General features: G+C 58.5%; 2 protein-coding genes and 1 long non-coding RNA gene across 11 annotated transcripts in view; 2 read left to right on the plus strand and 1 right to left on the minus strand.

The window, feature by feature from the left end:
- Window positions 1-14,633: 14,633 nt before the first annotated feature.
- METRNL (meteorin like, glial cell differentiation regulator) lies at window positions 14,634-28,885 on the minus strand. Its single transcript, XM_040639914.1, has 4 exons — window positions 28,704-28,885; window positions 22,742-23,127; window positions 16,014-16,073; window positions 14,634-15,133 (listed from the first exon to the last, which is right to left on the minus strand). Exons 1-4 carry the CDS (start codon window positions 28,868-28,870, stop codon window positions 14,817-14,819), a joined length of 930 nt encoding a protein of 309 aa, XP_040495848.1. The 5' UTR covers window positions 28,871-28,885; the 3' UTR covers window positions 14,634-14,816.
- A 350-nt stretch (window positions 28,886-29,235) lies between these two features.
- Window positions 29,236-33,571, plus strand: LOC103665847. Its single transcript, XR_569415.2, has 3 exons — window positions 29,236-29,363; window positions 30,552-30,698; window positions 32,221-33,571. It is a non-coding gene; the product is annotated as an uncharacterized LOC103665847 (long non-coding RNA).
- A 17,500-nt stretch (window positions 33,572-51,071) lies between these two features.
- B3GNTL1 (UDP-GlcNAc:betaGal beta-1,3-N-acetylglucosaminyltransferase like 1) overlaps window positions 51,072-53,595 on the plus strand; it is a 134,769-nt gene continuing 132,245 nt past the window's right edge. For 7 of the 9 annotated variants that reach the window (XR_005837285.1, XR_005837286.1, XM_040639922.1 and 4 more), the window contains exons 1-3: window positions 51,072-51,176; window positions 52,446-52,562; window positions 52,662-52,761. Coding sequence is in view for 6 of the 9 variants with exons in the window: in XM_040639922.1 (XP_040495856.1) it covers window positions 51,129-51,176; window positions 52,446-52,562; window positions 52,662-52,761 (265 nt within the window). In the remaining 3 variants the exon portion in view is untranslated. Of the gene's footprint in view, window positions 51,177-52,445; window positions 52,563-52,661; window positions 52,762-53,595 lie in introns of those variants that run through there. The other 2 variants (XM_040639920.1, XM_040639923.1) reach the window with 2 other exon arrangements.

Here is a 53,595-nt window from a genome sequence, read left to right on the forward strand (position 1 = left end):
CTGGCCGCACGGCAAGGCCAGCGAACTGTGCACTCAAACATGGTTAAAATGGTCCACTTTGTGTGACGTGCACTTCACCACAATGGAAGTTGTAGAATACAGACGTGGCCGCAGGTACGTGGGTGCGTGCACACATACAGGAGCACCGGCCTACGCGATTCTGGGAGAAACGCGCCCAGAGGTCGATGGTGTCGGCTCTGGGGCTGAGCTACTGCTCTCCCTGCTTGGCCGGGACCCCCAAGTTTTCTAACAGGGGCCGGCAGCGCTCTCACAGAGGAGCGCAAGTTCCGAGATGCACATCTCTCCCCTGGGCCTGCCGCGCTGCCCTTTCGGCCTGCTCCACACAGTGGGGTCATTCAGGCAGCGCCCTGCTTCCCTCTGCCATCAAGCAGCCTGCTGTTGAGCACCGCCCTGGGCCACCGCCTCCTTCCTCCTGTCACGCCCGCCCAGGCCCCTGGACGACAGTGACTGAATCAAGGCAGGGCTGGGGCCCAGCCCGAGACCCTCATCTCCGGAAGGGACGGCCAGTCTGCCAGCTGTGGTGCTTCGCTGCCGCCCCGGCGCTCAGTCAGGCAAACAGAATCGGTGGCATCCCCTGGCTCGATGACGCATATTCCCCAAACGCACAATTATCTCCCTGCAAGGCACATTCTTGGTGTCTGGCCATGCCTGTGTGCCAGAACCCCAGACCACCCTCCCGCATTCCTGGACTGTGACACCACCCCTTGCTGCCCGTGGCCAGATGTGTGCGGAGCTGCCCACCACAGCCGGCCGGGCTTCGGGCAGGATGGGCGTTCAGGCGGGGACAGAAGCTGCAGGGGCAATGGGGTCCCCTAGTCCACCACCGGTTGGAGACTCCAGAGCCCAGGCTCGACCCTTCCTGCCTATGGCAGAACCAGGCCCCGTGGTGGTCACTGTCCCGAGGGCCCTGGGGTGACCGCCTTATTTCCTGTTCTGCAGAAGACAGGCCCCACTAGGCCTGGGGTCTGAGGGCAGCCAGCAGGGCTGAGGCAGTCCCCTCCTCCTGGCTCTGAGCTCTGTTGTGAAGGGCCATCCAAGGGCTCTGTGCGTGAAACCAGAAGGGTAAAAACGTACTCCCCATCAGTCTGCTACGGCCCGTGGATCGGGGACCTCTGGGCAAAAGGCTATCGGGACCAGCTGTGTGGCCTTGGGCTGCCGGCACACCCCTACGGACGTGGCTTCTTGTCTCGTGGAACAAGGGTGCCGATGGCGCATGTCTCCTTGGCTGGTTGTGCTGCAGTCAGAATGGGGGTCTCCAGCGTGCACCCGGCATGACAGCAGCTCACGCAGAAATCCCCTTTGCACAAATGAAACTCCGGTGGTGGAGAAGAGGGCTGCCTTCCTCAACGACCCTGCTTGTGGGAGCATGGAGTCCCAGGCCCGCACCCCCAGGCCGCCATGCTGGCCTCGTCCTCCTTCCAGAACACCAGCTCCATCACTAAATTTACTGTCCAGAACTTCCCTAGGAAGCAAGAGAAGGCTCACATGGACTCGGGGTGCCCAGAGCCCTTGCTTCACCAAGGTGTAATCTCACGTCCATGTTTGTCTCACAGGGAGGGGTTATGGCTCATTTTCCTTTCTTTTATTTTTCAGTTTTCTGACCTTTGCAATTTTTCTCTCACAGCATATTTTCATATGTGGTTTCGGATGTGTCCTATTTAAAAACTGTCAGCACCCCCTATGCCCTCTCCTTAGCACATCTTCCTCTACTCTGGTCAGCCTGGCCCAGGCACTGCCCCCAACACTCAGTCCATGCCCCCACCTCTGCTTGGGCTGCCCACCGTCCCACCTTCCATCTTGCACCGACACTGCTCACCCTCTGTCTGGGGGCTCTCCCTACACAGCTGAGCTCACCTGGAGCGTTCCTCAGTCTCCATGGGGCTCCCTGGAGGGGCGACAGGTGACAGCAAAGGAAGAAAACCAGGGCTGAGTGAGAAATTTCATCCCACGATCTCCAGGCCTCCCCTCCTTTCTGACTTGGACATCCTTCATCACCCATCATTGGACCCTGAGTCTTCTGAGCCCTGCCCACAGGAGGAGCCCCCAGGAAAAGCCCCAGAAGGAGCTCCAAAGAGCAGAGTGAGAGAAGGCAGAGGGGACTGCAAGCAGCAAGCATTCAAGAAGGGAAGGAGGTGGCCACCGAGCCCCCTTCAGGCTCCCAGAGCTGTAAACCCATCCCTCAGTGGTTTCCATTTGGGCCAACATTCCTGTGGCTGTGACCCTGGGCCAGCGGTCAGTCATGCTCCCGCCCGGTCCAGTTTGCCAGGTCCCCCCGCAAGGGCTTTGAGTCCTGTGCCTGGTCCCCAAAGTGCCTCGTGCTGGGCCTCAGACATCAGTGCTCAGATGAGAGAGTAGGAGGTTATGCCTCCCAGCTGCACAGCATCTGGGTGTCTGGGGGTTGACCCATGTCCTACACCCCCACCACGTATCAGGGGTCCTCGCGTCTCCTGTGCCCCCCCACGCCTGGACCAGTGCACACCCCCCTTGATCTGCAGCCGGCGCCCATGGAGGCTCCTCTGGGGGGTGGCGGGCAGTTGCCAGTGCCCAGCTGCCAAGAAAAACAAGAAGACAGCAGAGCTCACCTCCCTGGCCCTGCCCCCGGCCTCCCCCAGAGGGCCAGGCACACGTGACAGGAAGCAGTGCATCTGATAGCTGGACCTGCTCACCCACAACTAGCCAGCCGCTGTCTCACCAGCAAACGCCAGCCAAGCCTTCTTCAATTTCAACTTCTTCTCCATGTGTGGAGGCAGAAACATGTCTCCTGGGCCCTGGAAAAGTGCTTCCACCTGGGGACTGGAAGGAGCAGCTGGCCAAGGGCTCCCCTGACTCTTCCTCTCACCCTTGGCTCAGGAGAGGCGCCAACTCTCACCTCACGGTGTGGAGTTTTATAAGCTCATAACCCAAGACGCCAACGGCTCACACATGTGTGGTCAGCATGCGTCCTGCTTTTTTTCCTTGACTCCCTGTCAAGTGGTAATATAGGTGGGTATTTGGTGGCTGGGAGCTGGAGAGGGACAGCTGTCCCCTCTGCACACCTAGTGGGGGGCGAGGGGGCAGAGGTCACATGGTTTTCATTAAGGATGGTTCCTTTGCGTGGCACAGAGGGGTCCATTGCCCTGAGGACAGACTGGCGGAAAGCATGGGATCTTTCCCTGTTTTCTTTTGCAAAGGCTGCCCTTCCAGACCCCCAGAAACCAGCCCTCCTGGGAGAGCCAGAGGGCAAACAGAAGAGACTGCCTGGGACCCAAGTGACCAGTGCTGATTCCTGCTCCCACCCACAAAAGTGGAGAGACTGAGGCACAGATGGGCAGGGATTCCCGGGCCATGAATAGCACCACAAGCAGAGCCTACCCTCCCCAGGTACCAGCCTCCCGCAGGCGTGGACGCTGCTTGGCTGCACTTGGGGTCCTTCAGGAGAGACCAGGGTGGGTGAAGGAGCTCCTGGAGGGGCACAGCCCTGAGGAGACCCCTAACCCCGCTGGAGGCAGCCAGTCTGGGGATTTCCTCCCTCCACTGCCTGCAGGAGGACCAGCCACAGCTGTCCCCAGCAGGACTTGTGGGGCCTGGATCTCATTCCGGACTTGGCATCTGTACGTGGCTCCCAAGTCCACAAGAGACCCCTGGATAGGCTGCAGGTTCAGCAAGTGCCTGCCCTCCCCTGAAGCTGGGCACGTGGCCACATTGGAAAGGGAACCATACAGTTCTCAGGGCGGGGGACTTCATCACCACCCCAAGGAGCCACAGGTGAAGGACCTCACAGGCCCTCCACCAGCCCAAATACTCCCCCAGTGGGCCTCCCAGGCTGCCTGGTGCTCGCAGGGCACGTCAGTGATATAGGCCCAGAGCCACACACAGACCACCCTCAGCAGGGATGGTCCTTTGTGTCTTGGCCCTGGTCCATCCTCAACACTGCCCCGCAGCACCACGGGCAAAGGCCACGCCACATTGTGGTCATATTGGGCCACCTGCTCTGGGGGCTGCAGTGGCATTGCCCGGGGGTGGTCCTCTCACCACCGGGCCACTGGCCACTTGCCTTGGAAGTCCCCTTCTCTCGCTCTGGCTGCTCTGGCTGGGTGAGCGCCCACCGCTGGAGCCCCTTGAGCTGGCCAGGCCTGGAGACTGGATCTGAACTGCCAATCACATGGGAGAACCTTCGCAGAAACCCAGCCAGCAAAGGAGACACGTGGATACAAACAATGCGGCAGCAGAAAAATGGCACCCCCATTGAGGGCTTTTTATTTGGAGTGGCCATGGTGTCTGCAGGGGAAGCCCTGGGCAGGAGGGAATGACACCCACCCCACACCTTTCCCCTCCCCATGTGGGTTTGTTCTCTAATTCTTTGTTATCCACACGAAGTCATAAGTACCTAATGAAAGTTTAAACCATAGACGGTTCTCAGGTCCTCCCGAGGGCCTGGGTCCAGCCATGCCAGGGGGCCTCTCATACCATGGGGCCAGCCCAGAGAGCCCTACGTGCGAGGCTGGCCGGCAGGTTCCTCTGGGAGCTGTCCTGAGGCCAGTGTGGCTTCATCCACCCCTCACCTTTGCTGGCATGAACTAGCCCATCCTAACTGGAGTGTGGCGGAAACGCCAGGGTCCAGACCACCCTCCCCCCACCAAGGCTACACCACCGCAGACCTACCCCTTTGACTTGGGCCTTCAGGTGATCACACTGCCAGACCCCGGAGGAGATGGGCACGCTGAACCGTGGGGCAACCAGCCGAGGAGGCGGGGGATGGGGAAGAGAGAGCAGCAGGCCCCCGAGGGAAGGCCGTGGGGTCCCAGGACAAAGCTTGGTGTGTCCCCAGTCAGACCTCATCTCCTTCCAGCCATCCCTCTTCCCGAGCTCCTGGGCCTAGATCAGGCCACAGAGAGGATTTTTGTCAGGTGGCTTCCCCTCTGACAGGTACCACAAGAGGGCAGGCCTCAGCGCCCCCCCCCCCCCGCCCCGGCTGGAGACCCCTCCAAGGTGCAGGCACCAACCAGGAATCCCAGGACCCCAGCCCAGCGGCAAGCCAATGAAGCAGGACTGAGGACTGTAGGCCACGGCTTTGGAGGGCCAGACAAGACCCCCAGAGAGCTAGGACCAGGGCACCTTCCCAGCCGCCACACACCCTGTGGGAACAGAACCAAAGCAGCCCCTGCAAACGTCAAGAAGGAGGAGCCCAGCCCAGGATCAGGGGAAGCACAACCTGGGTGGGCTTTCACCGAGCCGCAGCTGGGGCTGAATGGGCACTGAGGAGGCCGTCGTGGAAGTGTGGGGTCCCCAACCTAAGCCCTTGCGGGTGGAGCCTTGCAGACACGGGGCCCTCGAGGCGGTCACAGGTGGCCATGCCTGCGTGCCTCTGGAAGCCAGGAGTGGTCAGCACAGAGGGTGCCGGCCGGGGCCTGTTTCCTTCCACCCGTGTCTGAGTTCCTGAGGCTGATGGAGATGATGCCCCTGGACAGGGGTGGGTGGGTGCTGCCCGCCAGACCCTGACTGGGCCCTGTCCGAACACCTCTCCCTCTTCATGAGCTTCTTCTCAGAGGGTCCTTCAAGCCCCCCGCCCACCCCAGACGCAATGGCCCTTGTCGGTCTTCCTGCCCTGACCCACTTCAGGCCCCAGTCACTGTCCCCGTGACTGCGGGAGCCTCAGGGCCAGAGAAGCCACACAGCCCATAGATGGACACACTGACCTGTGGCCAAATACCAGGTCTCTTGCCTATTTTTACACCATCTGTATTTTCATTTCCCTCTGTTTTCAATAGAGCCCCTTTTTGGACATTTTAGTCCACTCAGCAGTGTTAAAAGGGGAAAGCAAGGGGCCTTTGCTCTTTCTGAGCTGGAGCCGGGCAGAGGGCCCTGTGCTCTGTGCCAGGGTTGGGAGGGGCTTGGGGGCCATGAGGACCCCTCTCTCTCACTGCCCCCAGTCCTTGGTGCACAGGAGCATGGAGGACTTGGGCTAGGGGATCTGACACTTAGATCATGGAGGCCCCTGGGGGTTCGGGTGTGGGAGACGACACCGGACACGCACAGAATTCACAGACACGCAGGCACAGCCTCCTTGATGCCTACCGCCTTGCTGGCACAGAGATCCTGTTTCTCTGCCTCCCCCTCCCCACCCTTCACACACAGCCCTCGGGGGTGTTTTGTTTTTTGTTTTCTTAACATTTTTTCTTCTTGCCCGTGATCGAATTGATGACCAGGAAGTGTGTGGCTTGGTTAGCAAAATGCTTCTGAAGACGGAATTCCAAAGCCCCCGGCAGCCGTGACCTCACCACAGGGATATGCACCAAACCACGGCTGTTTTTGTAAATCGCCACCCGCCCGGGGGCCGTGCACAATGGCCGGTGTTGACACTGAATTCCGCACGTTCTCCGTGGCCCCCACCCTCACGTGGCTCCTGCATGGGGTGCTGCGGTCCCTGAACAGCCTGGTTTCCACCTCACAGCCCCGTGTTGGCACACGTCTGTCCCCCACCCACAGACCTGAACCCCTCCCCTCTCTCACCTGTGACTGCGGTGCTGGCCCCAGCCCAGGCGGCTCTTCGGAGGGAACAGGACCCGAGCGTCTACTCTGTGCCAGGCCCTGCCTGCTGCACTGGGAACAGAGGCCCTGCCCTCCTCCCAAGACTCAAAGCATCCACATCCCACATCTAGGGTTGACGTTGTCCTGGTGGGAAGGTACCTGGGGGGAGGGGGAGGGATGGGTGTTCATGGCTCAGGGCTTTGGCAGCTATCCCTCCCCTGGAGGACTCCCAGAACCCCTCGGGCCTGTTTCCCTTGGCCTGTGCTCAGGGCCGACCCCATAGGTACACACTCCCCGTTCACTTCTCTTCACAGCACTTCACCACCCACCATCCGGAGCCGAGTCTGTGAGCAGGCAGGGCCCCTGTGGGGCCACGCACAGTAGGCCGTCACCCAGCACGCATTCGAAGCGTTGTCAGTGCAGAACTCCAGGGTCTCAAAGCTCCCCTGGGATCTCCCCCGTTGCGACCGCACGAAGCAGCTGGAGAAGGGGCAGCATGACTGATCTCACTGATTAACGTGGTTCCCAGTCACATGACGCCTAGAGCGACTGCCGACGCAGAAAGCTGCCCCACATTTTACCCTGACAGCCTAACCGGGCCAGTTCCCACCACACAGGCCTGAACTGAACAGTTTAATCAATTAGTGGGGTGGACGCCTCATGTCAGCTGCAGCTCTAATGAGGGGGTCCCAGCCCCCACCCGTGGGACACACCGCCTTCTCCCCAGGCCCCTCACCAGGGCCAGACTTGGCCCCTGTCTTCCCCACGAGGGTCTGGGAACCTGGCCCTCAGGTCCAGCTGGACACTCAGCCATGGGGTGCCAGGCCCTCCCTGCAGCCAGCTTTCCTTCCAAACCCAAGTGGCAGAGCCAGCAAGGGATGGAGGGCTTACATCACAGTTTCCGCTTACGGACAAGGATGAGGACACAGTACCCGTGAGGACACTGGACATGATCTGGCGGTAGTGAGGTCACAGGGACCCCATGCCCCTGGCCAACTTCCTCAGCCTTGCACAAACATGCACGCCCACAGATACACATACAGACCCCACACTTCAGTTTCTGTCTGGGGTGGGGGGGATGTTCATTCCCAAAGCACTGGCACCGGGAGGCACAGCTAAGGCCAAGGCCCAGCCTGCAGAGACTCAGAACTGGGGCCTCCCCTACTCTGTCCGGAGGGTCAGGGTCAGGGTCAGTGTGGTGCATGCGTGCATGTGTGCGAGTGTGTGCACAAGCATACGTGTGAGGGCAGTGCACGTCTGAGAGTACTGTGTGAGAACGTGTGTGTGAGCACTGTGCACGTGTGCAAGCGAGCACGTGTATGGGGGGGCCAGTACATGTGCATTGTGTGAGTGTGTGCATGTGTGTGCAAGCACATGTGTGTGGGTGTGAGCATGCGTGCAAGCGAGCACATGTGTGTGGGTGTGAGCATGCGTGCACACGTGCAAGCGAGCACATGTATGTGTGTGAGTGTAGGCTGGCACATGGGCATGTGTGTAAGCATGTGTGTGCAAGTACATGTACACTTGAGAGTGTGAGTGTGTGGAAAGCGTGTGTGCAAACATGTGAGCAGGTGTGCAAGCATGTGTGTGCAAGCAGTGTGCGAGTATAGTGCGCGTGCATGTGTGTGTCTGGGTTTGCGTGTCTGGGTTCCACGGTCTCTGCCCCCATTTCGCCCCCTTCGCAACGTCCAAAGTGTGAGTGACCCACTCCCTCTCTGCCATGGCCTCCCCTGAGTGGCTTTGGGCACAACCACACCAGCTCCGTGTGTCCTGACAATTGCCAGCCTGCCTGCAGTTAACGGCCCTTCTTCACGGCACGAGGAGACCCAGCCCCTGAGGGCAACCAGAAGGCTGCTCACATACTGACGGCCAGGAGCCTGGACATTTCAAAGCCGGGCTTCAGTGAGTGGGAAAGACCGGCTGGAAATAAAGCAAACCTTAGCCTGGCCCCATGTCCTCTGACCTTCTTTCTAAAAACGGATGGGGCTACAGGTAGGCAGCTTCAGACACTGATCCCCGCAGTCACGTGGTGTATCTTCTCAGTTCCACATGCTCTGGGGTGAAAACCTGCCAAGGGGGTCCACAAGCGTGGGGTCCACAAGCGTGGAGTCCAGAGTGGGCCCCGGCTGCGTGCTCACCCCGTGAGCCCCGGCGTCCCCTGACCCAGTGGGCAGACCCGCAGCACCGCAGGGCCCACAGCCTCCAAGCCCTGGGGTCTGCGAAGCATGTGACTCAGGAGAAAGCCCGCTAAATCGGGCAGGCAGGCTCCGCCCTCCGCGGAGGAAGGGCACGGCGGTCACGCGTGCAGAACATCGACCATGCTCCCCAGCGTGCTCCCATCTCCGTACGCGGCCCTTTATCCATGAAGGGGTTGTCTGCTCAGGTGGACAGTGGCCCTGACTGGGGGTCTAAGAAACCAAGGCTGCGGCACTGACACGTCTACCTCGTCCTCCAAAGCACAGAGGGCCATGGGGGCCGGGGTGTGGGTGTAGGCTGCCCTCAGCCTGCCTGCGCCCTGGGGACAGACCTGCAGGGGAGCCCTCGCCCAGCCTCCTGGGTCCTGAGCCCAGTAGACAGGAGGGACAGGAGGAGGACCCTCGTCTCCTTCCTGCGTGGGTGGTGGGGATGAAGGGCTGAGGGGCTACAGAGGGGCGCTGTCCTGGAAAAGTCTCATCAGCACTTGGTGCACGTTGGCGAGGGGTTGCAGGGTTTGGGGAAAGTCCTGGGCTAGAGCTCCCCAACAGCCCTTCTGAATGGAGCTCTAACGGGGGGGGTGTTGACTCTGAGCCCCAGTGTCCTTGCTGTGTGGGGGAGCACTGCAGGAGCAAAACCAGCCAAGACCACAGCAAGCACCTCCCTTTGTGAGTGGTCCTTGTGGGCCAGCGAGGACCGAGGGAGCCCAGGCCCGGCACCCCAGGGCTGTGCCCACACCTGCCCCAGTGCGGCTGCTCGGGCCAGGCCTTCTCCCTCCGCTGGACACCTTCTGACATGTCTGTGTCAGGTGCCAGTGAGCAGAGCCCTGGCAGCCTGGGCATGGCCAAAATGCAGGGCAGGTGGGGCACCTCCTGGTGACAGGCAAGGTGCTGCTATCCAGCAACAGATGAAGAGGATCTGGGGACGGGGGTCCGCACATCTGGGGTGTGTCCTGCAGACCAGAGAGAATGACAGGAGGGCCCAGGAGCCTTTCGGCACACGTACAAGCCATGAGGTGCCACCGGGAAGAGGGTCTTGGGCACTGGAGGAGGAGCTGGGCTGGGGAGGGGTAGGGAGTCACTGAGGCTGGTGACAGTGAGTGCCAGAGGACTCCGCCCTCATGTCTGGACGGAGAAGGTGACTTACGACAGGTGAGCCCGGGTGTGGACTGGCACAGCTCCCCACAGAGCTGGCACCACACCTGGAAGCAGGCAGCTCCCAGCAGGCAGGCAGCAAGTTAGTCGGCAAAGGGGAAGAACTACCTGAGACAAGGGGAGGGACACAGAGAGACAGAGACAGAGGGAAAGACGGGGAGACCGGAGGGGTGGGGAAAGGGCACGATCCCCCAGAGATCAGTCAGAGAAACCACACGTGCCCCGTACTCTCCACCCATGTGGAGTCATATTCCTGACCTTGAGATTTTGATAAAAGTTGGGAGCCTGTTTTCTAAAAATGCAAGTAGACGTATAACACAGCATCTTATACACAACTTTAGGGGAGTCATGAGCACCCGGTGCCACCTGGGGACCGCAGGTAAGAGGGTACATAGCTGCTGGGACAAATCACGAACTTACCATGGCCTCAAACAACCCAAGTTTATTATCACACAGCTCTGCAGGCTTCGGTCCCACCAGACTCACGCTGGCCTGAGGTCCAGGTGTGGGCAGGGCAGGGTCCCTCGGGAGGCCCCAGGGGGAGACCAGAGTCCTCACAGCCGGCAGCCTCGGGCCGAGTCCTCAAGCTGCGTCTCCTGGTTCTCTCTCTTCTGCGTCCCTCTCCCACTTTTAAGGACCCCTGACGACATTAGGGCCAGCAGATGATCCAGAATAATCTCCCCGTCTTACCAGCAATTTGACTCTATGTACGGCTTTAGTCCCACTTTGCCGTGTGAGGGAGCATAGCTGTAGGTCAGGGTTAGGGTGAGGACGTCTTTGGAGGCCACTGTTCTGTTGACCACCACAGGTAAAGGGTGTAATCAATGACAGAACAGATAGGAGTGCATACCTGGAAGTAGAGCACATGCAACAGGGAATCAAAACTATATAAGCTGCCAACCCAAGATCCTTTTCCTCAGTCTCACGGGCCAAATGACAGGAGAAAGCAAGAGGGATTTGCTGAAAACTCTTTAAAAGTCATCTGGTGCTCTGTCCCTTCCACTGGCCTCCTACCCCTCCTACCCTGGGGCCATTGCACGCACATTTTTTTTTTTTTTAAGATTTTATTTATTTATTCGACAGAGATAGAGACAGCCAGCGAGAGAGGGAACACAAGCATGGGGAGTGGGAGAGGAAGAAGCAGGCTCATAGCAGAAGAGCCTGATGTGGGGCTCGATCCCAGATCGCCGGGATCACGCCCTGAGCTGAAGGCAGACGCTTAACCGCTGTGCCACCCAGGCGCCCCCATTGCACGCACATTTGACCCTCCCAGACTCCTGCCTCCCCAAGGCCCTGCCGCACAGACCAGAGTTGAAACTGCAGTTCAGCTGCCCCACCCACCCAGCTCTCCACCCCCTTGGCACCGGCGGCCGCCTCACACCAGTATGACTCACAGCCACCCACTCCTCTGGAGGGCAGGGTCCCGGTGCTGGAGCTGGAAGGGCAGCCCTGCCGTGCAGCCGACTCCAGGCTCCATCCTCACCCGGAGCTGACAGGGCGTGTCAGGCCAGCCAGCCTGGTCTGGGGTGTCTGCTAGGGCCCCTCGCCTGGGGGTCCAGCTCACCACCAGAGGCCAGGGCAGGAGTACCCGCACATGGCAGTCGTGAGGTTCCCCTGGGTCTCAACGGGCCACCTGGGCAGGTGTGAGCTGTGGCCAGACCCCGACTGAGCACATGACCCCCACAGCTACAGTCTGTCCCACCCCAGCTCCTCCAGACAGGTACCCCGATGCCTGAAACTAGGCCCAGGGCATTACCAGAGGCCTCCAGCTGGAGGCCACAGGGTCAGCCTGACTCCCCAAGCAGTCAAGATGGGGTGGGTGGCTCGTGAGCATTGGAGTGCCAGGGCCCGAGCATTGGAGTGCCAGGGCCCGAGCCCTTGGGGAGCCCAAACCAGCAGGAGGACAGGTCTGAGGCCATCCCTGTGTGTCCCATCTGGGATGGCAGAGGAGAGAAGGAGAAAACACTGAGGCACAGCAGGGCAGTCTGTAAACACAAGAGCATGCCGCCCACAGATACCGTGGTCTGCAGAGCAGCTCGGAAAGCATGTTTTTCTTATCTCGGTGTCATGAGACAGGCCCAGACCTTAGCTCCTGCCACCAGCACGTTTGAGAGAAGTGCTGAGAAAGGGTGTCCAACGTCACTGGGGCCAAGAGAGTAAGGATGTCCCTTGGGGCCCGCTAGGAGGAGGAGGAATGTCCGGGGCCAGGCCGGGGTCCTGGCTGACCCGGGGAGGGTGGGGGTCTGGGACCCGTGGCTCTCTGGGGAAACACACAAGGAGGAGGCGAAGGCTCCCTACAAGTCTAGCAGGGAGAGGAAGAGACAGGGGCAGGCAGAGCCTTTGTTGTGCTGGGAGGCCCTGGCTGCTTCTTAGAGAAGACCACACAACGGCAAGGGACACTGGGGGGTGAAGTTTGGCAGGGGGAAGGAGGGCTTGGGTCACACCTCCCCTTCAACCTCTGGACAGAGCCGAAGAAAGGTGCCCGCAGCTCCGTCCCGCACGGGGACCAGGACTGACCTCAGCCGAGACGGGGACATTAGGCAGCCAGAAGGACCCTCTGGAGACCCTCTGAGTGCCTCTCCCGGCCCCTCAGGGCTCCGTGGTGTGGGGACTTCCCTGAGGATGGATGTGGGAGAGCAAGAATTCCAGTGTCACAGAGCGAGCTGGGCATATAGTGGCCTCAGGTGTCCACAGGCGGTTCTGGGCAGCAGGAGGGCAGGGCTCTCAGAAATGGTGACCCTTCCAGCCCCTCCCACCTCCAAGCAGCCTTGGACTGCCGGGGGCTGCTCTGTTTGGTATCCAGCTCACACGCCACGGAAAGCGAGGGTCATGTGTGCCGGCAGCAGGCACCCATCTCTAGGGCTGAACCCTCAGCACCAAACCCCACCCTCTCCCCCCACAACTGCAGCACCCTCGGAACAAAGGCAGACCCCGGGGGGGTACCTCCCCACCTGCTGGCCCTGCTCTCTCTCCAGACTCCCACTAAGAAGACTTCTTCCCTGGGCCGGCTCTCACCAGCTGCCACGGCACTTCTTTGTAAAAAGCTGAAGCCACACGCGGAGTGGAAGCTGCTATCCAGCCCTGAGGTCGCACATGGGGTCAGGTGCCCGGCTCCTCCCAGGGTCCCTGTACTGCCAGCAGGAAGAAGGCCAGCCCTGAAACCGAAACCCAAACCCGACATTCTGGTTCTGCCGCATCTGCACGCCCTGTGGCATCCTCCCGTGTCAGAGTCAACACCCAGAGCACCACGGAGCATGAACCCAGCAACAGGGTCGCGGGGTCCTGGCCCATCTGCTGCCCCAGCGCATCCTCCCGGCATAACATCGAAACTCTTAGCCACGGGAGGACCTGTCCCCGTCACCAACCCTGCTGCTTCAGGGGATCGCCCTGCTGCTTGCTGGGCAGGTGTGGAGCACCTGCTGCTTGCTGTGACCTGCAGGAGCCCACAGACCTGAGCCAGCACGTGCCTGAGCTGGGGCATGCCTGAGCCAGTCCACTCCTACCTGACGCAGGGCACACCTGAGCCAGCACACGGCACCTACCTGTGGCCACAGTGTGCCTGAGTCTTGGATGCAGCTGGTACAGTGCTCACTGACCAGTGTCCTCTCCTAGAGCCCCCTCCAGTCTCAGCAGCTGCTTGGGAGAAATCACCTGATCATAGATGTGGATGCAGGCTTACGTCTGATTCGTGGCACCCAGTGACCCCTATAGTGGGATGACCAGTGTCCTCCCAAATTCCCATCTACTTAGAACCTGTGACGGTGAACTTATCTGGAAATAGGGTCTTTGCAGGTGTAATCAACCAAGATGAGGTTGTACTGGCCCTAACCCTGTAACTGGTGTCCGTGTAAGAGGAGGGATTCGAACACAGACACGCAGAGGGAAGAAGGTGGCAGAGTCTGGAATAACGCTTCTACGGCCAAGGACTGTCGGCAGCCACCAGAAGCTGGAAGAGCCGGGAAACCTCCCCTAGCACCTCCAGAGCGAGGCTGGGCCTGCCCACCCCTTAATTTGTACTCTGGCCTCCAGAATAACGGGATTGTATGTTGTTGAAGCCGCCAGCCTGTGGTCGTTCGTTACAGCAGCTGCGGGGTGCTTGCTCACCCTCGAGGGAGTGGAGGTCACCAGCCCAGGGCAGACCAGCCCCCGGCTGTCCAGACCTGCCGTGGCCTGGGGCATTTTGGGGAGGCTGGGGTCAAAGGGCAGGATCTGGGTTAACAGGAAGGGGAGGGCAGATGCTAAAGAGGACAGAGGTGGAAGGAGGAGGCGCAGTCTGACTGAGGCCGAGCGGTGTTTTCTAAAGCGTGAGCATAACAGCTGCACTTATAGCTGGGCCCGGAGGGAAAGGCCCGGAGCAGCAGGGCTGTGGGGCTCCCTCAGGTGTGCCGACCTCAGGAGAGGCCCTGCCACCAGCGAAGCGCCATGCACGCACGACCGGGGCTGCAGACAGAGGTGCCACCGTTCCATCAGATGCTGGTCTTTATTCTCTGGAACGGAAGCAGCCTGCAGCCCAAAAATGGCCACGGCCAGCAAGCATATTCTTTGAAAAGCAAAAGCAAAACAAAAGTAAGTATTTGGCTCCCTAAATTTCCGTCATAAGAAACAACTCTGAATGGTACCCAAGCTTCGTACAAAGCCTGGTGCCCTCCGTGGGCTACGGCCCCAGCATGTCACCCAACACACCAGCCGAGCACAAGGACGTCAGGTGCTTTTGAAAAACAGTATGAAATGGCACACAAGGCATTTAAGACACTGGAGTTTGTTTCCTATGGACTTTTCTTTTTTAAAAAAAAAATATAATAACTTAGTTTGCATTGTACAACATTTCCCACCAGTCAGGGAGCCCTTGGCCAGGACCTCGCGGCGTGTGCCTCCATGGCTTGAGCACCAGGGAGCCCCCGATCCGAGCACACACTGTGGCAGCGGCGGGGTCACCGACAGTCACTCCGTGCCCATCTCGCAGGGGTTCAGGCCCCTCTCCTCGGCGTCCCTGTATGTCCTCTGGAAGTCCTTGAAGCGTGGGGCACAGCCAAGCCGGGCCTCCCCAAAGTGCATGTGGCCGGTGAAGAGAAACTCCCCACGCCCAGGCCTCACACCGCACTGCAGCAGCGTGGTAACGCGCCCCCGCCAGCCGCCGCCCTCTGGGGCCGGCCGGAAGACCCTGCTCTTCTGCCGGTAGAGCCGGCTCACGTGCAGGTGGATGGCGGACTCCTGCTGCTCTGGTGCGTGGGTGACGTTCTGGATGGAGCCTCGGACGACTGCGGAGGCAAGGAGATGGGGTCAGTGGGGTCGCCGGGGGCATCTGTGCCAGGTCGGACCCTGAATTCTGCATTCCAGAAATCCCATTAAAAATAACAATTCACACGCATGAGGCCTTCTGGGGATAAAGATAATTTTCTACAGCCATATAAGTGGGGAAAACAGGAGATAGAAACCACGTCGTGCATCAGCTTTTCAAGTTAGAACAAGACAAGTGACCATAGTTAGCGCACAAGACCTGCGGCAGGTCTGTACCAAGGGGGGACAGACACCGTGGGGCTCGGAGGGGAGGAGGCCCTGGGGGACAGCTCAGGCCCACACCCAGGATGCTGCCCAGCCCCCAGTCCTCGCTACGCAGCACCACTGCCCTCAGAGCCGGAGGCACTCAGAGCCGGGCGCAGCCGTGCTGGCTTCCTGTCCGGCACCAGCACCATGGCAGACTGCTTCCATCCTCTGCCTGAGAGTGTTGGTGCCAACGTCACGAGCAGGCCGGGGAGTCCCTGACCTCAGCCCCAGGCCCCCCAGGCTCCCTGGACCCTCGGACCAGGAGCTCCTGCTGTAGTATCCACAGGGGACCCAGATGACACAGGGCTCCGAGGTGAGGCAGCACCCGCGTTTGGAGGAAAATGCTCAGTGACCACCCTAAGCAGGATGCCTGACCCTCTCCCCACCTTCCAGACAGGTCCCTCCCCCGGGTAGACGGACTGTCACTCTGCTGCACAGAAAGGGAAGCATTTTCCTGTTACTACAATTGGTGGCGGGGGGGCCCCAAGCCCCGTGTCCTCGGCAGTCTGCTCCCCAAGCTCAGTTCCAGCACTGGAAGGCCCTCCCAGGCCCCGTGGGGCTCCTGACACGTGGCAGGAACATGAGGACACTTACCGAAGTCGCTGGTGCAGACCGCCAGCAGCACTTCTGCGTCACTGCAAGGGCGGCATGGGGCTGCAGGGAGAGAACGGGTTAGGGGCGGGGTCTGCAGGACACAGGCCCACATCCACGCCCACCAGGTCCTGTAGAGCTCTGACCCTGGGAAGCAGGACAGAGAGCCCGACCTCGGCCGTGCAAGTGGGGGGCTGACCGATGCAGGGGACACCCCGAGCTCCAGATGTGGCTGTGAAGGGCACACACCCCGAGGGAGAGCTGGCCTTGGTGCTTGTCCCCACTTAGCTTGCCGGCCCAGCAAATCTCGCCCATGCCCGTCACCCATGCGAACCAACCCGAGCTGGTCTGAAGCTGCGTCCCCTACACCAGCCCGGCTGAGAGTCGCCTGCATTCCAACCTCCACACCTGCACCCCAAATGTTGTGACCGCCCACTCACACATCCCCTGCTCCCCAGGCCCCTGTCTGCTGCCAAGACTGGAGGGTCAGGGCACTGCCCAGGACCGCCAAGGCTGCTGAAGGTGCCTGCGAGCGTGCAGGAACGCAGCTGCGTGCACAGCCCCTCCCCCAGACCCCGCCTGGACCTCAGACCGCGTCACTGCCTGCAAACACCAACCACAGCAAGCCCAGTTCACAGAAGCCCCAAACCCCCACAGCCTGGGTGGGGCTGGCTTCCTCCAGCCAAGCCAGGCCTCACCCGGTGAACTTCTGCCCCAGCCCGGCCCTCACCCCGCCCTTCACCCTCACTTCCTCAGATGGGGTGAAGCTCCAGAAAGATTGGGGGGGGCGGAACAGAGCCTCTGGTCCTGGCAACCCTCCCCCCAGACCACGGCACCGCTCCTGACCCAGCACTGGATTTGGGAGAACACAACACTAGGCCCTCACTGCACCTTTCAAGGCCTCGGACTCTTGGATGCAGAGTCTCTAGGCTTTGGCACAAATTCTCCCAGGTCAGGGAAAGGTTAGTATAAAGTCTTGCTGGAACAAGGCCTTTCACTTTCTCAAGGCCCCAGAACATCCATAGTTTGGGCACCTGCTGGGCCTGGACAAAGCTAACCCTGTCTGCACACTGACCAGTCACCTTCCCAAACCCTGAACTGGGTGAGCAGTCAGGGGCAGGACCAGGTACCAAGGAGCAGGAGCTGGGAGAGGCCTTCTGGGGCCCAGGCCATGGGGCCAGCAGGGTCTGCGCCACCCGGAGCAGCACAGGGTCTCTGTGGACCCTGTGGGGTGGACATGAGTTTCGAAGCACTGGCCCTCGTCATCCTGCTTGGGCAGGGGTGGATGTTTGCGCCCCAGGCCAGTTCAGGAGGGCCTGACTCACTGGCCCTCCCACCACCTGCTGCTTCTATCAGGTCGTCAGGAAGCAGGAGACGCTGCAGGACAAGCACAGCCTGTTGGACGCGTCCCATCCGGCCCATTGGGAGATCGGGCACCCACCCAGCTCGAAATCCCAAAGACTGCTGCCCACCTGCGCCACTCAGGTTCCATGTGTAGACCCCCAGTCTCAAGGCCTTTCTTCAAAAAGAGGGTGGCCCACTGGGGGTCCCCTACCCTGCTCACTCATCGGGGACGTGCTGCCCCCATGGGGCCGGACAGGCCACACAGGTCAGGAGGGATGAGGCAGGGCACACAGCACTGCAGGGGCAGGGGTCTTCAGCTGCACTGAGCGGCAGCATTTTATTGTAGTCCTTATGGCAAGGGGCACGTGGCGGAGGTGGGACCTCCCATCCTAGCCGGCACTCCCTAGCGCCCAAGGGGTCAGAGGCCCCACCTGGGTGCCCTTGCGGGTGGGAGAAGGTGGGTCAGCAGTCCGTCCCGTGGTGGCCATGGCCCGCCTGCGGGTGCCCCTCCTGGAGCACTCACCCAGGGGGGAGGAGCCACAGCCGGGCCCCTGGGGCCCGGCCACGCAGTGTTCCAAGCAAGGGTGGGCGGGAGGCCCAGGTCCACACAAGCTCTCCAGAAGCACATCTCAGCTTCTGAGTCGGCTGAGCCAGGCCACAAAGGCAGCAGTGTGGCAGTGACTGGCCCAGGCCACACCCCGTGTTCAGAGCCCCGGCCTGGTGGCGCACGGTTCACCAAGTCCAAGAGCTTCGCCCTCCGTGTGGACATAGGCCCCGGGACCTCGGCTGACAGCTGAGGGGAAAGGTGGCAAGGAGCCGGCCCTGTGTGCCCGCCAGCTCCCACCCCACGGCACCGCAGGCGTGGGGATGCCGGGGACCGAGGGGAGGGCGGTCAGCAGCCTGCGGAACCCTCCTGCCAGAAGCCTCCACGAGCCGACACCACCACAGCCGGGCTACTAAAGTGCCGCCCTGGAGACTCTTCTCGTAATTCTGAGTTTTACGACACGTAGGTCACCTTCTTGGAAAATCCGGTCTGTGGACGCCAAGAGAAGCAATCTGGAAACAATTATCAATCGGAGTTGGGCTCATAAAGGCTCTGGAACGCGCTGGTTTTGGACACATCGAATCTCGTTTCCTTGCAGGGGAAGATGAGGAGGGGGCGGCCAATAGGCCAGTTGGGACTATGGTTCTTGGAGACGGGGTGGCTGAGGTATGGACATCCTAGGGAGATTACCCCGGAATGTGCATACGAGGAACTGAAGAAGGAAAACACAGGGTCAGGGAGACCAGAGGGGGCTACTGTGGGGACCCAGGTAAGGAGGGCAGGTGCAGGCAGGGAGGAAGGAGGGGCAGCACCCTTCATGTCAGGCCCTCGCCAGGGAGAGGTTCAAGATGGCCGCATACTGTTCTGATGGGCAGGGCAGCCTGGGTGAGGATGACCAGGTGGACGCATGCAATTCCAAAGGGAAAGCTGTGCATGAGGGCACCCGCCAGCGCCTTCACGGCGGCCAGTGCCGGGGGCAAGGGGACACAGCTGGAGCGGGGCTGGTGTGAGCTGAGGCCCACTTACGGTTCTGGAGCCTCCCTGGACTGTCACCACAGCCAGCCGCAGGCTGGTGTCGCCCCGAGATGGCCCCACGGGACGTGGCCCGGGCTGGTCGGCTGCCCCCAGGTCCCGTCTCTTATGCGCTGGGAACTCTCAAGCTCACCAGCTTCTCCTCCTCACCTGTTCCCATCCCTCCCTCTTCCTGGTGAGGACGCAGGTGGAGGCCACACCCTTCCACCCCAAAAGGCCAGAGATGGGCAAGATGAGAAATAATTACCCAGTAATTACAGTGGCCAGAGAAGCCAGGCAGGAAACAAAATGATCCATAGAAAAAAATTCAGTTCTCTCTCCTTCTCTGTCTCCAGGACATGATAAGGGTTCCTTTACTTTTTCTGAACTTTGCTAGTCATTCCCCACAGCCCAGCCCAGCCCCTCAGAGCCACCACCAAACTCTGAGCAGGAAAGGCTCCCCAGTGGAGGGCTCTGTACCCACCTGACCCACCCCTTGGGCATCACTCACCCCCTAGCTCATCAAACAGGGCAGGTTTTAACAGGGTCGAGTGATGATGCCCATTGGAAACTGTGGGACCCAGGCGGCCCTCACCACAAGGTTCCCCGCGAGCAATGGGAGTAACTTTTATGTGTTCAGAGCCAGCACCCTCCCCTCTAGCTGTGGGCCTAAAATGCCACTGTCTTCCCCCTTTATCTGTTCAAGGAAGCCTGCTCTGGGCAGGCACTGCATGGAGCCCAAACCCCAAACCCCAGACACTGGATGTGGCCAAGCCAGTGAGCCCCTGCTGTTCAGCTCCCTGAGAAGTAAAAGAACAGACTGGAATCAGAAGCCCACCTGGGCTGCCCCAGCCAAACCAAGGAGAAGGAAGTCTGTCTCTGCCCCCTATTTTATTTTATTTTTTTTTAAAGATTTTATTTTTATTTTTTTGAAGAGATAGAGACAGCCAGCGAGAGAGGGAACACAAGCAGGGGGAGTGGGAGAGGAAGAAGCAGGCTCATAGTGGAGGAGCCTGACGTGGGGCCCGATCCCGTAACGCCGGGATCACACCCTGAGCCGAAGGCAGACGCTTAACCGCTGTGCCACCCAGGCGCCCCTGTCTCTGCCCCCTAGAACCAGACAGAGCAACCCCCGGCCACCCTTCCCTGGCCAGCGCCACACACCCCCAACCCTACTGGACAATGCGGGCTCCCGGTGGTGCCCGTTTTCCCAAGTATGCTGGGACTCTGGGGAGCATGGGCCCCAGACTGCCCGGCTGGGCTCCACTGGGAGACCTCAGCACATGCTCCAGGCGCGGCCCCAGACCTTCACCCATCAGTTCCCTAGATCTGGCCACTTGCCCACTGTTCGTGTCCTGCCAGATTTTTTCAGCACCAGAGGTGAACCTCATTACCCCACAGGGAAGGAGGAGGGCACGGGGCAGGGTGGGGGGAAGCGAGTCCCACCCTGCCAGCTGTGTGGCGGGTAGATCCTGAGTCCCTCAGCCCACAGGCTGGGGTCACCGCCCACCACCCATGCCTTGATCTGCACCTGGAGGAGCAGTCTGCCTCTCCATTCCGGCCTCTTCTTGGCTGTCCGAGCTTCTCGGTTCACACCAGGAAGCACACTAGATGACCACATCACGACAAACACTCCCAGAAACGTCCAGGGCCGCAAGGCTCACACACACATCGGCCGTCCGGGAGCCTCTCCTTTCTCAAGTCTGCACGAACTAGAACCTGTGACTCATCGGGGAGGGAGAAGGCTCGTGGAGCTCCCCGCCGCCAGGAGACATGGCCCAAGGGCATGTGCGCACCTCCACACCACAGGTGCTCCCGCCTCATCGAGGCTCCTGCAGCCACGCCGGGGGCAGAGCAGGAGAAGCCGGGAGCCACGCGCTACCATCAGAGAGCCCGCCTGGCCTGGTGGACGTCACCGCCGCCAGATGGCTGGCGCTGACATTCCACATTACGTACCCATTCCTCTGGCATTAAGGGCTTAGGGGCCCATCCCCTGATGAAAGGCAAGCATCCTGGGGAGAAGGGACGCACTGGCGTCCCCGGGCCCCTGCTGCCCCTCGTCTCCCTCAAGATGTCAACAAGTCCCCAACGTCTCCTCCCCTCAGCCAGCTATCACCAGTCAGAAACACCAAATTCAGGGACTGGGTTTTTTCACACTTTGTTTTTATCGTGAGTTTATTTCTAGGTCCCCCAGCGTGAGGCTGGGGTCCCCTCCCCCAGCTCTCCCACCCACCCTATAGCTGGTGATCAAGATAAAGACTGTTGCGGTTAAAATTTCATTCAGGTCTGAGATTTACAGCAGCTTTCACTGTCACCTTCCTGAACGGGAGACCTGGCCGGGCGTCTGGACTGGGGGAGGGGGGTGCAGCAGGGAACCACCCGGGCAGTCAGGCACTTGGGGGGGGGTCCCACCTGGGCAATCCTACACAGAAGTTCTCTAAGAGACGAGCTGACTTCGAGAGACACTGAAGTTTTGCACACTGATCTGAGCCAAGAATGCAGAACAGTAAAATGTGGATTCCCATTCAGGAGGAAAGTCTGCATTTCAAAACCTAGCAGAGGTTTTTCCCCCGGTCCAATCTTTTATTTACTAAAGCGCGGAGGTCAAATCTTTTATTTACTAAAGCGCGGAGCTGATACTATTCTTCAAACCGGTACTTCTGCCTTACACTGCTGACACCTGTTGGAACTGCCCTCGGCACTGTGGGATGTTAGCAGCATCCCTGCCTGGCCGGCACGCTCAGTGATTACCAGTGATTACGGCACTCCCACCGGACCATCATCCGGGCTGGCTGGTCTCCTGGGGAGTGGCCTTCCTGGAACTTGCTCACACTTCCCCCTCACTGGAAGGCATCTTGCTACCAACCAGCTTTGGAATTGATACGGATGGTGTCCTCACACACTTGGACCCCATGAGATCATCTGTGTCTTGGAGCAAGGGGGAGACGCTTGGCCTGGGTGCCTCTAAAAGACAAGGACTTCTGCACCTGGGCAGTCAGGCAATGGGCTGGTGGGGGGGCACAAGGGGCGAGACCTGGCCATGTGAGAGCTCTGGAGGCCACTCACTTCTCCTTGGTCTCTGCCTCTGGAACTCTTTGGGGACCAACACTACCCTCCACACAGGGCCCTGCAAAGCTGTCTGTTTGCCTCAAAAGTACAAACGAAGGACAATGTAAAGCCAACTTACGATCTCCCTGTGCACACACCCCCTCGGCTGCTGAGAACCTCCCTCCAGAACTATACCCTAGGAGGGCCCTGCAATGGAGGGGGCTCCTCGAGGGCTGGCCTCGTGGGACCCCCAGGTGAGTCCCTGCCCTGCCTGGTTCCTCTATCCACAGCCCCTCTCCTGGCACACGGCTGGTGTCTCCACTCCGCACGGGGTTATCCTTAGACCACCCACCCACAAAATGCCTCCAGAACTGGGGACCAGCCCCACATTTCAGGTCATCAAGGCTCTGCACTACTCTGGAGTGTGCATCAGTCTTGGCTCCCACCCAAAACTTGCCATGTCAGATGTCGAAAACACTCAGCTAATCCATACATCAGGAGAAATGCCAGGGACACACATTTCCAGTTACAGCCCCAACGGCACACAGAAGACGAGCACGTCAGGGAGCTGGGACCACGGTCCATCCGGCCTGTGGCCATTCCCAGGGCACACTCGATCCTTGTGCTGAGACACAGTTCCTGAGAACTACTGGGGCACCACACGTCCAATACCCCCTACACCCAGGGGGCCGTCTGCTGGCGCCACCATGCCTGCGGCCGCCCACGAAACCACCCAGAAGCCCCCACCCTGCTGCCCTTCCCACCACCAGGGCACGCCACCCACCTGACAGAGCATGCAGGTCCGACCCCGCGTGCCGGCTGGTCAGCTCGTACTGGAAGCCCGTGGTCCTCCTGCTGATGTCCTGCTGGGGCGCAGCCTCCACGAAAAGGCCACCGTGCTCGAAGCCAAAGCAGAGCACCTGGCCAGGCCCGCGGTCCCCGTCCCGCACCAGCAGCTTCAGTTCTCCAGTTCTTTCCAAATAAATATTGGCCCCCGAGGAGTCCCTGAGGGGCTTGATGCAGAGAGTCAGGTGTCGAGAGGGCGGGAAGGTGTTGGGCCGCACGTTGACGATGAGCGCCCCGGTCGGGTACATCCACTCCACGGAGCCCTGGGAGCATCGCAGGTACACCTGCTCCACCTCCTTCCTGTGGGCCTCGTGCGTCAGCCCGCTGCGGGGGGGACACGCATCAGCCAGGGCCCACCCCACACGCGCCCCTGCCTGGGGGACACCCACCCACCACGCGCTGGCTTCTGCAGCCCCTCACCCCCATGCGGGCTGCTCCCACCTCGGCCCTGCTGCAGGAGGCCGTTTCCAGGGAGGGGCAGCCACATGGCCCCGCATCCAGGCCCCTCTGACGGGCCTGCCCCAGAGAGTCGCGGTGAGACAGGCTGTGACCTGCACAGGCAACGTGCGTCTCAGACCCTCTCAGCACCTCGAGGCTTGCATCTGCTGGCCTTCAAGGCTGCAGCCCTGGGCGCCCGTGTCCTTGAGGCTCCTTGCATCGGGGAGGCAATGGGTCCGTGGAGGCAAGGACCACGGAAGGGTAGATCTTCTGGAACATGGTCAAGGACACACCCACAGGACCCTGCCTCCAACCCAAGTTCCAGGTGACCTACTGAGGGCCGGGAATGATGGCAGAGTCCCTCTGTGTGTGAAAACGAGGAGAGAATCACTTGGTCCAGAGAGTAGCTTTTAAACCAATTACGAATGTAAGCAATTTGGGGTGCTGGAGATTGTGGGTGAGTTTTGTCTTCCCGAGAGGCATTTTGTGTTTTCCTTAAAGTGATGACTTGATGGCTTTTTCATTTGCAAACCTTGGGACGCTTGGGTGGCTCCGTGGGTTGCTGAGTCTGCCCTTGGCTCAGGTCATGATCTCGGGGTCCTGGGATGGAGCCCCCCCCCCCGCAGGCTCCCTGCTCAGTGGGGAGTCTGCTTCTCCCTCTACCTCTCCCTCTCCTTCTGCCATTCCCCGGCTCTAGGATTTTATTTATTTATTTGAGAGAGTGAGCAAGAGAGAGAGCACCACACACAAGCAGGGGGAGCTGCAGAGGGAGAGGGAGAAGCGGACTCCCCCCGCCCCACCCCGCAGAGCAGGGAGCCTAATGAGGGGCTGGATCCCAGGACCCCGGAATCACGACCTGAGCCAAAGGCAGATGCTTACCTGAGCCACCCAGACTCCCTCAAATAAATAAATAAATAAATAAGATTTAAAAATTAACCCTGAAGACTCTGCATTGCCAATTGTATTTTTAAAAATAAACTCAAATAACATCAAAGCAAGATAGAAAAGTAAGGTAAAGGTCCTCCACAGGGGAGAGACACGACAGGCAATGCGTGGAGGAGCCACAGGGACAGACAGACACAAGCAGTAAGCAGACACTTCATCTTCCCAAGGAGAAGTTTTGGAGCGCCAAGTTAGTCTCACCCCTAATAAAGACTAAATAGGAAAAAATGAAGTGGGCTACACTCTTGGTGAAACAGGTCTGGAGTAAAGTCACTTCGTTATGTTTTCAAGAGATTGAAACCACCAAAAATGGTGAAGCTTCCCCTACCCCAAATTTCCACGTGAATGTCAGCTTGTGCTAATGTTACGTCATAGCCACCAAGCAGCCTTGGGTCCCCACCAGTGACTCCGACCAAGTGCTCTATTACACGAAAGTTGGTTCTGATCAGATCTCAGACAGGTTCACCCACATTCTTAGGATTTTTCTGTGTAATAAACAATGCTATATTCAGTGCCCTGGCCTGAGTGAGTTACCAGAAACCCTTTCTACAGAGGAGAAAACACGTAACATATGGTTTGCATTTACTGGTGGTGACTCATGCTCCAGGCTCCAAAAAACCTCACTTTTCATACGACGGCCAGCTGCAGGCCGGGGCTGCACAGTCATCCTGCAGACCACATCAGAGGGAGGTGTCAAGGAGGTGACCCCCCTCCTAACCCCGCTCCCTGCCCCCGCAAGGCCCGGGGTCACTAGCAGCCAGCCCAGCCTCAGACGCCTACCAGGGCCGCACACGCAGAACAGACTTACAAATTACAGTCAAATAAAACTCGTATAAGCGCATCTGACACGTATGTGTGGACGCACGTAATTACAGCGCTATGGGAAAAATTAGACTAAATGGAGAGTGGCTGACACAGATGACTATAATCAGCTCTGCTCTTATGCAGCCAACACGAACTTTATCATAGTGTCCCTCCTCTCCTGTCTCCAGCCTCAAGGGGCAGCTGGACACTTGCCCCACACCCAGACACCAATCCTTAAAGCTCTCTCCCATAAAAACCATCCTGTCCAATTCTTCACTTTCCTCTCTGTGGAGGAAGGGGGAGGCTCAAGGGAAAGGAAAGCCCATACCAGAGGCTTTGGACCCCCTCACTAAGTCACCTAATCCAAACAGTGGAGGGAGACATGGGGAGGTCCACCCCTACCCACATCTGGGGCAGGGACAGAGGGAGCGTTTGTGGGGACATATCACCCCGGACACCTTGTGCGGTACACCTGGCTCCATTTATTCGTAAGTCACTCTACTGAAAGAGGGCCAGGAACAACGTGAAGGTGGGCATAGAAGAAACAGGCACCCCGTCACCTCACCCATTACCTAATGTCTTCACTGGCCACCAGGAAAGGGTCTACACCCACCCCAGGGTCCACGGCCAGCATGCAGCTCTACTCTGCCTCTCCCCTCATATTCTCCTAAAGCATTGAGGCCACCAAGAGTCCAACCACGCGCTCAACACGGATGTTGACATGAAGGTCAGTAGCGCGTGCTATGCAAGACATCGACCCAGTCCAGCAGACCCACCAGTCTCCCAGCCTGGGACCCCGCTGGGTCTTTAATGAAGTGAAGGGCTCATAGTCTGTCTAGTTCTTACCAGAAAATCTGGCCAAATCTCTCACCTCTAAGTTTCCAGCACCACAGCAAACCTGAAAAAACTTCTGTTTATGCAAAATTGCTGGAGGTGCAAAAATGTGCCACATGCGTGACATCACTGATGGTGGCATTTGAGATTTTCACAGAGCGTGCAAGCAACATGCTTATCAGACAAACATAAAATAACTGGTCTCTGATGTGATTAAGCTAAAGGGTACAGAGGAAACTGTGGCTTCAGCCAGCCGTGGGGGCTGAGGGCACCGACTGCTCTGGGGATTACGTAACTGGGCTCACGCATCGTTCCAGAAAAAGGAGTCTGCAAGCATCGCTCCCCCGGTGGACACACCTAAGGAGCACCTTCATGGAAAGGACAGCAAATTCCCAATGGAAAGGGGACTTTCTGAAGGGGTCAGTGTGGTGGCAGCAGGGCCCATACCCGTCACACTCACAGCCTGGGTCACCCGAGGCACCAGAAGTAAATGATGGTCTTTTGTTCACTAAAGTCAGGAAGAGAGTTCAGATCAAGGAAGAAACCAAAAGGCTCTGATAGCTGGAGTTGGCTTTCATTTCCCCACCGAGCAGGAGATCTAGCCCAGGTGCGATGGACCCACAAACCCTGCCGATAGTAGTGGGAAAGTTCATGGTCCATCTTTATGACCACAGCCTAATAAAGATTGGGGCGCTGTCCTGCCCCTGCACACGGGACGGGGATTGCAAAACCTCCTGCTTCATTGCTTGGAAACACCCAGAAACGCATTTCAGCCTGTCAAATGTGAGTAGCCAGTGTCATAAAGAGCAACTCCCTTCCTATCAGGGGATCAGAATCCACCCAGGGTATCGGGACTCGCACCACCCCGTGCTGTCTTTAGAACAGCTCATAAAAAGTCATAAATGTTCTGGGGGTCAGCAGGCAAGTCAGCACACCCAGGTTCCCACAGCAAGGGTCTATCAGCTGAAGGCATATGGTAACTGGGGCGGCAATTATAATGCAAGGGGGCTTCTGTTCCAGGAATGTGGCCTGGCCCTGTCTTCTCTCCAGATCCCACTGTGGCAGCCCCTGCAGCCACCCTCTGCCAGCCTCTGCCTTTGGGCTGAGTGGAGGACAGCTGGAGGGAGTCCAAGACCAGGAGTATGTTAGCAGTGATGGAGACAGAGGGTGGCAGTCAAGTGTCCCTGCTTCTCCAGGTAGGTGAGAGGATGCAGACACCTGCTTGATGCAGGAGCTCGTTGGCCCTCTGACCAGCCCTCGCTCACACATCCCTCCCATCCCCAGGAGGCATCCTCTTCCAGGCATACAGTCCTCTGAGAGACTGAAAGGATGTCAGCTCCTCTGGAAATTCAGGCTCCCACTGTCGACTGGGTTTGTTTCTGATCTGCTGAAGGAGGACACCCTAGACCTCAGTTTAGGGGTGCACTGATTCATCCAGAAGCTGCAAAACAGGGAGTTTAATTACCAGCGTGGGGGAAAGGGCAGCCCTAGAAGAGTGTGTCAGAGTCAGAGGCTTCCTGCCAGCTCTGAGCTGGCGCCAGCATTCTCCAGGCCAACCCTCCCCCAGAGCTCCAAGCTCATGGCCCCCATCTCGCTCCTCCATCCCTGCTCTGGTGTGTGCAGGGAGAGTTTGTGCCGCAGGGAGAGTTTGTGCCGCAGGGAGGAAGGCCACCACAGACCCAACCTCTGGAGCCCAGGACCCTGGCTCTAGGAGGGGTGGAAAGTGGGGATGAGGGTAATTGCCAATGTCCACAGAGAACTGGGTCTGTAAGTACCCAAGATGACCAGCGGCTGCCCTGCTGACGCAGAGCCCAGCACACTGGCACAACCCCCACCCTTCTCGGAAAAACTGTCTTCCCTCAAAATAACCCCGTGATACCCCCAGCATGAGGTGTGAGCCAGCGGGAGTCTTCCCATCAGACATCAAGGCCAAGGGGCTTGGGTGGAGGCCCTGTTCCCTGCAACACCCCGACACTGAGAGCCGCGGGCAGCCCCAGCCCACAGTTTCAGAGAAGGAGATGGGCATCTCCCTCTGCAAACTCCTTCACCGGCACAAAACCCGCTTTTCCAACTGCGAGCTGCCTGCCGCGGGGCCGAGGGCGCCCTTGGCGGATGGCGGTTTCTCACCCCAAGTAGCTGTGCCCTCAGGCGCCCCGCCCGCGCACACTTGTGACTTGCACTCCTTTCTGCTTGTCACACTTCAGTTTTAAAAAAAGTCCTCGGCTGCCACAGCGGAGGGGCGTGAAGGGGGGTCGCCGAGCCCAGCGCGCGCGCTGCCAAGGGCGGCCTGACCTTCACCGGGTCCCGGGCGGGGACGGGGGGAGGCTCGGCGGGCCCCGCACTCTGCCCGCGCACAGGTGTCCGCCCGCGGGTCTCCGCGCGCACAGGCGTAGTCCGCGCCGCGGTCCGCGCCAGAGCCCCGCTCTGTCCACCGAAGCCCCCCGCTCCCTCCTGCGGACCCGCCGGCCCTTCCCGCTCGGCTCTGAGCGCAGGCCCGGCTCCTCCCGCCCGGGGCGCGCAAGTCCTCGCCGCGGGCAGAGCCGGGAAGGGCCGGAGGACCGACCCCCGCCCGCCTCCAGTGCCGGGTCGGAGCGGGGCGAGTGGGCTGCCCGGTCGGGACCGACCCCGCAGCGCGGCGGGCGCATCTCCCCCTGGGCGTCCTCCCGGGCAGGGCACCCGGACGCCGCGGGCTCTTTTGTTCTAGACCCGGGGGCGGGGGCGATGGGGACAGGACTCAGCCTGGAGAGCGGGCCCCCGAGTCCCCGCCCGGGGCCCGCCTGGGGCCGCGCCCCCGCACGCTTGGCCGGCCCGGGAGGGGAGGGGAGGGCACGCCAAGGGAGAGCAGTGGACCGAAGGGCCGGGGTCGCGGGGCGCGGACTCACCTCCCCTTCCAGCTGCACAGGTCGCTCGAGTATTGCGCGCCCGCGCCACCCAGCAGCGCGGCCAGCAGCAGCAGCAGCAGCGGCGGCGGCGGGCCAGGGCCCGGGGCGGGGGGCCGCGGCCACAGCTGCCCCGCGCGCCCCCCCGCCGCCCGCGCCGCGTCCCGCATGCTCTGGCTCCGGCTTGGCCGCCGACCCCGCGTCCGCGCCCAGCGAGCAGACCCTCCACCCGGCCCGGCCGGGGGGGCGGGCGGGGCTCCAAGTCCAGGCGAGTCACGTCGTGCGCCCCCCGCGCACCCGGCGCGGCCGCCCGCCCATCCCGGCCGCAGCCGGGGCCACCCGAGCCGCTGGAGCCGCGGGAGCTGCGCAAAGAACTCCGCACCCGGCGCCGCCACCCGAGCCTCTGAAGGAGGCGAGTCCACGGTCCGGGTCCAGGCTCAGCTGGGGGGCGGTCCGCCCGGCCGCTCCGCCCCCGCCCCGGGCCCGCCCCGCGCGCCGGAACTCCGCCCTGAGCGCGCGCTCGGAGCTCCGCGCCCTGCGTGCCCGGGCCGGGGGTCCCGGGACTGCTCCGCCGAGGGGAGGAGGCGGCTCGAGGGACCGGGAGAAGGGTCCGAGAGCGACTCCTCAGAGGGAGAAGGAGGGGGCAGCAGCACGTCCCGGCCGGTACGATGCGGGACGGGGAAGGAACCCGGGATCCCCAGTACATGCAGACCCGAGCCAGCGCCTGGCCAGCGGGTCCGTCCGCAGTGGCGGTGCCGTGACTCCGTCGTGCAGACTGAGCCCGGAACGGCCACTGGGCTGTAGTGGGGGCTCCTGGCCATGCCACTACTGTGTGACCAGCCTGATTCCATCAGGGATGTTCCTGGCATCCAAACCCACGCAGAATCTGGGTGTGCTTTGCAGAGGTTCCGACTCGGTCCGGGTCTGCGACCCACGTGGGAAGGGAGGCCCAGCTTCGGCTGGTGATGGGGCTGCCTCACTGCTGAGCACACCGTGGGCTCTGGAGTACCCGCTGCACAGAAGGGCTCTGGGCCACAGCTCCTGTACATCAGGCAGAGCTTTGCCCGCTCGTCCTCACCATCCCCACTCCGGAGCTGGTCTGGTACCTGCTTCACTAGCCTCACGCTCCATTCCTCCTGGGGACGGTCTGGTGCACTGCAGGATGTGAGCTGACTCCTGGCCCCTGTGCTCTAGATGTCACACCCCCCCCCCCCCGGTTTGGCAACCCGTACTGTCTCCAGATATTGCCAAATGCCCCCTGTGTGCAAAATCTCCCACCGAGACCCCTGTCCTAGCAGGACCCAGCGCGGTGAATTGGTGAGCACAGTGTGAGGAGAGTGGCTTCTTTACCAGGTAGTCACTGGAGCCACCATGTGTCTAACGTCGGGGGTGGGGGGGAGACAAGAGGAGCACAAGCAGCCCCAGCTCTGATGGGAAAGTTGTCCTCCTTTGGCTTGGGGGCCTGATGCCAGGACCAGGGGCTGGGTCTGGTTTGGATGGATGGGGGACTCCCAGGTCTACTGTCCTACCTAGTTATCATCCTGGAAGGATGAAGAGGGTCTACCAGGCAGAGGGAGGGAACCATGGTGCCCCGTGTAGCCACCTCTGTGCTCACAAAGGCAGGCTTTCTGCTTCCTCAGACTCTCTGGTGTTGGCCTGAGCTCCAGAGCCTCAAACAGCATCAAGTGGGGAAGAAACCGGACCTTGTTTTAGTATTTCTTTTCCAGACAAGATGCATTTCAGGAGGAATTTCAAGTGACCTGTGGGGAGGGGAGTGACCCTTCCACCTGTTGGTTTGCACATTGTACCCTTCTTCTCTGGTCAGAGGGTTAAAAATGTCATTGGTTGTAGGGATGGAATTGTCACCCTCTGGAGAGGTCTCGTCTGCAGGTCCCCAAACAGCTGGAACTAAGAGCAACCAGGAACCCTGGGCTCAGGAGTCAGACCCCTTGCAAGTGGTTACAGTTGGAGGATCTGTTTAGAAAAGACTTGGACTGGGTAAGTCAACCCCCCTCCGCCGGGTCCTGCCCAGTCATAAGGAGGAATGTCACCCCAAGACCCATGGGCAGCTTTGAGTGAGGAGTACATGTGTGCATTCCAGGCTTGGGGGCCTCCTGCACCCCTCACCCTACCCTCTTTGAAGTGTGTGCCCCTGCCCCTTCCCTGCGGGTACCTGGGTGCAGAAGTGCTATGACAAGTGGGCGAAGTGAAACCACCACCCGGGTGCCTGGGGAGAGGAACCTGCTGGTTGTGAATCTGGAAACTGCAACCACCTCTAACCCACAGCCACGTCCACGCAGCTCAGCAGCACCTCACACCCAGAGCTCTGCCTGTGGTCAAGAAGCTGTCCCCAAAGGCTTGTCAGGATCCAGGACTTCACACCGGGGAAGGGGTAGGGGCAGCGTTAGGGCCCCCTCATGTTACAAATGTTGAGACGGGTGCTACTGGCCTGAGTGACGTTTCAGAAGGTTTCAGAACCCCGTAGTGACCATGGGACCAAGAGGCAGAGGCCATCTCTGGGGCAGTGTGGAGCTGGTTCCCATCCTAGGTTCAGGGCTCTGTGACCTGGAGGACTGCCAAACCACCTGTGCCCGGGTCCACTTCCTTAAAACTAGGACAATAAGTGGTGCGTACAGGACGTGCAGTTGTCAAAATCCATAGAACATACAAGACTGAACAGTACAGCCTTTTGTTAATAATATGTCAATATCGGCTAATTGATTATAACAACCATACAGGCCAATGCAAGATGTTAATAATGGGGGAATGGGGGGAAGTACATCAGAGCTCTTTGCTCAGTTTTTCTGTAACCCTAAAATAGTAAGTCTACTAATTAAAAACAAGAGCTAAGGGAATCCTGCTGGCAGGAGCCTGGCAGTGTACTTAGACAAGTCCAGCAGGATGTCGGGAAGGGCCTGGCCTTGCTACTCTCTGACCTAAGGCTCTGTGACAGGCCCTCCCTTCTGGGGACACAGGTACCTCCAGATTCCTGAGGGTCTCTGAAGCAGGAATTTCCAGATTTCCCTCCTCCTGACGAGCCACCAGTCAGCTGTGGGGTGGGGCCATAGCAGCAGAACTGGTTCCTGGGGCTTCACTCAGGGATGCTCAGGGCCTCCTGGGCACCTGTGTGCCTGGCAAAGTGGGGCTGCTGACCCCTTCTGACCCTGAAGTGAAAGGTCCCCATAAATGGGTCTCTGGTACCCGTGGTGTCAGGCTCTTAGGGGGCATGTTATGTTTGGGCCTGGGGACAACAGGGTGAGGGGGGTCGTGGCTGTGTGAGGCTGCCCAGTGACCACCTGCCCCACTTCACCTGCTCAGGCCCGGTCAGGAGCAAAGAAACCCCTGTGGATTGATGATGAGCCAGAAGGGTCCTTGCCGGGTGGGCCTGTGGGTCCTCGCTGGCAGTGGGGGTGTCTTGGAGTGTGCTCACCCACGGATGGCTGGGGGCCACTTCCAGTGAGCACTTCTTCAGTTTAACCCAGCAAGAGGCCACAGTGGCACCTGACCCCCCCCCCCACAGTGGGAAGGAGCTGGCATCCTGGCATCCAGAGCAAGAGGCGAGGACTTCCTGCACACACGGTCCTCCCAACACCAGACGGAATGTCAGAAGGGGGAGTGCAAGACCAGGGCCTGCTGATGTCACAAAGCAGAGCTTCCTCTTCACACCTGCTGTGAAGGGACGCCGCCCCACCCCACTGACAGCAGCCAAGGAGGCGGGGCCCCCACCGTCCTGCCCCAGTACCTTCCATGACCAGAGGGGCAGGGCGCAGGCTCAGCGGTCACAGCAGCCCCCAGCACAACTCAGCGTGCCCACGGAGCCACGCACCCCACTCTATGGGTCCACGCCAAAGCATGTGTGCGGTGGGGCAAGTCTGTGGCCCAAATTCAGGTTAGGATAAACAGTCACTCGTCACCTGTCGTTCACTCAAGAAATGTCTGCCAGATACCTCCTGGGCATGTTTCTGTGATGAGTTCCAGCCTCAGAAGGCAGGTCACGGCCAGGCAGAGAGAGCCCCCCACACCCCACGGCAGCAGCAGCGGCCCCCAGTGTGACCAGGACCACGATTACGACTGGGGGTGGGGTCTGAGGGCTGGATGCCCTCTCCCAGCCTCCGAGTGTCAGAGTGGGTGCAGATCCTGTGGGTGGTGGGTGGATGGGCTCAGACATGGCCCCTCCCGGGTCCGGTTCACATGGGCTGTGTGGTTGGGGGTCTCCTTCTGAGTCTCAGTTACTTGCAAAGTGGGTAGTGTCTCAATTCCCAGGGTGATGTCAGCTCCACGCTATCGTCACGCGAAGCCTCACACCAGGTCGGCGTCATAAGCCTGGCTCTGTAGGTCCCATTCAGGCATCAAGGTGCCGAGCTGGCTCCTGGCAGGGTTCGGGCCGTCATGTGGGGCCGGCTCCCCAGCGTGCTCCCCACAGCCTGAGTTCTTTGAGCCACTAACATGATCGAACCACTGTAAACACTTGTATTTTCTGCCCAGTCTTGAGGTTTTCGAGTGTGTATAGACAGTCATTCTGTTATTCAGAATGGCCTCCCACCTGAATCTGCCTACTGAAGACTCAGCTGCCTCCCCTAGAAACTGGACACTTCCAGAAACTTCTGCTGATCACCCTCTCCACCTTGCCCCTTGTCATCCGTATGAAAACCCCCAGCCCCCTACCTGCCTAGGGACGGTCAAGCATGGACCCAGTGCCTTCCCCGCTAAGACCCCTGGCCTCCCTCCCGGGTCACTGCTGCCTCGCTGCTTCCTCTCTGAGGTCGTTTTTGCTGACCTTCTCATAGGGACATAATTACTGTAATTGTGGTCAAACGCTTGTGATTTCTGTTTACCAACTGCAGCAAGCAACGTGTAATTAAACGTGAAGTGAGCTAGCCAGCCTCAACCCAGTAACCCTCACCTAAACACCTCCCTAACCTAATTTGCCAGCACGGTCTGCTGTCTGTGCAGAGAAACGTAGGAGCAAGAAAGTGGGCAGCCAACCGGGTGGGGAACTGAGGGTCTGCACCCCCGCCCGTTTCCCATGGGGTCACGCGCTGGGCGTGGGCTTCAAGTCCAGGCCGACCGGCCGTGTGTGTGACTGTGGGTGGTGCCTGCCCAGGTCGATCTGGGGCTCAGAAGTGGGGCACGGCTGAAGTGATATGATTATCCCTGCACCCCGCCATCACTGTTGTTGACAACAGCCACTTTGGGCCTTCAGACCTTGAGAGCACCTCACTCGGCTGGCCCTGAACAGACCCTTGGCCCCAGGGTGGTAACCTGAGGTGATCCCACAACCGTCACAGCAGTGGAAATGCCTCTGCGTCCAGGTTCCCTCAAGGCAGCACCCCACAAGGAAGGAGGGCCCCTGGCCTCCATGAGGTGGACGCACGAGGAACCAACTACAGTGGAAGGTGAGTTTGTATGAGACGTGGACGTGATGGCTTGACAGCCCGGAGGACCCTAGTGTGGCCAGTCAGATACGTGCATAGGCTAGAACTTCAAGTGACCAGCTGCTGAGCCAGGTCTGGGCCAGTCTCAGCATCTGGGCTTCTGTCCTCAAGCAGGCACATACCCTAAGGGCTGCCTTTGGAGCTGGGAGCCAGGTTATTCCTCCCTGGGCCAGGAGAAGGTATAGGGAGGGAACAGCCAAGCACAGGAGCCGGAATTGAGGAGGGAGGAGGTGCCCCAGATAGCAGGAGCTTCCAGGTCCTGGAGAAGCCCAAGCGACCCCAGTCTGCTCTGCAGGGACGTGGGCACTAACAGCTGTCCGACAGCTCCTGGCTCTGCCCTGAGGGAGGGTGGTGTTGAGGTTCCCCCACCCCAAGCCCACCTGCCCTACTCCAGCCCAGCCTGGCCCACATCTGAGCCACATTCGGATCTTCCCAGCCCTGTGTGGATAGCAACACCACCTCTTTGCCCCAGGGTGCCAGCGCCCCACCCTTCTGAGTGAGCAAAATCCCAGGTGAAGGTGACAGGACGGCCCTGGACTCCTGGGCTGGGCTCAGACCTCAGCCAGGTACTCACAGCACCACACACACAAAACCCTTGCACCCCCGCTTGGTGAGCGGGTGCTGTCAGAGCTTAAGCCCCCTCTCCCGGCTCATGCAGCGCTGGGATTGTACCCAGACTTGTAGGCTCCGAGGTGTTAACCAGAGCGCAGGGTCCTGGCTGCCAAGGGCAGAGGCCTCACCCAGAGACCCGGCTTATATGCCAAAATGCCAGTTTCAGCCTCCACATCCTGCACCAAGTTTGGCACTTACAGTAAGGGTCCCTGTTCTCCTAGTAGGTACTCCCGTATGGTCCCTGCAGGTGCTCCCAGACCAGTCACCTGGGTGAACCAGCCTGAGGAAAGGACCCAGATCCTGCTACCTTCAGGGCAGCGGAGTGTCTGACACAGTAGTTACTGTCTTATGTCCCTGCTGCGCAGTGAAAAGTCTGAGGCTGCGCTGAGTGTTCAGATGCAGGGTGCCCCGCGCTGTAGACCCTCTGATTCAGCGGCTGATAGTGTTGGCGCATCTCGTGTATTTTGTGTGCATACATTTGTACGTTTTCTTCTTTTTAAATAATTTTTTAAAAGATTATTTATTTTAGAGGGAAAAATCACGCGCAAGTCGGGGGCGGGGCAGAGGGAGAGAATCTTCGGCAGACTCCACCCTGAGCACAGAGCCTGAGGCAGGGCTCGATCTCATGACCCTGGGATCATGACCTGAGCCAAAATCAAGAGTTGGCCACTTAACCGACTGAGCCACCCAGATGCCCCACAGTTGGACCATTTGAAAGTTGCAGAAGCTATGACCCTTTGTCCTTATACACCTGGGACAATGTATAACGTGAGACGCTGTCCTGGCACCGTAAGCACACCCTGGGAGACAGGATCCCTCAGCACCCTGAGGTGAGAGTTTGCATTTTCCCTATTGTCCCCCAAACATGCAGTGTAAGAAACACGGCCCTCCGCTGGGGACTCGCTGGTAGTGCCAGTGACCACCATCTCAGGCGGGGGCCTGGAGGGTGCTGAGCTGGCCAACCCCTCTGCACTGGAGTTCCCAGCCAGTGTCACTGATGCTGGGGGGGGGGGTAGGATCCCATCTGCCCCTCTGTGCCTCTGTGCCCGCACACTATGGCCTGTCAAGAGCGTGAGTCCGGGAACCCGGGCATCCAGAGCAGAAACAGGAATGGGGGGGCACTCCGGGCCTTCAAGCAAAGGAGGTGTGAAATCCCCTTCCCTGCACCGACAAAAGGAGAGGGCGGGCCTGCTGAGGCTCTGGGGACTATGTGGCCAGGCACATTGGGTGATGCCCACACAAGCTCTCCCCTCTCAGGCCCCACAGGTGTTGGACATGCCTCAGCCCTGGGGGAGGCTGTGCACTCCAGGGATGGGGGTGGGAGATGCTGTGGACGGGGCACAGGCCCTCCCTGGGTCAGTTCTGAGCCACACCTCAGTGACTCAGCCCAGGCGAGCAGGCGGGGACAGCTGTAGAAAACCCTCGTTCCGGGCTTGTCAGGTGTGGCCTGGTTCCCACCCGTGCAGTCAGCCTGTCTCCCAGACACCCAGCTCTGGAGAGAGGCCACAGTGGGCTGGGCAGTCCAGGGCTGCCTCCTGCTGGATGGGCTGAGCGCAGGCCCCAGGCCATTGTCCCTTGACGGTAGGGGCTCCATTTAGATGGGCAGCCCCACCCAGAACCAGGAGATGCCAGGAAAGCCAGCCCTAGAAGACAGGAGTCCTCCTGTCCCCTCAATGAGTCTGCAGTCCATCTGGACGTGGTGGTGGGAAGTCCAGGTTGGCCTCACCCTCCCTGGGCCTGAGGTTCAGGGAAGCATGGCTCACAGGCTGGACAGGGAAGGGTACCCAGAGCCCCACATGGGATTGATGTGGAGTGGGGGTCCTGGGGACCTGGGGGAGGCTCCAGGGGGTTGATCACATGTGCTTGGCAAACCATAGAGACGGTGGTGAGGGGACTCAAGCAGGGGCCAGGGGAGGATCAGATGCTGGGACCTGTGCAGGGTGAGGGCAGAGGAGGGTCAGACCACCGGTGTGGCTTCCAGATCTTTGCACCTAGGGTCACCAAATGCCATAGGCAAGGTCAACCAGGAGGTGACCTGATGTCATTACAGAATCATTCTTCTGGCCTGAGAAGTCATCGCGTGATTTGTGCAGCCCTTATGGAACCTAGGAAGTACTTATTCAAGAAGCCCTAGTGGGTGGGCTCTGGGAGCACGGCCGGGGTGATGAGTTTGGCGCTGAGGAAGAGTCCTGTGCCCCTCACACTTAGCTCCCACCCAACAGAACACCCCAATCCCTGCATTGCCTGAGGGCCATATGGCCCCTCTGAGGCAGCTGTCCTGCAAGACTATGTTCAGGACCCTGCCTACAGCCCCTCGGCTTCTAGACCTGTGATCAGAGGTCTCAGCGGGCCCTGAAGATGGGGCACAGAGTGTGACCCATAAGGAAGTGGGCTACATTCCAAAAAGAACTACTTGAGTTTTCTAGTTTATACACAGAAATGTGTAGGAATGGATATGAAGGCTGTGGGATAACAGTGGAAGGAAAATAACATTGGATCAGGCCAAATCCAAAACAGTTGACATGGGCTCACCAAGCAGATACTCTGTGTTAATGTTGCAACTCGAGGTTAGGGGCAGTTCTGACAGCCTGAGTGGTTGAAATGTGGACCAAAAGGTGCCCATGGTGAGCGAGTTAGAAACGCCTGTGCTGCCTTGGTCCAATGTAAAGAAAGGGATTCAAAGGGTTGGGGATATTGGGGTGACTCTGTCATTTAAGACCCATTCATCTACACAGAAGAGTGTCCATCCAAAAGATGCACCTTCCACTGAGACTGTGGGGACCCAGCCCCGGAAGAGCTCCGTGGTCCCTCTTTTCAGGCCAGACCCTACAGAAGGGACCGTAGCAACTCAACTGGAAAAACTCAATACAATGGAGTACTTGGATCCTAGGGTGGCAGGGGCCGGGTGAGGGCAGTCACCTGCCAAAAGCAAGGTGGGCGTGGCTCCTGGGGTGGCCAGCGGAGTCGAAACAGTAGTCAGAATCGTCTGACTCACAGGGACCCATGGCGTTGGCTGGTTGATCATGGCATTGCTGGATGTGAAACACGTAGGTTGTGCAATGAATTGTCATTTGATCTGCCTCAGCAGAAATGTTCTAGGTCAGGTGAGGAAAAGTCTGGTCTGAATTATAAAAACAGAGTCATGGCCCCTCCATCAATTCCAGACCTGAGCCAGTTAGAGACCCAAAACACCTTGAAGTGGGGGCAGCAGGGTCCGCTTGAGGAAGGGCCCTGGTACACCACTGAAAATTTATACTGTTCATCTTTCTCCCCGTCTTCCCCAAAGGAATCTGTGGGCTCTCATCTGGGTAATTGTGCACTGGGGAGAAGAGAATAATCAGAGCTTTGAGGGACTACCAGGTACAGATTTTGAGCAGACACTGACTCCCAGAGACCCAAATCCATCGTGGTGGTCCAGTCAGAATAAAGGCTCGAGGAGGCCAGAAGGTCCATGGGTTTTAGCCCATGTCTGTCTCTCCACAGGTCTGGTGTGGCCCTGAAGCCACCCTGGGTTTACCTCCCCAGTTCCAGAATGCTTCATTAGAACCAACACACCCAGTAGCTGGCTGAATCCCCACGGTGGTCCCCAGACCTGTGGAGTGAGGGCTGTTTGGGCAGGAAAGGCCAAGTAGGGCCCACCAGAACTGCCTCTACTGCCCAAAGCAGCACCACACTCCTGGAGGGATTGCGGAGATCAGCGCCACCATCAAGGACGTGGCAGGTGCGGGAGCGGTGACTCCCAGCACACCCTGTCTGGCTCCCCTATTTGGCCTGAGTGGGTGAGCCATGGAGCGTGACCGTGGGCCACCGTTAGGTTAATCGGGCTGTGGCGCCAGTGGCAGCCGCTGGCCTGGCTGTGGTTTCATTGCTTGAGCAAATTAATGCAAGCTTGGTACCCGGAATGCAGCTATTGCCTGGAAGATGCCTGTTTCTGCGCCCCTGTCTGCGAGGCCCCCAAGCAGCGTGCTCTCAGCTGCAAGGCCAGAGACGCAGCTTCACTGCCCTACCTCAGGGGGACACGGACTCTCCAGCCTGACATCGTGATTTATTCCACGGGGACCTTGACCACCATTCCATGCCACAAGATTTCGTATTTGTCCATGATGTGGGTGACATTGCCAGCAGCTGGTCTAGACGTACTAGTAAGACACCTGCCCGTCAGAGGCAGGAAGTAGACCAAACGATAGTTCAGAGACCTCCTTCTCAGTGGCATTTCTAGGGGCCCAGTGTGTGGGGTGTGGAGATGTTTCTTCTGAGGTGAAGGGTTAGCTGGCGCCCCCTACAACCAAAGAAGAGGCACAACATTCGTGGGTCTCTGGCTCCTGGAGGCGGCCTATTCCTGCTTTGAGTGCGTTACTCCAGCCGATCTGCTGAATGACGTAAAAAGCCGCTAGTTTTGAGTGGGGCCCGGAACAGGAGAAGGTCCGGGCCGCTGTGTGAGCTGCTCTGTCACTTGGAACTGTGCACACAGAATCTGTGGGTCTGTGCAGATGACCCAGCGGGTCCAATGATGCCTGAAGGGTCCGGAGCAGATGGAGTTGCAGCGCCCACCGTCACCTCCAGCACGTTCTCTGTGCGCTGTTTGAGGAAGACCACCCTTGCTTCCACGCGTCTGTTTCCCATCCGTAAATGGACTTGATGAAGTCATGGTGTGGACCCCGCAGGGGCGTGGGTGGCCCAGGTGAAGCAGGCAGGACCTCAGGGGTGCGTGAGGTTCCCATTTTCCTTTGTGATTTGGGAGTGCAGACCCTTCCGTCCCTCCCTCTGTCCCCTCCATTGACTATCCACCCTCATCACCCCAAACAGCAGCGGCAGCCACAGGAGCTGTTGGTGTTTGTTGTACTCAGAGCACGGAGGGCGCCTGTGTCCTGTTGGTCATGCCTATGGGTGCGTCACCTTCCCCCGTCCCTGTGGCTCTGACCAGCCACCTGCCTGCCAGCCTTGTGTGTGTCGTTGAGAAAGTGACGTGGCAAAGCCGAGAGGGCTCATGAACATGTTGTCAGTCATATTCTTCAACCATGAAAGGAAGTACACTTATTGGGAAAAAAGTCAATTGTGCCAAAGGAACTGAGAGAAAGAAGAGAGATTCCCCCTTCCCCCGGCCCCTGTCCCGTAAGCGTGTGTCTCCGCATTTTCCCATTGGCGTTGTAGGTGCACGTGTGCACGTGTGTACGCACATGAGCACTGTGTGTGTGTGTGTGCATGAGTGAGCGTGTGCGTGGTGTGTTCGCATGTGTGTGCACACGTGTTGTGTGTATGTGTATGGAGTTCTGTGTGGGACTCCGTTCACTAAGGGGGAACGTCCACAGAGTGTCCCCTTAGCCACAGCCAGAAGTTTGTGGGGTGCTTGCGGGGCTCTCCAGGCTGGCACTGGTGCCTGGGAGGCAGGATCTAGATTTCAAACCCAGTTTTTTAAAAAAACAAGTGGTAGGGGCGCCTGGGTGGCTCAGTCGTTAAGCGTCTGCCTTCGGCTCAGGGTGTGATCCCGGCGTTACGGGATCGAGCTCCACATCAGGCTCCTCGGCTATGAGCCTGCTCCTTCCTCTCCCACTCCCCCTGCTTGTGTTCCCTCTCTCGCTGGCTGTCTCTGTCTCTGTCAAATAGATAAAATCTTTAAAATAAATAAATAAATAAATAAATAAATAAATAAAATAAAAAATAAAAAAACAAATGGTAGGGTTGGGGGCTGGTGGGTCAACTTTCTTTCCGTGGCCTGGCTGTCACCCTGGGGGATGCAGCACGGCCAAGGCGCCAGCACTGGGGGGCAGAGGAGAAAGGAGTCGAAGACTGTTGGTGTCGACAGGAAGCCCTTTTGTGGGTATCTTTGAATTCCGTCTGTTCTCACTTCTTTCAAGCCCAGCTGAGGGCGGGCGGAGCGGCTGCCATCTCCCTGGGTGACCAGCTCTGAATGTCCACAGTCTCCTGTCCTGGCAACCACCCAGCCTGCCCACCCACAGTCCTTCCTGACCCCTTCTAGGGTCTCGGGCCCCCAGAGCCCTGCAGCCACAGACAGAGTGCAGGCAGGGGCGTGAGGGGCCGTCTGTGTGCAGGACTTGCTGGGCCCTCCCCAGCCCCACCACCTCCTCCCTGCGAAGATCCCGTTTCTGTCCAGCCCACCGCATGAGGGAGGCCACTCTGCCATCCTCAGGGTGCTGGTCAGGGAGGCACTGACTGGCGGGGCTGGCGGGAGCTGGGCAGCACCTGCCATGCCCCAGGCTGCAGCGCCCGGAGACAGATGTGTCTTGCTCACCTTTGGATCCCCAAAACCTGCTACAACACTGCACATAGTAGGTGCTCAACAGGACTTCGAAACCGACAAAGGGCTTTATCTCCAGCAGGCCACGACGTGGAAGGCTGCCCCAGGTGATTGGCATTCCAAGATGTCCTCGGGGGAGGGCGTCCTGCACAGCGTTCCCGGGGCCGTTGGGAGTCTGCTCCTCACCGCTGACGTGGGGCCATGTCCTGGGCCGCTCCCATCCCCATATTCCGTGCACTGTCTCCTAGGAGTGTGAACCCTTCTTGCAGCCCGACGAGAGGCCACCTCCAGCCTCAGTCACCTTCCCAGACCCCGACAACAGGGGAGAAGCCACTGTCCTGACTGGTGTGTATCACTGGGAGGTGGGAAGAGGGGCGGGCCTTTGTCTGGCTCCCAGTTCACGGTCATTGCCCCCGGATGCAAGTCGGCACTCACGTTAGTTTTTCAGGAGGGAGCGGCACCACAGCTACCACATGCTGTTTCCAGCACCTTCCAAGGAACGGTCTTCTCTAGTTCTCAGGAGAACCCAAGGCAGGATCCCATCACCAGAGCCCACTGAGGGCCTGCTGCAGGCGGTGTGGTGGGCAGGCCGGGCTCACGCCCTGGCTCCCAACCCCACGGTGGGGAGTGAGGCCCTGTGCCCCAGCCCGTGTCCTGGGGCTGACAGTGATGGCGCCTGCTCTCCATCACCCATGTGGAAAGGCTGGTCCCCACAGGCACACTCCCCGTGGAAGGAGAGTGTTTGGAAGCTCTTTGCTTTCTTTAGTTAAACCCCATGAGTTTCCTGTGCTTCCAAAACTGTCCAAGCAGGAAGTACAAAACCTCAAACAGCAAAAATAACTGTCCCCCAGATGGCCCTGGGGAGGCCACACTCCTAGGTCTTGGGTCCGTTTCTTGTAATTTTAAATCTGAGCTGAGCTGACCTAACCTAACCCTACCCACTCCCAAAAGGACCAAAGTTACGGTCTTCCAAGCTGGCTTGAGGCCTTCTCTACGCCTGTTTCACGGAGAAGCAGTCTGGGTAGTGACGTGAATGCCTGCCGGGCAACACGACAAAACATGACTTAGAATGTGTGGAACAGGGCGCCTGGGGGTGCGGTCGGGTGAGCGTCTGACTCTCGGTTCCAGCTCGGGTCGTGATCTCAGGGTTGTGAGTTCAAGCATCAGGTTAAGATTCTCTTTCCCTCTGCCCCTCCCCCAACTCGAGCACCCTCTCTCTCCCACTCTCTCTCTCTAATATAAATAAATACATCTTTTTTTTTTAAGATTTTATTTATTTATTCGACAGAGAGAGACAGCCAGCAAGAGAGGGAACACAAGCAGGGGGAGTGGGAGAGGAAGAAGCAGGCTCATAGCGGAAGAGCCTGATGTGGGACTTGATCCCGTAACGCCGGGATCACGCCCTGAGCCGAAGGCAGACGCTTAACCACTGTGCCACCCAGGCGCCCCATAAATACATCTTTTTAAAAAACATGTGCAACAAAGGGGCAGGTGGGGGGCTAGGCCTGGCTGGCATGTGGTGAGGGGGCTCTGAGGAACCCCCTCCAATCCTGGGGCCAGGAGTGGCCAGTGTGGTCAAGTAGGCTCACAGTGTCCACTGGGTGGAAACAGCCGCCCCAGCAGAGGGGGGAGATCCTGAGAGGGCCCTGTGGTGAGCGTACTGGACACCTGCGACCCCATTCTAGCAGACGTGGCGTTCTGCCACTTTTTGTCACGTTTCTCCAACGCATCATCCAGGGAGAGAGAACAGGTGACCACACCGGAGCTCAGTGTCACCCCTTCTCCTGGGCCCCTGGGGTTGGTGCCCTCACCACCACCTCCCTCCATGCGCCGGGACCTGGGGAAGCCAGCTGCATGCTGCAGCTCCAGGGGTCCCCTGACCCAGGTGCTTTGAGCTTGTCTGTCTCTCCAGGCAGCAGAAGGGCACCAGAGAGATGGCCAGAACTAAGCCAGAGAAACACCCCCAGCTCTATCAACGACATTCGCATTACCAGAGAATGCCTCTCATTATAGATTTATAGATAACACAGAGGAGGAAATCTGCCAGCCACAGGAAGGAGCAGTGTGGTGACATTTCAGGGTGTCCTCACCGGGGTGGGGGGTTGCTAAGACTGTGGGGGAAAAGGCTGGGCCTGGACTTGGGGGCTTCCCACACTGGATACAGTCTGTGCTCGCTCAGGATGGAGACTGCGTTTGTCCCTGATTCTGTGGTTGGCAAAGCCAAGCATCTACACTTTGGGGCGCAGGCCAGCCCCGCGGAGGTGATGACAGCCACAGTCGGGAGTCTACGGCTCACGACTGCCCACAGTTACCCAGGGGCAGCCTGAGACAGGAAACTCCCAGGTGAGCCGACCAGAAGAGGCCAGGGGCCCCCCCGTATCCCGGGGTGTCAGAGCGCCCTCATCCTCACCTGCTGGGGGCCTGTGCAGGCTTAGTCCTGTCTGCTCAGCCCCTCCCTCTCTGTGGGGTTCCATTGCTCTCCATGAGGCCATCAAACAGTCACATGCCCCTAACCCCCACCCCTACCCCAAGCCCTGGCCACTGGGTTTTGCTGGGGCTTAGTGACCAACTGTCCCAGTTTTCTGGGACTGAGGGGCTTTCAGGACTCAGGACTTCCAGGGCTAGGACCAGGAAAGTTTTTGGTGCACCATGATGAATTGGTTAAGGTAGGTTCCACTGAAGCCCGAGGGAGGAGGCCGCTGACCTTGGGCAGCCATGCCGGCAGGAAGCTCTACTGCTCGCAGCCAGTCAGGCCTCCAGGGCAGAGAGGGGCCCCTGCCTGCCCAGAGGCTGGCACCAGCAGGGACGGCGCTCTGTTCCCTGACAACACAAGCAGGGCCATGGGCACCAGCCACCAGCCTGTCCCCCCCCAACAAATAAATATTAAAATAAATAAATAAATAAAATAAAATACTCTTGTACTTGAGCGTTTGATTTAAAAAAAAAATTAACTTGGTCCCATTTGCTCAGGGCTCTGTCCATTTAAAGTACATTCAGAGGTGCAGTCAAGCTCCCTTACAGAGACGTGGCTTGGCACAGGCACGCGGGGACGGTGGCCACAGGGAGCACAGGCTCCAGGGCCTCTCCGAGGAGCAAAAGGCAAACTGCATTAGTTTGTCCAGGATCCGGTGGGGCCTGGGCTGGAGAGGACAGCCCTCAGTCAACCCCAGAGAGGTCCCCAGGAGGGCACGGCATGAGCTCAGAGTTACCACGTGGTCCAGTTCCAAGAGAAGCCAGAATCCATACACTTTGTGGAATCGCCTGCTGTCTAAAGTGCTCTGCAGCCTGCAACAAACATGGGAGAGGCTGGGTATGGCCAGGGCAGAGTGGGGGCGCTGGGGCATAGCCCCTCCCATGGGCCAGAGAACTGGACAATGTCATTCTGGGAAAGCCTGAGTTATTACCTGACTTTACTGTCCACACTCATCAAAATCACCAGCTACTCCAGACCCAGTCTATCTCAGATAGCATAGACCCGCCGGTCGGTGATTCCTGTGTCTACACGTGAAACCGAGTTAAAGCGCATTTTGAGTCATTGTGACCCTGTTATTATTACCTAGACCTACGTGTAGACGCATAGATCACACTGAGCCCTGCTGCCTGTGGGAACTCTCCTGTCTGACCGCGGGTTATGGGCTAAGGGGCGGAACAGCCCAGACCCAAAGCCCGCTTGGACCCCGTGGGCTTGGAGAGCCAGCCTCGGCCCTCATTCCCCAGCCTCCCTGTCCTGGCCTTGCATCAGCAGCCGGCTCACGTGGTCACTGGACTCTGCCAGCCGCAGGGAGTTGGCAGGGGACAAAAAGACCCTGTCCCTGCCCCCACGGACGAGGCAACTTAGAGGAGAGACAGTGCTGGGGGCAGAGCGGTGGGGTCTCGGGCCATGAGCTGGGGGGCTGAAATGTGAAAAGATAAAAACGTGTCAGTGTTTGGACACATCCTTTTCTGTGCTGATTTTCCGTGTTGCTTTCCCAGCTTAGGCCTCCTCAAGCTAGAAGGGACCGAAGGCCAGGTCCCTGCCTGGGGGGAGGCAGTCAGTAGCAGCCACAGCCCAGCGGTGGTGAGGACAGGCCCCGGTCCCGATGGCGTCCACAGGACCCTGTGCAGAACTGTGCAGGGGTGGGAGGGCTCACTGCACTTGGAGCTGAGGAGATGGCCTGCTGCATTCTCACGGTGCTGACAGAAGACACAGGCTCCGGGTCAGAGATAAAGGACTTTGTCACTCACAGCAGAAGCAGTGACCAGAAGGTCAGCGTGCATGCATGGGCTTCCGGAACCCCATTCCCCAGGGGCCACGTGAGGAGGCCCAAGAGACGCCTCATGGGCAGAGGGTCTGTGACAGGAGAGGGCCTCTCTTTACAGCAGACAGCAAGTAACCTCCCTCCCTCCCGGACGGCAACATCGCCTCACGCCTCAAGGCTGCTCATAGAACGGCCCAGGTAACCAGCACCCAGGGCTGGTTAACCGCTGTGCCACCCAGGTGCCCCGAAAAGTATCTTTTAATACTTTTTTTTGTGTAAAAAGAACAGACGCTTGGGGCGCCTGGGTGGCACAGTCGTTAAGCGTCTGCCTTCAGCTCAGGGCGTGATCCCAGCGTTCTGGGATCGAGCCCCACATCAGGATCCTCCGCTGGGAGCCTGCTTCTTCCTCTCCCACTCCCCCTGCTTGTGTTCCCTCTCTCACTGGCTGTCTCTCTCTCTGTCAAATAAATAAATAAAATCTTTAAAAAAATAAAAAATAAAAAGAACAGACTCTCACCTGTTAAACACCGAAGAGATTATAAATGAAGGCCCAGTCCTTGTTCATATGGGTGTCATGGAACATCCGGTCCTTCAATATTTAAGAGCATCTGCCGGCTGCTGGCACAGGACACATTGGGGATTTGAAGCCAGAGACCTGCCCTCTCCCCAGAAGCCTACAGTCCCCAGAAATGAAAGGAGGGCTCTGTGATGTGTTATGATGGTCGCATCTGTTCAGGGGCCGTAAAGCACTGGAGAAGGACACGGGGAGGTGATACCAAGCTCAGCTTTGAGGGACAAGTAGGAATTAGCTTCAGAGGGGGAAGGAAGTGGATCAGGGTGGGACCGGCTGGTGGTGGCACTGGTGGGACCAGCTCACGAAAGGGCAGGAAAAGGGCTCCATGGAGGAGGGGCAGGAAGCAGAAGACCCAGAGAAGGATATGCCCAACGGCCGACGAGGCCATGAGCTGGATTGGAGGAGGGTTATGTTGGGAAGTGGTGGGGTGCACAGTAGGCATGGAGCTCGGCGAGGTTCTGCAGGTGTGGGTCCACAGGTGGGGTTTCTGCGAGGCTGCCAGGGCTGGTGTGGGACACCCAGGAGGCATGGCAGGTGTGCAGGGCAGGTGTTGGCTCTGTTGGCCACTCTGAGCCTGAGACCACAGCCTAGGCCTGCCTCGCACCAAGCGTGGACTAGAACAAGGTAATGAGAAGTGGCTGCTCACACAGGCATAGTGGCTGAGATGTGCTGGGGGCCACTCGGCCAGGAAGCAGCAGAACCCAGAAACAGTCCCGCTGTGGCCCCAAACTTCTGGCTTCGCTCCACATGCCCGGCCACCGTGTGAGCATGCCCTCTCCCATGGGCCGGAGCGGCTTTTGACAGAAGAACATTGCAATAGTGCCCCGAGCTTTGCTGTAGCTGAAAGGACTTGATGGGTGTCAGAGCCGTGCAGCCCTCACCTACATGAGCTGCTGGGGACAGGTGCTGAGGCGACGGAGGAAGGCTCCTGGCTAACACCATGCCAGGCCCCCAGCGGCCCCCGGCTTTGTCAGTGACATCAGCAGCTTTCCATAAGGCCTCACTCGATATGCTGAGGTCACCCCGAAACCTCTGGCTTTCCTGCTGCTCCAAGTTCTATGAATTTAACTAAACCCTTTCTCCCACAGATGACATCTTCCTATTAAACCTTAGAAGGAAGATGTCTAAGCACTGGACACTGTCCGAGTCTTGGCCTCGGGTGTTCGAGCTCTGACACCCGAGCTGTACACGCACCTCCCCTCCACCTGGAGTTATCCAGAACCTGGAGAGCAGGTGGCTGAAATCCCTCCAGAACCACTGCTGGTGGCAGGTGGAGGCCCTATTTTAAGTTTCCCTCTGCCTTTCCAACATTGCATCACTTCTTCTTGCCTTTCGCTCAGTCCTTGTCATCCTCTGGGTCCTGACTCTGGTTGCAGCCAGGCCCACTTCACACAGTTCTGGGCAGGCCCCACCTGGCCTACTGTGTGCTGAGCACCTCAGGGGACAGCTGTGGGATCAGCACTACCATCCAAAAATGCCACCAAGGGGCGACCCCAGATGACAAGACCAAGGGTAAAGGCTTCTCCCCTTCACTCTCTGATGGACACTTCTCCAGAGCTCTGGGAAGGTTCAGGGGTCCAGCTCCAGCTGCTCATAGTGGGGACCCCATCAACAGAGCACACTGGTCCTGGCTCCCTCTCCTTCCCTGCCTCAATCCCCTGCTCCCAGCTTCCTGGGAACAAAACCCTCACTGCAAAGGCCCCGACTCAGGCTCTGCTCTCTGGGCACCCAGGCCAAGACAAGCATTCTATGTGATGCTCAAGGTTTGCATCAAATCCAGTCCAGATGTTTGCTCAGCTGTTAATCGAACGCAACCTCTAATGGGAACCTCATTGCTTCCTGCGGCCAGTCCAGTGAATGAGTCCAGACTCTGGCTTCAGGTCAATCATGTATGCCAGGCTTTTATGAGATACTATTCTTACAGTGCCTGGCACTTGGGAAATGCTTAGTTAATGGGATTCTCCTTCTCTCTCCAGAGTTCCTGATAACCTGGTCCATTTTAGAACAATGCACACTGGTAGAAAATGGTTTCCACCCACAAATTATTCCTCAGGAAACATTCATTGTGTGCTTTATGGGCAAGGTGCTAAGTGGGCCCTTGATTCCCCCTACGCGCCATAGAGGGCTGTCCAATCCCTCCTTCACAGGACGTGATTTCAGTTCTCTGTGGAACACGGAGTCCAGCCCAGTTCCACCAGCGATCCTCCTTGTGACAGCACTTTGCCCCGTCGCCCAGTAGGGGTGGGGTCACTCCCAGAGAGAATGTCTGAGCTGGGGGTCAGTGCTCCAAGGGAGAACTGAGAGCCCTTGCAGGAGAAGGGAAAGATGGCACTACTGGGCTCTCCCCTCAGGGTGCTGTTTTGGATTTCACAGTCCCCCACTGGCCCACCCCTGCTTGTGGCTGTGCGGGACAGCAATGGGGTCTGGGGCACCCTGACCCTGTACCTAGTGGCCAACCAGCTGGAGGGGATGAAAGAATGAGCCAGAGTCCCTGCTGTGGCTAGAACCTCAACAGGTCTGAATTCCGGGAACTTAGGCTGCTGAAAACGGAACTGACATGATCACATCCACACCAGGCCTATGTCCTGTAGGTTACTTTGTTTAGAAAGTATGGGCTGTAACCCCTCGATGAGCCATTAAACCAACACAGCGAGTCCCAAGCCACCTTAAAACGCGAGAAGAGACCATACCCGCTCATGCCACACATTGTCAGGCAGCTGGTGGCTCCCTCGAAAACATGTTTACTATCCAGGGGCTCTGACCACCACGGGCAGCCAGTCTCCTGCAGGCTGCGTGCACTGTCTTCCCCAGTGCCTGGCAGCCCCTGGCCTCTGGGCAGGTCCACCGTCCCGGCAGGTCCAGCTGGAGCTCTGTTCATCCCACCGGGAAACTGTAAAGCACGTTCGGAGGTCTTGCAGTGCAGGCTGTCTTGCAGGGGACGCCCGGTTGTTGTTAGGGCTCAAACTCACCCTTTCCCATCACACTCGAAGAAGACTCATTGTGAGTCTGGGGCCCAGCACCCAGACCTCACTATATCTTTGCCCCCACACCAGCGTCTTAAGAGCCTGTCTGGCAGTTTCTAAATTCGGAGGCCCTGGAAATTGGCACCAAGTCTTCTGAATACAACTGTTATCCACCAATTAATCTGCACAAATAGCAACTATAACAGAAAAAAATATCATTCGGTGAGCCAGATGCTGGAGGACTTTTCTGTGCCTCCCCTCATGTGCCCTGTGACTTCATTCATATTTTCAATCCACCCCAAGTCCTCCCTCTGTCCCTCCAGTGGGGGCAGGGGTCAGTCCCCAGGGCCTGGTCTCTCTCTCTGTTGAGAATCTTCTCACCTGTGAAGAAGGGATTAATCTCAGGCCCTCACCCAGCCTCAACCCTGCATTTCTGAAGTGACTCTTGGCCCTCTGAATGTTTGCAAAAGACAGATAATAGCCAAACTTTTATTAGGGGAAAGGCAGTAAAAAGCAAGTTTCTGGCAGCAAGAGAAGTACAGGAAGCGGGACAGGGCAGCCAAGCCCAGTTCTGATACCATGTGCTATGGGGGCGCGAGGCAATGTGTGTGACCCTTGCCTCTTCCTCCCACCACTAACTGAGGCGGTACTGGCTCTAAAGCCTACAGGTGTTCTGGTAGCTACTATGAGACTTCTTACCAACGTGTTTAAAATGAACTATTCCTAATATGCCAGCCTTTGGAGAACATTAGGTCCTCGGGAACAAATTCTCAGACTGCCTTTATCCCACTGTAAATAAGGTAGCATTTTTACTCATCTGACCTAAGAGTTTCAACCTGTACAACAGGTTTGGCAAATACAGGTGCAGGTTTAGGAAAAATTACGTTTGAAGTGATGCTTAAAAAATCTAAAACAGAAGCTTGGCTTTGCTCTCATTGTTAGTTTGCAGAATGATTTGCATTTCACTTTAGTTTGGGGCAGTGAAGACTCTGTCCCAGCAGGGATGGCTGTAAACCTGGTCACTGATTCGCACCTGCTGGGACAAACCCCAGGCGGGGACCATCTGGGTGTGTGCTGGCACTTGTCCACTAGCTCCAGGCAGGACTCAGTGGGCTCCCCGGGCCGGTCCCACTGGGAGGGGCAGAAGTTCCCATGAGTCACCCGGCTGACGGGACACAGTCGGGTAAGGGTGCAGAGCTGGAGGGGCCCCGTGTGGGGAGGTGTTCTAAGGATCCAAACTGCGGACCCGCCGCCTGGGCAGCCCTTCTCCTGCTGGGGACACAGAAATGAGGGGTGGATGCCAGCGGGAAGAGCCAGACCGCCACCCCCGGCACCCTTCCTTGCTGGGGACAGCTCAGGTGTCCTTGTCTCCCCCAGGCTTCTCCTTGTCCTCTGTTGGGTAGATGAGATGACACGTCACCTACTTGCTTTCTTTTAAAAAACGGTTGTGAAAGGTCATCTGCTTTGGATTTTAAGTTGTAACCAACGGTGGAGCGTGGGTCCTTCCTCACGAACCCCACCTTCTCCACAACCAAAGTACTTTTATACATTTCATTTCACCGAGGACCGCGGAGGGATTAATTCCCTTAGGTGAGAGCAGAAGGGCTGCAGGTCCAAGGAGAGAGCAGAGAGGAAGCCACGCGGGACCCAGGAGTCGCCCAGGCCCCGAAGCACGAGACGCCACCTTCAGGAACCGGGGGACAGCGCCGCCCGCCCGGGCCCTCCCTCTCCCCTCCCCCAGCCTCCCCCTGCACCCCCCTCCGCCCTCCCCCTACCGTCGCCCTACCGTCCCCCGCCTCCCTGCTCTCCCCCACGGGCCCGCCCCCTGCCCTGCCGCCCTCGTCCTCCCCCTCTCCCTGTGCCCCTCCCCCACCGACCCCCACCGAGAGGCATGCCCCTCCCCCACCGACCCGCCTCCTCCCCGCCCCCACGGACTCGCCCCTCCCCTTTCCACCCCGACCCGCCCCTGGCCCCCCTTCCTCCGGGCCCGCCCCCCCGCCCTTCCCCTATCCCTCCCCGGGCCCACCCCTGCCACTCCTCCTCGGGGAGCCCGCCCCTCTCCGTGCGCTCTATCCTCTTCTGCCCCGCCCCCCCGTCCCACCCGCCCGACTCCTCCCCTCCCCGCCCGTCTCCCGGGTCCGCCCCCTCAGGCCCGCCCCCTCCCCCGCCCCAGGCCCGGGCTTCCGGCCTCTCTAGGCCGCTCCTCTCCACTCCCCGCCGATCGATGGCTCTCCGCGCCAATCGGATGAGCCCCGGCCTCGGCTGGCCGCCCGCGCACGCGCCGCAGGCCGACGTGGGCGGTGGAGCGCCACGGGCTCAAAGGGCGGGGTGGCTGGAGGAGCGCGTGGCCATGCGGGCCAGCGGGGACCCCGCCGCCGCCGCCGCCGCGCCCCACGTGGTAGGTGCCGGGGCCGCGGGGGCCGCCTCCGCCCCTCCTCCCTTGCCCTCCCCCAGCTCTCGCCGCGGCGGGTCAGCACTGCCCGGGGGCGTGCGTGGGAGGGTCTCGGCCCGAAGCAACCTGCAGCCCAGGAAGTTAATCAAGGCCCACCTGGGGCGGAGATTCGCGTTATGTTTTATGTTGTAGATCTTGAGAACAGTAAAAAATTCTTTTTCTTTTCTTTTAAAGAATAATGTTTCCTTTAAAATAAATAGGTAGCCACTTTTTTGGTAACATAAATTCGAGAAGGGTTATCACTGTTGAATCAGATCCTAGAATAAAGAACTTGATTGAATCTATGAGCTTTCGAAACCGTATTCGGTATTTTTATCATCCTGCCCGCTCTCGAATACACACACACGTACGTGCATGTAGGCGCCACGCGTGCGTGTCTGCATCTGTACTGTACACACCGGGATGATGGATGCTTCTGTTTTCTTGTCGAGGCATTTGTCCACCCCCAGTAGGGTGTCGTCTCAAGGGTTTCTATCTGGGTATTCTGTAATTGCTTGACGTGGTGAGGGACGGAATTAAGACCATTCCTGGGATCGGTCCTTTTGTTGGCAGTCAGGTTTCCCTGGTTTTACTCCATACGCTTTAGACATTTTTGTTTTACCCGGGCTATAGGAGAGAAGGCCCGCAGCGAACTCCCAAATAAGGAGAGCAGAGGACAGAGGGGAGATGGAGGCCACCCGCCTTTTCCCAGCGCCCACCCCATGCTCGGTTAAAGCACGTGTCCAGGGACTTAAAAAGAGTTGTGTTGCAGTTTCCCTAACTTCATAGTTTACCGAGAGTGCTTATTCCACCGAGAAAAGGACCAATAGGTTATTTTCATGAGTGGGTTGGAAGATACACAGATGCTTGTTTCAACGAAAATGACGTTTCCGACCAGTGACTGGAAAACACTTCGAACTGGGAAAATTTTTGGTGCCTTTCAGATTCTCGTTTGCTTTTCGAAAGTATCCAGGAGACCAATTCAGGGAAATCTGAGACAATACATCTTGCGGAGCGCAAGAACTTACGCGCTTGGAGAGAAGGAATGGGCACCTTCTGTTCTGGGGGCACGTTCCTTCTCTGCAAGCCTTGCTCCGGGCTCTTCTATGAGTCAGGCTCGGCCTTCGGAGAGGAGCCCGGGGTCGTGCCCAGTGGTGATGGGGGAGGAAACGGGAGCGGAGGAAAAGGCGTTCGCTTGCACGGTGTGGATGCGAACCCGTTCCTCTTGACTTGCAGTCCGTCATCCTCCCGGTCCACAACGCAGAGCTGTGGTTGGATGAGTGCTTGGAGTCTGTTTTGCAGCAGGACTTCGAAGGCGCCATGGAGCTCTCGGTTTTTAATGATGCCAGTAAGGTATTTGGGAACTCCCCGTTGGTGCCTGAGCCCTAGCATGACTCACAGCCGACCGTTGTGAGCAAGTTTCCTGAACCGCCAATGTCCTCGTGCTTTCAGGATAAGTCTGCGGCTATCATTGACAAATGGAAGGTGAAGCTGGAAGGTTCTGGCATCCCCGTCGTCATTGGAGGGCACGATTCTGCTTCACCCCGAGGAGGTTAGTGACCCTGTTTGGTTCACTGTTTAGCTGTAAGGAACGGTTTCTTGTGACTTGGGTACCGAAACACCGTTAACCTTAAAAGGAACACTGCCAACTATTTTACCAGGAAAGGGGGGGGTGCTCAGGCATTAGGAAAGAATCCCACCCCAGGACACGCAAGTTCTACCAGAACCACAGGCAGGTCGGGAGAGTAAGAGAGGAGGCGGCTTTTGGCGCGGGCCAGTGTTCGGGTTAGTAAAGCGGTACCCACCTGTAAGGTGCCTCTCTTCCTGTTGGGTCTGTAATTGATAATCAGTGCTGGGCGCAGAGCTTCCCTTGCCGGCCTCCTGACTCTGCTCCAAATAAGGTTTTCTTTTATTAACTTTCATAATAATTTCATTTTCAAATCCTGGTGAAAAGTATCCTGAATAATGAAGTTTATCACTTATTAAAAATCCAGGACACCGAAATTGCTTATTCTTTGGTAACGATTTGTATGAGACCACCACGCGTACTTTATATTTATTCAACCTAAGAAAAACCTGTTGGGTGTTTTTATTTTTAGTGTGATTGATCTTAGTATTAGTCACGTCTACTTCTTAAAGTTCTTTTCTTGTGACATTAGATTTTTGTCCAGTTTTTAAAAAGTCTTACTAAGAACTAGTTTTGGTTTCATTGATTTTCTATACTGTTTTTCTTTTTTCTATTTTGTCTGGTTTCTATTTCCACTCTGATCTGTATTTTCTTTCTTCTGCTTACTTTGGGTTTAATCTATTCTTTTCCTAATTTTTTTTTTAAAAGATCTTATTTATTTTTTTATTTTAGAGGGAGCTGCACACGTGTGAGCATATT

Source organism: Ursus maritimus, unplaced genomic scaffold (genome assembly GCF_017311325.1).
Source record: "Ursus maritimus isolate PB19 unplaced genomic scaffold, ASM1731132v1 scaffold_24, whole genome shotgun sequence".
NCBI lineage: Eukaryota > Metazoa > Chordata > Mammalia > Carnivora > Ursidae > Ursus > Ursus maritimus.

What these genes read in the sequence shown, in the direction of transcription:
- METRNL (XM_040639914.1), bottom strand. Translation starts at nt 28,870, where the DNA reads ATGCGGGACGCGGCGCGGGCGGCGGGGGGGCGCGCGGGGCAGCTGTGG. An exon ending in CTGTGCAGCTGGAAGGGGAG is followed by an intron (nt 23,128 to 28,703) that starts GTGAGTCCGCGC and finishes TCCCCCCCGCAG; the next exon opens with CGGGCTGACGCACGAGGCCC. An exon ending in GGACCTGCATGCTCTGTCAG is followed by an intron (nt 16,074 to 22,741) that starts GTGGGTGGCGTG and finishes CTCTCCCTGCAG; the next exon opens with CCCCATGCCGCCCTTGCAGT.